Raw genomic sequence first — 72,089 nt, 5'->3', positions numbered from 1 at the left:
AGCAACTTGGGCATGCGCAGAAGCCTTTTCTTTGTACTCGGTGCATCTGCTCTCAATTCCTGAAAGCAAGCATAGCTCAAACACAGGGCTGGGTGGAAATTTCCAGAAGTAATCATCTGGATGACACTTCATGCCAGTGACAGAGTGACCTTAAACTCAGTAATGAAAATCTGTCACACGCTGTATTTTATGACAGAGACAAGGGGGAAATTTCAGTGTCTCAAATCTGACAATAATAGAGCAGTCATCCACAACTTCCGTGTTTGTATTTTTCTGCTGCTCTTTGTAGATCATTATTTTCAGTGGCTGAATGTGGCTTAGTGCAGTTTCATCAAGGTTTTGATAATGAGTCACAATAAGAAACAGGTCTGTTCTGTCATGATCCAGTACACACACACACACACACACGCACACACACACGTATCTAAAACTGAGGCAAAAGTAGTGTGAACCTCCCTGATATTTTATTTGCTTTATTCCATTTTATTTCTTGTATTAAATTCTGCTAGTTGAGATCCATTACTTTTTTTGATTATTTTTTTTTAATTTTAAAGAAGCTTTAGATTACATAAATGTTACAAGTAAAATATAAGGGATTCCCATATGCCCCACTCCCTCCCCCTCCCACACTTCCCCACATCAACAACATCCCTCCTTAGTGTGGTACATTTGTTACAATTGATGAACAGGTATTGAAGCATTGCTACCAACCATGGATTACAATTTACCTTATAGTTCACATCTGATCTGCAAAATTTTGTAGGTTATGACAAAATGCACAATGGCCTGTATCTGTCATTGCAATTTATGCAGGACAACTCCAATCTCCCAAAATGCCCCTATGTTACATCTGTTCTTCTATCTCCCATCCCTCAGAACCTCTGGTGGCCACTGCCTTTACATCAATGATAAGAGGTCTTCCATTACATCTATAGTAGAATAATAATGTCCATTTTAGTCCTTTGTTCATTCCCCAGCCTTCCGGATTTTGGGATGGTGATGCCCACTCTGCTTCTAACTGAGAGGGAGCTTAGATCCCGTGGGGCAAATAGATGAAACTACCTTGCTTGCAGTTGCAGACACTCTCTGTTCCTTGGGATGGGCATTGTCCATCATCATCTTATTGTTAGTTTTCCTAGGTGAGTCCAATGAATGTTGATCTGTCCATATGCCACTTGAGAGCCATTACTGTTATTTTACCTCTCACAAACGGATTGAAACCCACAGTTTGAAAAATTTTGTTCTAAGATAATTTGACTTTCAGTTCTTTTCTTTCAATACAGAAGTAAAATTAAGACTTTATTCTTTAATTAGTAATTTCTTTTTCTACTTTATTCTAATTTTTATAATATATTTGGTCAACTTTTTTGCATTTTATTAAATTGAAAGCAATTTATTCCTGAGTTGAGGCTACATAGTTTTCAAAATAATAACAAAAAGATATTGTATTTTAAGAACTAACATGTACTATTTTCTGCTTCTCAGTATCATAATTTTTTACTACTAATTATTTTATAGTTTTGATAAATATGACTTTGAAATATGTGATCAATTAACTTTTGGAAAATGATTCACTGACTAATTCAAAATGCTAGAAGGTACTTGAGGTAACCATAAGTTTTGCTGTAGTGTATTTGAGTATTAATATAAAAACACTTTTGTGTGGAACAAAAACAAATTACATGTTGTGCCTTTAGGAAAAATTACATTCTAAAAACTTTTCATCATCAACATTTAGAGTCTCCTTATTTTATAATTTGTGTTATCTGTTGGATTTGAATTGATCTGGTTTCTTGAAATTTTATAAACATACAAATGGTAACGAAAATAGATTTTTGGCTGACTCTAAACAAAGACTTATCTGTGCTACAAATGAAAATATTTTGGTATTGATTCTCAGCTACAACTATATATCTTTAAAAATATGAAATGAAAAAATGAGAATAAAATTTATATTTCAAAATATTAGCTATGTGTTGGGTAATATGCTGAGCATTTTTAGAAAAACCGTACAATCCTCACAGTAACCTATCAAAAGAGCCTGATTTTTCCACATTTTAAAGATGAGACTTAAAATGACATAATATTGATAGACTCTGAACTTAAGCACATCTGAGCTCTTAATTGTTGCACTGATGCCACAAAATCTAAGTTAACTATTGTCATCAATTCAGGCAAGTATAGTGCCAGCAAGTTAACACCCTCAGAATGAATTAAAATATGTATCTACTACATTGTGACATTTTCACTTTATTACGTTATTCATTTCATCAAATCGTGCACAAAATCTATCTTCACTTACTCAAACTGTGACCTCATAAAATGATTTCATTGAAGGAGCATCAAATCTTAAAGTCAAAAGAATAATAGCAGCAACCTCAGTGAGCATCTTGGTACTGGTTAAGCACCAAGGAGATGGGGAAATTAATAAGCATCTATCATACAAACACATGCAAATATTTTCACCTTTATGAAACACAGGTGTCATATAAAGGTTTGTGTTCCTGATAGTTTCTTGCAATAAATATATGATTCAAAAGCATTTCTAGAATGTCATTAGATTGACCATCATCATCTGTGATTTTTCTTTACTATGGATTCATAGCATTATGTTATTAAAAGTCAAGTTGTGGAAGACAGTGGAAGTGGGAGAGTTGTCAAGTATTGCCATGACTGGAAATCGGAACAGTAGGATTTAACAAGCCAGTCCATTCAAATCACCTTCCTTATCTGTCGTTTTCTCCAAGGAATCCACCAATGTCTAGAAATACGTATAGCTGTAATGAATGCACATTCGATTTATTAACTTTTTAGGGGAGTGTTAACTGATAAAAGGCGTTCACTGACTCTTTTTATTCCTTGAAGAATAAAACATTTCTCAGTGACCAAAAAGTCATTTTCAATTAATTTAAGACTAAATACTTATTTTTCTTTACCTCTGGCCATTCTATTTCCTTATTTTCATGAGGACAATGAAGATACGTGAGTGCATTTTTAAAAAGAATGATCAGAAATATATAGTTGTTTGTTTTTGTTATGATATGATAGCTGAGAATTTGCGTATGACATTTTAACACGCAAGGCATGTATTAGCAGACATCAGGTATTACATATATTTAACCAAGATTATTCCTAGCCAATTATCATCCCTATGTCCCACAGTTAATAAAACATCCTAATGTAAACTATTTTGGAATTATAGAGGAGAGCAAATGAGATAACAAATGCTTTTGGACAACAAATCAAAATTGGGTTTTGGCTGTCTGATTGATTTCTTCCTAAGGACATTATAATTATTTGATGTTTAAGATTTTAAGTATCAACTGGAAAATAAAGTCATTGAGTTAATGAGTCACACTTGTCTCTTTGACATACTTCAAAGAACTTTTATTAACATTCCTATAATGTTCCAGCATTTAAACTGCCATTTATAAAATAGTTCACTTTAATTTAATAACTTTAGAGTTTTCCTTTGATTATGAAGATAATTTTCCTCTTGATCTTGGACAAACGGGGGTTTTACAGACACCCCTCAGTTTTTTATTCTTCAAGGAATAAAAAGACTCAGCCTGAAGAAACTACATACAAATAAAATATGCTGCAGTGAAGAACATTTTTAAATTAATAAATGCTTACTAGCAAAGTACCAAAGTAGGTAATCAATAAATGAATCAATAAATTGATCAATAAAATGATTTGTATTTTCATGAAATTAAAATTTTAAGAATTTGTTATTTTTTTTGCTAAGTAGTAACCCTCCAAGTTTTCCTCGTTTTATTTAAGTATAGTTTTGCTTTGTAACTTTGAAAAACATGAGAAAGCAAATAATTTTAGCTATTTGTTACTGAAAGTAAACTTAAAAATTTGACAGTTTAAGAGGTATATTATTGAGTCTTCCCTAGTAAATTAAGGTCAAGGTAAAATTAGTTCTCTAATATTCAGCAGAAGTGAATTTTTGCAAGAAATGTAAGAACTGATAATTATTTTGACATTATTTTTTTGTTTCATTGGTTATGATTACCCCTGGCAAGAGATTTGAGAATGTTTCAAATTTAGAAAAAAAAAAATTTGATTTTTTGCCTAAGTTTGATATTTGACCTTAATTCTAAAATGAATGCCTTATATCATACTCTTCTATTCTTTTCCCTTCTCTGTTTTGTACTTTCACTTTCTTCAATAGCATGTTCTTTGGCCAAAATGGGCTACAATCTCTTCCAACATATAAAAACATACAACATAAGCCTCATCTGTCTACTCAAATTTATAACCACCCTTAGCCTTGACTTCTCTGCATTCTTGTCTCTGTTTCCTCACTCTGTATTCACTCCTTAGCCAGCTTCCTCCACTAGATCAAAACCTTTCTTGCTTTGACAATCATATGGCACTTTGCCTTCTTTTTAAATGTTACACAGCTTTTCATGCTGCTGATTTTCCTTAGCGCCAGACAACTTCCATCTTTCAAGACACGCACTTGCCTTTCTATGATCACATTTCCTACTTAATCGAAGCTTCTTCACAATAATTGTTTTCTTAACTTTCTCACCTCACACTCAATTCTCATCTTAGCTCTGGCAAATTAACGTCATTAGTCATTAGTTACCAGCTTCTACCTGGAAGCCCAAGTAGTTTTCAAATCCAGCCCCAACTTTGCATCTCACTATCGTTTCCTTATTATTTTACATCCTTAACACGCTTGTCTGGATGTTGTTTCCTTCTTGAGTACACACTCCCTCTCTCCAGTCAGGCGCCCTTCCAGCCCATGCGCCATGTTATCACATTCCTAGCTTTGGCCAGATGTGAAAGAACGTCAGCATTTTCAGTTATTCAATCAGGGACATGGATATTGGCAACACATTAATCAATGATCAAAAGTTTTACAGTAGAAATCAGTGTAGAATGTAAAACATCTAAGTTATCTCACACAGGCTAGCCCTCTTCGTTTTCTATTTAATAGTGTAAACAATCATTGTTTGTCAATGGTTCTAAATTGTTTTCTCTGCAACAATCTAATTATTAAAAACTGAAAACAAAGTCCAAGTATCTCATCCATTTATCAAGTATAATTGAAAAATATTTAAACTTCAAAGACAAAGGCACTTCCCATAATCACTTTACTGAGAGTGATTATGAAAGAAATGCCTAGGTGCACACTGCCCAGTACATAGAAATTAACTACATGTGACCATTTAAATTTAAATTTCATCAGTAATGTAAAGTAAAAAAAAAAATTCCTCAGTTACGTTTCAAGTATACTATAGTCACATGCAGCTAGAGCTACTGCACTGGCAGTGGAGATACAGAATATGTCTGTAATTGCAAACAGTTTAATGGACAGCCATGGTCTAGGTTATTATGCAAGCATGTTAAATACAGATGTGTCCTGTTGTGTATATCATATAAGAATGCATTGTGTTAAGGGAAATGTGCTTATGGGAGAGATAGGTATTGTCCATGCTTTGCCTACAAAGAAGGGTAAATAGAGCCGTTGAGTGCGTGGCTAGTGGCCCCTCAGCCTGTGATTCTCTGGGTTGGCCGTGAGGAAGGCCAGGGCAGCTGCTCTCAGCTAGCACACGCTGGACTTCAGCTCTGTGAACATCTCAGTTCCCTCAACCTTTTAACTGTCTTAATTTGCTAGGGCTACTGCAACAAATTACTACAGACTAGTTGCCTTAACCAATAGAAATTTAGCTTCTCACAATTTTACAGGCCAGAAATTTTAAATCAAGATGCCAGCAAGTCTCAGCAGGATCTCAAAGACAACCAAAGGAAGTGGGGTTGTCAAAGATACAACCCCAGGAAGTGGTGCTCCTGAGGGCTATGGAGACACCCAGGTCCTACAGTCATGGCAGACGGCTCTGGAGTTCATTGTCTTGCCAGTAGGCCCTACTTTGGAACTTGTGCTCCTGAGTGTGATGGAGTGGGACTCAGATGTGACCTCTCTATGCACACCTCTTCTGTCACTTTTACTGAAACTGTGGTTGGTGCTGGGGTTGGTATATGTTCAGGAGACTTGACTCTCTGGACTGTCCATGTGCCAGCTGGCCCCTGTGTCTCAGCAGAGTTGCGACCCCTACCCTCAGGTTTGTTGGACTTACCCTGATCAGCTAACAGGGAGGTGAGGTTGGCCAACCACCACACCAGGGAACCAAGAGAGTCTATAACTGCAAGTATGAGAATCCCATCCATCAGTCATGGGTGATCTAAGTCCCCTCTCAATTTAGAGGTGGAGTGGACATCACCATCTCAGGGTCCTCAGAATGGAGGGATAAAACATGGATTAAAGTAGACTTACTGGTATTCTAGTATAGAATTATTGTGATTCTAGCAAGGGAAGAAACTATATCACTGATGCGGAGACAGTGGCCACGGGAGTTGCTGAGGGCAGGGAGAGGGAAGAAGAGGTGTGATTTGGGGGCATTTTCGGGACTTGAAGTTGTCCTGAATGACATTGCAGGGACAGATGCAGGACATTATATATATCCTGCCATAACTCACTGAATGAACTGGGAGAGAGTGTAAACTACAATGTAAACTATAATCCATGCTGTGTAGCCGTGCTCCAAAATGTACTCATCAAATGCAATGAATGTGCCACACTGATGAAATAGGTTGTTGATGTGGGAGAAGTGGGGGTGCAGAGGGGAGTGAGTATATGGGAACCTCTTTTTTTTTTTTTTAATGTAACATTTTGTGTCATCTATGTATCTTAAAAAAAAAAAAAGAAAAAAAAGATTAAAAAGTAAAAGCAGATGCCTCCAGAGCCATGTTTTCTCTTAAAGGTGAAAATTCATTGAATCCCTTTTTTGTTTGTTTGGTTGGTTTTTCTTTTAATCCCCCTACCATGTTCAGACATTTAGGCATATAGCCATCCTATATGCATAAAGTGACTCTGAATGATCAGAGTGAATATTCCTGTATTAACACCAAGAAAGCACTTTCACCTTCTGTTTAATGGGCACAAAAATGACCTTATATAAGTCACTGAGAAAATAAGAATATATTAGATCTATTAGACTGAATCATGAATTCACCATATCTGAAATACATATCTTGGAGAGAGATAATTTTTTAAAATGCTACTACTTGCCACCAGAGAGCATGATTTTATGCTAGATATTCAAGCAACTTTTAAAAAATGGTTGTTTCTCCCAGATCGACTACCTGTTAAAAATGATTTCTAATTTAGTTATTCAGAGAAGACAACAAAGAAAAGTGACTTTTATTTTTATTTTTCTCCTAATTCATATATTTTATGTTCTTGAGTATAATTTTTTAATTTCAGAATATTGTTGAATTGGGTATCAAATGGGACTGTCTTTAAATCATGTAAACGAAGTCAATGGCACAACTCAGAATGTAAATTGACTGGAAAAGGGACTGATAATGGAGAGACTTGAATGGAAAAAAAAATGAGACTTACATCTTTTTCTGCTTGAAAGGTGGAGTATAAATATTACAATTACTTGAGTGCATTTAACTTCGAGTGCTTTTTGAAACTTTAGTTCACCTGTTTCCAAATGTTTCCTAGTACAGTTTCTGAAACAAATGTGCAATATACAAATCAGCCTAGGCAGGAAGCAGTTGGTGAGTGTTTCATCACTAAAACCATCCCCATTTAACTAGTGCGGCATTCTCTACAAGAGGCTTTACAAGTTCTGAATCCAAAGTCTTGTGTGCCTTAGGCACCCCTATAGCCATTTATCCTCAGGAGAGCTTTCTCTTTATTCCTTCATGCCAACTTTTTTCTCCACGCAATTATCTGCTTAGTTGATGAAAGTTTCATTTAATCATTCAATCACTCAGGTCTTGTCGTTGGCATGTTGATATGGGGAGTTAGTGTTTTAGAGAACAAAGAGCTCTCCTCTCTCTCCTCTGTCACCTGCTTCCTCTTAGCGAGCTGCAGACATATGGATCACCAGTGAAACATCTGCATGAGGAGAGAGGAGAACCGATGGGGACCTAGATCATAAACCACTTCAAATAGGGCCCACCAGCATCCTTGTTTCCTTTTCTCTCTCTTTCCTTCCTTCCTTCTCTCTAAAATCAGTATGTGCTTTTGCTACAATATTTAATCAAATCCCCTTTTAGCATTATGATCCTATATTGATTATTTCTCTGAAGGTTTTCATAATGACATCAGAAGATGTGCTCTTTAACTTCTTAATATCCTTAAACTTAATTTTGTCCTGTAATCTCCCACCCCTTGTCTGGTCTAAATACCTGGTATACTCACTATGCCTTATAAAGTGCATATACTCCAATCCCAAAGAGGGTGAACTACTAGGCAATTAGTTCTTTGCCCTAGGCACCATTTCATATCTCAGTAGACATGAATGTACATTAAAAGGCATGTATGGGAAGCGGACTTGGCCCAATGGTTAGGGCATCTGCCTACCACATGGGAGGTCCACAGTTCAAACCCCGGGCCTCCTTGACCCGTGTGGAGCTGGCCCATGTGCAGTGTTGATGCGTGCAGGGAGTGCCCTGCCACTCAGGGGTGTCCGCCGCATAGGGGAGCCCCACACGCAAGGAGTGTGCCCTGTAAGGAGAGCCGTCCAGCGCGAAAGAAAGTGCAGCCTGACCAGGAATGGTGCTGCACACATGGAGAGCTGACACAACAAGATGATGCAACAAAAAGAAACACAGATTCCGGGTGCCACTGATAAGGATAGAAGCGGTCACAGAAGAACACACAGCGAATGGACACAGAGAGCAGACAACTGGGGGGGCCGGGGGAAGGGGAAGGAGAGAAAAATAAATAAGAAATAAATATATATTTTTAAAAGGCATGTATATACACATATATGGATATACTTAAATTTTATGCATGTTTTGACCCCCAAAAGCAGTGCCTAGAATAATTATTGATTTGAAGTATCTGAAGAAATCCATAATGAAGGTGGTACAAAGGTGTGCCATAAATGAAGTTCATTAGCTTTACTGATCTTTTTTTAAAAATTATTTTTAAAAGGTTTTTTTTTCCCAGCAATTTTATTGTGATTGTATATTTTGTATGAATTGTATGGTGTATGAATATAAAAGGTTATTTTTAAGAACTCACCTACCAGTTTCTCAAGCTATCTAAATTTAAATCTACTCTAAAGTAGCTTTTCTTCCCAACTTCTTTCTTTTTCTTTTTCTCTGGAGGGAACCTCATAACTTCAGATCATCAGAATGATGTATTATTTTTAGCTTCTTCAGAACTGCATGAGTCATTTCATGAAAGAAAATCATTGAATTGATATTTAAAATATGCTCTAAGTATTCTGGATACAGTTGAAGAAATGCCAGCTTTGTTTGGATATTTTCTTATCAACTAATTTGCTTTTCCTTTCTTTTCACTCCTCCCAACACTGGCCTCCCAATTAAGTATCATAAATGCGTAATTGCTAATGAGTTAATGTACCTAAAAGCACTGATATTTTGTGTTAGCCATGTGTATTCAACATATGGGTTTCTGTAGGAAATCACAGAAGTAAATTTTATGAAGATGCCATGCAGTCAGCAAAACTTTAGCATATTCAACAACATGGAGCTCCTGCTGCTGTTTCATACTTTCATAATGGTTAAAGCCAACCTCTCTTCCAGCCTTTCTTTAAAAACAAAAAAAGGTGTCTTGAGATCGTTGACCTCTTCCTTTTTCTTCGATTATTCTTTCTGGTTTCCTTGATTCTTCTCATCACTGGTCCTGCTTTACTCTCTTGTGGCTCCTCTTTTCCTTCACACCCATCTGCAGCCCCATTTGCTATTAAATGCTAAAGTTTTGGACAATGTTTTCAATACCTTGTTCACATCAGAATTATCTGAGAATAAGTTTTTGACACATTTCTGGGGCCTTACCTTGGATACTTTATTCCATAGATCTGGGTTGGAGACTTAGGATCCAGTATTTTTATATTATATTAAACCTAATACACCAGTTTTGTTAGTGCCCTAAGGCTGTGCCTTTGGCTTTTCACTAGCTCCTTTATCCTGTCTTAGTTCATCCAAACCTGGGTCAACCCTTAAGTAAAGACATCTCCCCCTTATCACTTTGCGGCTGTAGTTATAGTCATGGGCAACAGGGAGGAGAAGGGAGGAAGTGGAAGGTGGAGACACACACATCATTCTTGCAGGTAGATCGTAGTGAGGCCGGCTGGTTTAGGGAATGGGGAAATGAGCCTAAACTCTGGCAGAGAAACACATGGCCATGGAACCCCATCTGGAAACCCCATGAGGGAAAGAGGCCACCAGAAGGGTGCTGGAAGTACCCCGCAAGAATCCTCCATTTGGAACCAGATTTTGTCAGGGGTCAAGGAAGAATCCCCAGATACTCTCAAGGGACCTTATCATTGACCCACCTCAGGAACTGCCTGTGTGGTCATCAATCAAAACAGCAAACAGCTGGGCGCCTCCTATGACCATTAGCGAGGGGAAGAAGAATTAATGGTTTAAAAGGTGACCACACAAACCAAATGTCTCTTTCTGCCTGGAGCAGCCTGGAAGCACACCTGGGGATCCGTAATCTGTTATTTTCTCTTGTTTCTATATTCTTCTCCCATTTCCTCAATAAAGTACTGGCCTAACTATACTGGCATGTTCTTAAATTCTTTTATGTAACATAGCCAAGAACCTAGAGGATTCTGGCTACAATCAGTGCTGCACAGATCTGCTGGAAATCTTAGCCAGGCAGGCTCTGAACTCTACAGTTACTGATAAATTAATATCTAAAACATCTAATGTTATACATATTATTAGATTATTAATATAATAATCTATTATATAATAAGCTATTAATTAGTACCTTTGTACTCTTTATACCACCCCTCCCACCAGGATTCAGGTGCTGGGACTTAAAAAGAAAAGCTTCATATCAGCCTTTAGGAAAAATAGATTCCCCAAATGTGTACCTTGCTGCACTGAAGCTATACAAAACAAGCTCTTATGTCTAGCTCTCAATGCCGTTCTACTTTTATGGGTCCTTTCAGGCTAGTTCAAACAAAAGTCATTTTGGTAACCAGCTCTTATTTTCTTTTGCATAACATTTACACTTCTAAATTTCCTTCACATATTCGTGTGTGTGTGTGTGTGTGTGTGCATTCTAGCCAAAGATCGGCAATGGAATATATAATTAACAAACATAAAACAAGATTAATTTTATTCCACTAAGAGCATCTACTTATTGAGCCAGAAACGATGGCGAAAGCTGTTCTTATTCAATAGTCACAATGGTATCCTGGATTAGATACGATGTCAGTGTTTCATAGGCTTAAAAAATGAGATCAGAGAGGAGCTGTTCCCTGGAGGGAACGGCATCCTAAGGTCAGGATCAAGCACATTTCTAATAATTCCAAAACTGTGACTTCAGCTCCTGGATATCTTGCTCCTTTGATTTAAAACAGCATTTTCTCACTCAGAATCACTACTCACTCAGATCATCATAACCACTCTGATCTAGCCAGGCCAAGTACGTCTACCCTGTTTTAAAGATGAGAAAGCTGAGTTTCAGAAAATCAAATGACTTGCTTTATTAGTCAGCCAAAGGGTGCCGACACAAAGTACCAAAAATCTGTTGGCTTTTATAAAAGGGATTTATTTGGTGGTAAAAGCTTACAGTTACCAGGCCCTGAAGAGTCCAACTCAAGGTTGCTTTCTCAGCAAAGTCAGTTGCCTAGTGTTGAAGCAAGATGGTCTCCCATCTCTAGGAGGACTCAGAATCCCCTCTGGGTTTCCTCTCCCAACTGCAGGCTGGCACAGGGCTTGTCTCCCAGGGCTTCCCCTCTCTCCTGGCCAAGAGCTCACTTCTTTCCAGGCCTGCTCAGCTGCTCTGTTCTCTTCACAAGGTCAGCTTCAAACTATCAGGCAAATGGCTTATCTCTTTCCAGGGCTCCAGAAACAAAAACGACAGGGCTCTCTCTCTCCCAGCGTGTTTTATTGAGGGGGTATTCATTTACATCAGTCCACCAAGGGGGCTGGGACTCAACCTGAGTTACGCCCAATCAGAAGCCCTAAACTGATTTTATTCAGTCAACTAAATCAGAGGCCCCTCATTGCATTTAGTACAATCAAAGGGTATCCCCACCCAGGGGATGTGTGTGCATACAAACACAATCTCTCTCTTTTTGGGATTCATAAATAATCTCAAAGTCACATTTGCCTAAATCAGGTCATTACTACATGGCAAGAACCAACCTGGAAGAAGTGTGGTCTCCTCTAGTCCCTGCTTGACAACTGTTCTGTTTTCCAAACTATTCTGTATCAGCACTAATTTTATTTCAGGGAAAATTATAGAAAAAAAATGGTTTAATTTCTTCCTTTTGTTTAGGAAGGAACACATTTTTCAAATTAATTTATTTTAAAAATCTTCTCACAAAGCCTTCTACAACATGCCTTTGTTTCTGAGATTATATAAAATCACTACTTGTCTTCATCAATTTAATATTAATAACTTAAGAAATAAGGATGGAGATAAAAGGACTAAAAGATATGTTTTAAAATGAGGAATACATAAAAATATAGAACATTGAGTGAAAGATATTTAGAAAAAAATGAGAACTATAATATGGAAAACCTGATCTACTTTCCAATTTGGTTTAAAATCTGTTCTCCTGATTATGAAATGAATGCTTTTATTACGTGAAAGTGATTTTTTTATAATTCCCCTTTGCTCCTCTGATGTATATAACATGGATCTGAAGTTTATAAGCTTGGAGAAACTTGAGGGAGGCCCGTTGTATATCTAAGAATCAGTGGAACTGAGCTATTATAGTCATAACTGCATTAATTAGATAATCTGCAAGTTGGTTTTCAATTCAAATGTAGCTATTTATGTTTCTTAGTGGCTCCCAGGATCCACTTGCATAGAAATTTTGTTGCTCTTTTGCGAAGCTTAGGATTAGTATATACTCTTCAAGGAGACCCATTTGGCACACAAGGAAAGAAAAAAATTCATAACAATTGATTGTAACGATTATCCAGGTGTCTTTTCAAATATTCATAGATATCATAAAACAGCCCTGTGGTTGCTATTTGTCTCTTGTACACCTATATCTTTCTAGCTTATGAGTAAATGATCAAACAAGAGATACTTTTGTAACTAGCTATTATTTTTCCCCATATCTATTACATTTCTAACTTCTCTTTTTGCATTCTGTTTTGAATTGCATTGGTTGGTGAAAATTGGAAACTGTCTAGAATATAACTGCAGATAGTTATGTTTGGCCTTTAAAAGCAAAAAATAAAAATAAAAATAAAGACATAAGTAAAGAATAATTATAGCAACATGTTAGAAGAAAACAGAATTGTCTTATTGGTTGAGTAATAGGAAAATTTTCTTTTTAGAATATTTAATAGAAAACTGAAAGGTGTCTCGATCATTTAGTTAACTCTTTCTCTGAGTGGATAATGAAACTAATGTTTAGGAAAGTTAGTTAATAAAATAAAATGGAATTCCTATATATGCCTGGAACTGGACTGGCCAGAAGAATTTTCCTACGGCCATACTACTAATTAATAACATATTGATTTGGGAATATTTCTTTAAAGTTCATAACCAATGTAGGGAAAATTAACATAGTCTAAATTTAATTATGATGGAACATCTTTCTTATATATGTCAGATGAATGCTGTACTTATCAGTCCTCCTAAAATTACTTTTGAAAATGTACTGATCAATTCCTTCTTTTAGAACCACTCTCCTCTTGTGATTTCCTTGGTCTTTTCCCTCTTAGGACCACACTTCTTCTTAGAATTGGCCAGCTCAGCCAGCAAACTTCCAAATGTATTCTTTTCCAAACATTCGCAGTTTTTCCTTAGGTGGTTTTGTGCATTTTCATGACTTTAAATACCTTCTGTATACTTAAAATATACACAAAAAACTTAGGCCAGACCTTTCTACTGAACTTCTAACCTATGTATCTAACTACCAACTTGGGTTATGTTATAGCCATCAAAAATGTCTTCATTCCCTGCACATACATATCTTTTCCATGTTTGTAAGAGCCCTCATTCCACCCACATCCATTTTTGTCAGCAAGTGGTACTCTCTTCCAACTAGTAACCCAGAATTTCCCAAGGTAGAAAATGGAAATCACCTTTGATTTTTCTTTTTTCTTACACACCTATTGGACTTGTCACCATACCTGTTAGATATAGCCTATGGAATATATCTTAAATTCATTACTCATACAGATAATATTTTTGAACACCATGTAGCAGGCACTGGATTAGGTACCAAGATATATGACTGTGAAGTGAATGAGATAGACAGGGGCCCTGCTTGATGGACAGTGGGAGAAGCAGGAAAAACAGAGAGAATACATAAAATAATTCCACAGTGTGATGGATGTCATGCAAGGAATAAATTGTGTGCCATGATCAAGAATAATAAGAGTGAATCTACTGAAATGTGATGGCTAGGAAAAGCCTTCTCTTGAACTGAGACCTGAATGAAAATTAGGCAGCTTGAAAATGGCCTAGAAAGGGCATTTTCTAGGTAAGAGCAAGGCAGAATAAATCTACCCATCAACTTCCCTCCACCTCACTATTAACCACCCCGCCTTGGGGCCTTGTACCTTCTGGCCTTTCCTGTAGGAATGCCAAGGCACTATAATTCTTTCCATGACTCACTCTTGCCTCTGCCACATTTCTCTGTCACTTCCATAATGAATATTTAGAAACCTATCTATAATCATGGCGTCGTCCTGAGCAAAACCCTTAAATGTCTTCTCAGAGTGCATGCTGTAAGCATGTGTTTCCTTACAGTGAGTTGTGGGCTGTTGCTTAAGTTGACCCTGCTGGCCATGTATTCAATGAATGTGTGCACGATACTGTGCTAGATACTGCAGTACAGACATAGTGAGACAGAGAACTTTGGTAATCGCCAGTCTTATATTATTATGGAAAGAGTTGGAAATAAACTAAGTTTAGAAAAATGTCAGACAGTGAGTGACCAGTGCTAAGAAGACATCATGGAGTCACGGGGAGGTCAAAGGATGTGAGGTTTAAATGACAAGAAGGGGTCAGTTTTGCAGAGACCAAGGGAGAATGGAAGCACTGAAGGCCAGGTCTGCAGGCTGGCAAAGGTTCCTGTGTTTGGATTAACAGAAGGAGACAGTTTGGCTGGGATGTGAGGATGGCAGAAGAGCAGCACACCATGGGGTTGTGCAGAGAGTGAGAAGATAGGACTGTAGCTTTTATGTTAGGAGTAAGCCTATCAATCATATATGGTGCATAAAATTCATAGAAATGATTATATATGTAACTTAATCAGTTTGGAATGTCTTTCATTTTATTGATTTCAGTAAAATCCTATGCATTATCTCTTTATTTTTTACTTTTAGGAAATTATTCTAATTGCAAATATAATTAATTAGTTTAACATGAAGGAAAATTGTTTTATAATGGTAGTTTTAGAAATCATATGTTATCAATTATTTACACAGAGCTTCTGTAATTTGGCTACTTTGTTTTTTTTCTGTAAAGAACTGCAAATTTTTCTCTACTTTTCCTAGGCAATAGCAATGCAGCTATTGTGAGGCAATGTTCCATTTTGAAATTTTGTCTAGAATTTGACATTTAGATTTGTTGACCTCATTAAAAACTGCTGCTATAGTGACAGCAAAAGTGGATATCAAGTGAGTTATTACATACCTGAAACTTCAGAAGAGCAGATGTTGGCTCACTTAGAAGAAGTGGAAATGTTAAATATCACCCAATGAAGTCGCTGCAGGTAGACCGCTGTTTATACTGTATGAAATGGATTCATATTCAGACAATTGGAAGTAAGCCTTACCACAAATATTGTAAATTTTTTCAAAAAAAGTAATATGCTTTGTATAAACTTAAATATTTCCAAAACTGTTTTCCACTTATTTTAGTGCAAAAACATTTTTAACAGTAAAATACAGGCAAAGTGATAACAGCAGTTAAATAGTTCATGAGTTGTACTATGAAGTCAAACGTTGATTCTTATTTATTTTTCATTTCCAAAAACTTACTGAATTATGAAAATAACTTTGTTCTCTGAATTTTAGGAGGTAATGAAATGGAATAAACAGACACAGCAGGATACCCTTGTTTTTTATATGACTATGCAAAGAGAAACAGAAGTTCGAAAATCCCTGAGAAACTATGTCAACTATCAGACAAGTGAGAAATAAATCTTGAAGTCAAAATTGAGGCAGAACATGTCTTTTATTCTTCAGGACTCAAAGCAATGAAGACACTTAGGTTTAAATCATAACCAATGCAACTAATATAATATAGTAAAATGTATAACCATGGAAAGAGAAGATTGTATAATTGGATTACTATCTAGAACCTTGGGTAGCTACTTTGTTTACAAGTGAAGAGATCTAAACAATATCTAGGGACAAATTTTTTAAAATAATAAGAAATATTGATAAGTACCATAATGATGGTCTTATACCTTCCATCCATTCCTACAAATTTTTTCATTTGTACAATAGAATTTATTTTTAGGATTAAATTAGATAAATTTGCCAGGACAGAGTTATTTAAAATAATGCTTCTATAATTTGTTAAGTTCCCTTTTGTTTATTTTATTTTTTGATGCTGAAATAGTTTACGTTAAAAAGAAACAATTCTGAACTACCATTTGTTGATTCCTTGAAAATTAGCTGGGAGATTCAGAATAGAGCATCTAGTATATAGCATATGTATTGTATATACAGTATATTGTATTAATTTTGAAAAAAATATTAATCTTAAAAAGGAGCCAGAATAATATTACTTTTAATATTACTTTTCCAAAACAACAACTGAAGGGCATGAGTTGGTAAGGCTGAGAGATCAAAGAATGCACCTGGTACTGAGTCAAGCGTAAGCTTTATTGGGACTCATGAACAGGAGAGAATCTCCAACGGCAGCTAGTCAGAGAATGAAGATAGAGCTCACAAAGAGACAGGAAAACAAAGGGTGATATAAGGGGTTTCAGAACAAGGACATTCCATAGGGTATGAGAACAGTGTTTCTGCTAGAATCATGAGAAGCATACATATGGGCTCTGATGATATTTTCACAATGTTTACCAAGGACATTTAATATTTTGGGAAGATTATAGTTTACGATACCATATATACATTCTATACATATTCCATATATTATACATATGGTATATATATATATATGAATATATATATATATTCTCTCCCTCCTGGGGAGGGTTGTTAACCTTTAACTTACGTCTAGGTCATGCAGGTAGCTACATGCTGAGGACTTAGGGGAGCCCTGTGTCCCCACAATCCACCCCCATGTAGCAATCTACATTAACCATAGGACAAGCATTGCATCCACATTCACAAAATGTTAATGGGAGTGATCAGGAATATGGGCACAACACTGAACATTAATGAGGACACAGGTCCCACCTGGTGATGCAGTAAGAATATCTAATGCCATCCTATTTTGTAAAACTACCTTTTGTAGTTGGGTAGTTCGTTTAGTAAGGGAATTGCTACTTTGAAGTTCATTAAGGGTTTAAACAGTGTGATTGGCTAAAGCTATTCTGTGTATTTCAGTGACAATTGTAAATCCCCGTGGCACAAAAACGGCCAATGGGCACAATCACCAGGAGGTACAGTTTATATCTAATCTTGATAGTAAAATTACTCAACTCAGGGGGTAACCACCCCATGTCATGGATTCCCTCTTGTTATTCCATGCACACAGGGTGAAGTGAGCTAGGTTGACAGACTCAGTCATTAATCATCCTAAACCATTATATACAGTACATCGTAATAAAGGTGTGGGCTTATTCACCTGCTACCTTACAAGGAAAAAAATACAATTATGGGGCCTCATTGAAAGACAGCAGCTTAATTTCAGCCTTAAATGAGAAGGTCTTATTCCAAACTTGTCAATGGATCATATTCTGCCATGCCAGCAAGGTGTTCCATGCTATCCAATTTGTAAGAGTTGGTCCAAGGAAGGCCAGTAGCACTCGAGGATGTTAAGTCTGTGCACACCCAGCATTGTGTTCAATTGTGGACATGGGCCAGTGCCAAAGTCCACTGTAGAAAGGTATTGACTGTGGACTATGGGAGAGAAGAAAGATGTCTGTGTGGAACAATAAGGGGCAGATCATGCTGGTCTAGTAGTATACAAGCAACAATTCCATTAGTGGATAAAATTAGGGAAGTCCTATGAGGAGGCTTCCAATACTACACGTTTTCCCTTTTTAAAATTTTCTGAATTTTCTGCAGTGACCTCAAACACTAGTTTAGGCATAAGGATACTCCACAGAGACACACATAGGGCCCCAGCTACTTGCTGTCCTGATTTGTTGCCTTTCTACCTTCACCTGTCAGCTTTCAGGGAACCAGTGGGGAGGTCTTTCTGTTGGGAGTTATCCAGAACTTCTGTTGAGCCCAGAATTTTAAACTGGATCTCATGACCAGATTCTTTGGCAGGCTTTATTCTGACCAGCTGTCTTCCTTGTTTCCTCTAATAACCTGCCTCAATGTTCCCCTCAGAGTTTACACCCTTAATCTTAAGGGGAAGCTAAAGGGCGATGGTCAGTCTTCTGTAGCTGTTTCCTGCTAGTTAGGGGCATTAGACCCTGCCTGATGAAATGTGAACCTCTCTGGCTATTCTTTTAAGGATGAGGGAAGGCAGGTCCAGTGCCATGGTTGGAGCTGGATGAAATCTCCACAAGACTAATACCTTATTCTGGAAGATACTGATTATGAAAGAAATAAACTTAGAATTTTGATGACACGGTTAACTCTAGGGATTGTGGCAGGCAGACCTGCTGCATTTGGTATAAACTGCCACCACCAATTCCCACAGTGGTGGTTATGCCTAGTACAGCTAGGAGAAGTACGAGGAGAGGCACTGCCCTAGACATAAACTCATAAAGACAATATAGGCATCAACAAAATAAACATATGGCAAGCTAAATAAAGATAATACTTAAGAGAGCCATTCTTTTATCTTATAGGTATTGTATTAGTCAGCATTCTCTGGGGAAACAGGATCAACAAGAGATATTTGTCAGTTGTATGCAATTTTATAAGAGTCTTCCATGCAGTCGTGGGGATGCACAAGTCCAGGTTCCACAGAAAGGCTGCAACCAGGGGCTGCAATGAAAGTCCAATGAAGGTTCTGGATGAGTTCTGGGAGATGTTTGCTATCCAAAGACAAGCTGGAAAATTCTCTCTCAATGCTGGAATCACTTCCCCTTTTAAAACATTCAACTGAATGGATAAAGTATCACTCATTGCTGATGGCAATCTCCCTGATTGATGTAATTGTAATCAGATATCTATGATTTACCACTGCAGTAAAGTCAATGGTGACTAAAGTCCATAAATGCCCTTGTATTACAGCTAGCTCAGTGCTTGCTTGACCAATTTTTGGGCACAATTACCTGCCAGAATTGACACAATAGTCTAACCATCACAGGCATGTTCATTAATTACTTCAAAATTGAATTAAATTTACAAAGACTTTTAACATGTTTACTATCCTTCTGCATATGATCTAGAATAGAAGAGACCATATTCATCAGGTATATACATATAGCACTTAATACTATGCAATGCAGTAATCAGTGCACAATCTCCTCTTTGAGTTGCAGTTAATAGATCTAAGCTCCAGATTTGCAGTACCATACATATTATCTCCATGAGAGCAGTCCATAATGCCAATTGTGTCTGTTTAGATCCTACTCACATTACTCAGATAATTATTGCTTCACTTTATAAATCTTTCACACAGCCAGCATGCTGCAGTACCATTGACCCTTGGAGGGAAGCTCCAGTGTTTCCCCATCCTGGTGCATAGCACCTTTTGGTACTATGAAACAGAGCCAGTCTGGAGGCAATATCCATTGTCCATCTGGCCATATTGCATCATTGCCAGCTGTTACAAGAGTCAAAAACAATGTAGTCTCCCATCCTCTTCAGGAGCATGTCCAAAGATATGGTAGATGCTTTATTATTTTAGGGGTTACAGTGACCAGTCATGCCAATAACTCAAATGGAGAGTCACCATGTAGGATACTGGAGCCTGGTTTGAATGCGCAAGAGTGTTTGACACTACCAAAATCTATTTCTTTTTTGTGTAGCTTAATGGATATGTACACTGCTGTAAGGTACTATTCACTGCCAAAGCCAAGAACAGGCCTCAAAATCTAGTATGATATGAAGTAGGTCAAAATATTTAATAGGGGTGCCTAGTGTTTTAGCCAGGCACCACCCCATGGCTGCTCCTCTATAGCAGCTCTTTTTGTGTAGCCATAGGTCTGCTTCTTTATTTCTTTTGAAACTGTCTAACTTTAACTCTGGGTTTCTGGTGTCATACAGGTACTTTAAAAAAATTCTAGGGAGCTTTTAGGGTATACATAAAGAATAAATCATCAGGATTTAAAAATAACAATTAGAGATCAGAGCTCTCAGAGCTGCTGTCAGATCTTATAATCTAGGCCCTAATTTTTTTTAAAGCTCTTTCTAGAGTACAAGTTTTATTTTATTTTACTTTTACTCTCTTACCAAGATTGTGTTAATCAACAGGCAAAACATAAACTTTTGCTTTTCATTTAAAGTCCCTTTTTGTTTATGATGGGGTGACTGTGTGCTCTTTAGAGAAGGATTAGAGCAAAACAGTGCAGCTAAGAGATTTTTTTTCATATCATCACATTTTTCTAAGAATAAAACTATGACCAACAATATCACCATGCAGATCAGTATTAAGATAGAACAGATGACTAAAGATTAATTTAAAATGTTTAACAGCAATGCAAGGTGTTGGTGGCAGGGTGAGTTATGATGTCCTATATGATGCGATGTATGGTTGTTTTGTAAGTTCAACTATTACTATCCACTTATTGTTTATGTATGTTTATGTGTGAGTGATATACTTCAATACATTTAAAAAATTTTTTAAAAAAAGAACAATGAGAACTTTAAAGTCTCTAAGACTTTTTTATACAATCCCCAAATATATAAGTCAATTACACATTTAATTTCTTTTTTATGTTTTCTCTTTTAGAAAGATACTGATTACCACAAAGAAACTTCAGCAGTACTGGAAGAAAACTGTTTCTTAATTTTAACAGAGAGAAAGTCAAATTTTAGTTTTGCATCAGTAAACCGTTTGATTTTTTCTGCTCTGAAGTTAACTTTTGCTATTATTAACTCCTAGATTTCTACTTATTAATGATTTCCTGGAATCAGTCCCTTACATTATAATCTTTCAGTTTAGAAAATATTTTTACAAACTTCCTGTAACTATCGATAATCACATAGACTACAGTTATTTCATCTCAAGTCAAATTTCATCTTTACAAAACACATTCCCTTACTTAATGCTGCCTTCTACAACTTTCTATATTCATTCAAGTCTTGTATTACATATTTCCACCCTGATTTTATGAAAACCAACCATCTTTTCTTAGGACAAGACACATTCCCTTAAACAAACCTTAAAGGCAAACCGACTTCCAGGTTCTGGAATATCATTATAATTGCTTAATTTGTTTAAGTAATACTTTAGAAAAGATCTTTCAAAGACTTTTTCTTGTAATTTGGTAATTGGATTACTAATTACTAATTACCCTCATTTTAAGGCTTTTAAAATGTTTAAATTGGGGAATTACAGGACAAACTATGATTCTTAATTCCCAGGCCTAGTAGACAGTTTTAAGTTAAACTTACATTTCCCTGTCTTGTCACACCTAGTTGTTCTCCCATAACTCTTGCAAAGAGTAGGAAGCCCTGGTAGGGGGGTGTTGTGAGATCATAGAGCTTCTAAAAACTTTTTTTTCACCTTTTTCTAATAGTTGGTATATTCAGATTTCTATACGACCTTTCTATCCTGTTTAGCTTCTCTAATTTGGGCTCCAGGTTTCTTCATTTACATATAAGCACTTATTTAACTTTTACCAATTTGAATAGAGAGCCCTTTTAAGAATTTTCATTTGTCTATTGAATATTACCATCCCAATGTATGAAGATATAAATTGAAAAGGTAGGCAGACACAATTAGTTAGACACAAAAACACAACTCACTAATGTTACCTATAATTTTCATTTTCTTACAAAATAAGTTTAACTTTAAAATATTATATTCAAAAGATCCCTTTGAAATCTATTTCTAATTAATATGTACTGTGATCACGTAGTTTTGCGCAGGAATTTTGTTCTTTTTGGTTATTGGCTTATAACTAAATTGTTCCCAACACTTTAAAATACAGTCTATATTGCTTTTCTTTTCTTCAGACCTTTGCTTATTTCCTGTTTTGCAGGCCTTAGATGAGTAACACTAATTCCAGTATATGCTCAGAGGTCACTGAAGTCTCAGGGAAAACTTTTTTCTTATGACCTGCTGATTTTAGGATTCCTGATGCTTAGAGGGGTGGTCCCCCGCTCCCCAGTCCTTAGAGATAACAGGATTCTGGTGGCCACTGGACTGGAAGAGTGGACATCCAACCCTAAGGGCTGAGGATTCTACCAATCAGCAATCTCCTCAAAGTCTGGGGGGTCCCTCTGGGCTCTTGCCCAGAGTAAATAAATTGGAATCCACACCTGGATCATCATGAGAAGAAGTGGAAGGACTGGAGACGGGGGTGTCTCAAATTTGCTTTCCCCTAGCCATGGTGAGCAGAAGCTGCCATGGATACAAATGGAGGAGAATGGAGTAGCTACCATTACAAAGGTGAGGCCAGTCCTGACATAAACATACCCAAAGGTTAAGTTCAGTTTAGAATTGCCATTACTATAGCAAGCATATTCAAGGGTGAGGCTAGACCTGAAGTAATCTAAACAAAGGTAAATTAGTCTAAAATTATTAGCACATTGGTAGGTCTAGGCTAAAAACACTCAGTTACAGCAATTTCAGATATTATCTTGTTGCTGTTTTATAATATAAAGGCATCTATATAATGGTCTTAATTCTTAGTTACAGCTTCTAGTAAATTACTTCAAAACAAATTGGATACTTTCATCTCTTCCTGTACTAGGCTCATATCCCTTTCTAACTTTAACTTTCCTTCTAAGGGGTGCACTGAGGCCTTTACCACTTTGTCTCCTTTGGTAGCCACCCACAAGGCTCCTAATATGAGCCAGGCCATAGCCTCTGTTATCTGGCTGTCTCACTTTTACTTATTTAAGTGCAGCATCTCTACTATCTGCTGTAGCATAGCCAACATACATGCCAGAGTTTTTAGAGCACCCCCATATTCTCTTGGCTGTTCCTGCTCATCCAGGAAGGCAGCCAATCTTCCCCACATGGATGTTATAGGCCAACCCAGGATTTCCTCCATGGATTCTCCTTTCCCTGAGCCCATACCTGCTACTGCAGGTGTTCCTTTGGGCTCATGGCTTGTGGTTCGCCAGCTGTTGCAACCCAACTCTTGAAGGGCACTAGTTGGTGCAGCCGCAAGACCATGAACGTACCTGGAACTGAGTCAAGCATAAGTTTTAGTGGATTTATGAATAGGAGAGAACCTCTGTGGCAGCTAGTCAGAGAATATAGATAGCATGCTGCAAAGAGATGGGAAGATGAGGTGTGATATAAGGGGTTTCTGAACAAGGACATTCCACAGGGTATGAGAACATTTTCAGCTATGGTCACATGTAGCGTATATATGGGGTCTGGTGATGTTTTCACTATGTTCCTAAGAAGGATGTTTACCAAGGATGTTTACTACTTTGGGAAGATTATAGTTTATGACACAATTTACATATTCACTCCCCTCCAAAGAGGGTTCTTAACCTTTAACTTATGTCTAGGTCATGCAGGAGGCTACATGCTGAGGACTTGGGGGAAGGACCTGGGTCCCATAGTTACCTAACTGATAAGACAAGAATGTAATATAGATTTGCAACTCATTGAATATAAATGCAGATTGAAATCTTGGGACCAGAATTCTCTGGGAATAGAAGTCCAAAGAGGGAGGTGGTATTTGTAGAGACCCTCATTATTAAAGATCTAAAGGAGGAATATCTGATGAGAGAAACAGAGGGGAAATGAAAAAAAAAAAAGTACTCAGGAATGTCTTAGATAGTACTTTCAAGGGAAGCAAGAGGACATTGGTCCTAGAAACTACCCTCTGAATATTTGGGGGTAAACTAAATCTAAGTCCTTTTTTAATCCTGGTTTGTTGAGTGTTTTTATCATGAAAGGTGTTGGATTTTTGTGAAATGCTTTTGCTATGTTTGTTCAAATAATCACATGATTTTTGTCCTTTATTAAGATGGTGTACTACATCATCATATGTGGAACCAACCTTGCATTCTTGGGATAAATCCCCTTATATATATATGGTGTATAATCAATTTCATAATTTGCTTGATTTAGGATTCTACAATTTTGGGAGAATGTTTTCAAATTAAGTCCCAAATTTGTAGAAGGTAGGTAAATAATAAAGATAGGAGAAGAAGGGAAGCAGACTTGGCCCAGTGGATAGGGCGTCAGTCTACCACATGGGAGGTCTGCAGTTCAAACCCCGGGCCTCCTTGACCCGTGTGGAGCTGGCCCACATGCAGTGCTGATGTGCGCAAGGAGTGCCGTGCCATGCAGGGGAGCCCCATGCACAAGGAGTGCACCCCATAAGGAGAGCCGCCCAGCGTGAAAGCAAGTTCAGCCTGTCCAGGAATGGCACCTCACACAGAGAGAGCTAACACACAAGATGATGCAACAAAAAGAAACACAGATTCCCATGCCACTGACAACAACAGAAGCGGACAAAAGAACATGCAGCAAATGGACACAGAGAACAGATAACTAGGGTGGGGGGGGAGGGGGAGAGAAATAAAGAAAAAGAAAGATAGGAGAAGAAGTAAAAAAAATAGAAGATTAATCTTTTTAAAAAAGTTAATAAAAATTATAAACCCTTAGTAAGATTCATTGAGAGAGAGAGAAAGCAAGAACACAACCTATCAGGCATAAGTAAGGGGATATCATTAGAGTTTCTAAAAAGAGTAAAATAATAGTAAGAATATATTGAATAATCTTGAAGCTTAGACATGAAAAATAGGAAAATCTAAATAGCTCTCTATATTAAAGAAGTTAATTCTTATCAAAAACGTTCCACAAAAGCTTCACTCCCAGATGGCCTCATTACTTAATTCCTTAAAATATTTAAAAGAAAGAATACCAACCATACACAAACTCTCTAGAAAAATAAGGAGGGTGGAACAGTGCCATACTGCCAACTTGTTTTATGACTTGAGCATGATCTTGATAGTAAAACCATGGCATGATGTTACAAGATAAATGAAATAAAAATCTATACCACCATGAATATGGCCATAAAATTTCTTATAAAATATGAATAAGTCAAATCTAGTAAGAAAAAAAAAGGACCAAATATGTTATATCCCATAAAAGCAAGTTTATTTTAATATTCAAAAAAATCAAACAATGCAACTTGACATTAACAGAAGAGAAATAACACATGACCTCTTCATTCATGTAAACATTGTAAGTATGAAAATTTTCAACATTCATTTATGATAAAAAGTTGCAATAAACTAAGATTAGATGGGCAGTTTCTAAATCTGATAAAGGACATCTATGAAAATCTTTGTGGTCATGAAATTTTAACATCATGCTTCATGGTCAAATACTGAAAACAGCAATGTTGTCAGCTCTCACTATTTCTATTCATTTTTCTGGAGATTCATGCTGTCAAAGCAAAATCTGCACTAGGCGGTGTGAAATAGGCCAGGATGACTTTATTCAGGGACAGCTGTAGCAGGAGGGAGAGAGTAGAATTCACCGAAAAAAAAAAAAAAGGACAGTCAGCTTTTAAGGGCTGGGAGTGGAATTGAAGAAAAGCACTGGAAGACAGTAAAGGGTGTTGATCAGTGGAGTGGGTGAGGGATTTACTGAGCTTTTGATTAGGGCCACTTGGCTCTGAATATTTTCTTGAGATAATAAGGCCTGCTGGAGCCTGTAAGGGCAGGGAGAGAGGAGGAGGGAGATAAAGAACTACTCAATTAGGAACCTCTCAGGTGCAGGGGTAGCCCAGGTAAGAGGGAGAGTGGGGGTGGGGCAGTGATCAGGAATAAGTATGATATTTAGAATAGTTAGGGTCTGAAACCGTCCTTTTCCTTCCTTTCCCCTCCCTGTAGTGCCTTCCCCACTGTAGACTGAGTTGTTTTTCTCTGTAGTCCTACAGCTGCAAGATTAGTTTCAAGGTAGTTAGATCAGGCAAAGAGCCAATATGGATTGCCAGGAGTAAGGATGCCAACTTGGTCAAGAGAAAGAGAAACAGTCTTGATCCATGACAGCGCCATCATCGTCATTGCCATCATCATCATTGTCATAATCATCATTTTCATCATCATCACCAAGGCATGTTCAGTGGAAAGAGATATATGTAAAACAACGTCAAGTCACAGATAACATTATTGTCTGTGTATATAATAAAATCTCAAGCTGAAAATCAATTTTAGAACTAGTAAGTAAATTTAGCAAAGTTGTAGGATATAAGGTCAATATGAAAAAATCAATTGAATTTTTATGATATCAAATGACAATTGAAAAGTAAAATAAAAATGATTACATTTATAATAATATAAAATAAAAATAGGAATAAATTTAACAAAATGTGTGGGAAGAACTCTACATTGAAAATTACAGACCTGCTGAGAGAAATTTAAGACACCAAATAAACGGGGCTTATATATGGTTTATACGGATTAGGAGGCTCAAATTTTAAGATGCCCATTCTCCCCAACTTGTCTACACATCCCCATCCCAATCCCAGTAAAAATCTGAATGGACTTTTTGTTTGGTAGAAATTGACAAGTTGATTCTGAAATTTCTAACAGCAAGGCAAGGACCATGAATACTCATGATGATCTTGATAAGAATCACAAAATGGGAATTTCCCACTACCTGCTGCAGTAATCAATAGGGTTTGGTATTAGTGTAAGGGATGAAAAGAGATCAATGGAAAGAACAGTTAATCCAGAAACAGGGGAATACTTACTAGGTCAACCGATTTTTAATAAAGGTCCTAAGTCCTTTCAGTAGAGAAAGGAATGTTTTTTCAACCACTTGTGCCGGAAAAGTGAATTAACATATGGAAAGAATAAACCTCACACCACATAAAAATTAATTCACAATTATAGATGCAGTGATAATAGTTCTAACAATAACGCTTCTAAAGGAAAACATAGAAGTTATGTTTTTGACATTAAGCCAATAGTTCTCAGAACACAAACAACATTAAACATAAAAGAAAAAAAATAGACTTCACCAAATTTTTAACTTCTACTCAATAATAAGATACAATTAGGAAAATTAATGGCAGCCTATAGTTTGAAATAAAATATTTTTACTACACATATATGCCAAAGGCCTTGTAAAGAAGGGCCTGTAAAGCCACTGGTAAAGAACTTAGAGAACAATCGATGTAAATGATAGGCAAACAACTGCTTGGACACTTCACAGTTAGGCAATGAGCACATAAAAGGTCATCAACTTCACCATCACTAATTATCAGGCAAAAGCAAATTAAAGCGAAAATTTGATACTCTTTCTCAGCAAATGGAAAGGATGAAATAAAAAAATCTAACAGCAATGACATTAAGTGCCATGGAGTTTGCACACACTGCTGAGACAAATGCACAACAATATAACCATCTGGAAGATTAGGTGTTTTCTAATGAAAATAATCATACTACTACCCTATCATACAGCCTTCCTCCTACTTAAGGAATAAAAAAGAAAAGTCTATGCCCAGAAAGACTTGTACAAACATGTAGTTTTAGTCACAATATCCAAGTTTTATTCATAATATGCAAAACTAGCATCAGCCTAATTTCCATTAACAAGATAGTACATTTTAGAATACATTATTTTCATACAATGGATTCTGATAGAGTATCTCAAAAATAAGGAATTTTTGATAAGACAACCAGATCTTTAAAATTAAAAAATAATATAGAGAAGCGGACTTGGCCCAGCGGTTGGGGCGTCTGTCTACCACATGGGAGGTCTGCGGGTCAAACCCCGGGCCTCCTTGACCCGTGTGGGGCTGGCCCATGTGCTGTGCTGATGCGCACAAGGAGTGTCCTGCCACGCAGGGGTGTCCCTTGCGTAGGGGAGCCCCACACGCAAGGAGTGCACCCTGTAACGAGAGCCGCACAGCGCGAAAGAAAATGCAGCCTGCCCAGGAATGGCGCCGCACACATGGAGAGCTGACACAAGATGATGCAACAAAAAGAAACACAGATTCCCGTGCTGCTGACAACAGAAGTGGACAAAGAAGAACATGCAGCAAATGGACATAGAGAACAGACAACTGGGGGGGGGGGAAGGAGAAGGGGAGAGAAATAAATAAAATAAATCTTAAAAAATATATATATATATATAGTGAGCAAAAAAGCCAGTAACAATAGGTAGATACTATATAGTTCTATTTACATGCAGATCAAGCATGCATAAAACTAATTTATATTCATCAAACTAGAGTAGTTGTATATAGGGGTGGGGACTGACTAGGTAGGAGCAGTAGGGGCCATGCTGGCATAAAGAAAATGCTCTCTATTTGACTGGGAAGGTGGTTACAAGAATGTATACATTTGTCAAAATTAATACACGTATACACTTAAGGAAGGCACATTTCACTGTATGTAAATTCTGCCTTCTTTAATACTGAAGTTATTGAAATTCCCATCCATGCTGTTATAGTTTATGATAATGCATATATATCCCCAAAATAATATTAATAGTTTTATTTTGCATACTGACAATTTTATATGATTGACAGCATAATGCAGTTATTCTTCTGCATCTGACTTTGCTACACATTATTGTTATGAGAGTCATTATAAAATATGGCACTCCAGTTAATTCATGTATGCATTGTTCTGTAATCATTAAACTAAAATTCATTTATTATGCCTTCTGTTGATTTTTTTGTTTAAACAAAAAAAATAATATTTAAAAAATATTTCCTAAGAACCAAATACTAGAATTTCTTTAACTTCTATACATGGGAAGAGTAATACTGTATTTGAAAAATGATTTTTTTTAGCTTACATAATATTTCTAAATTTGTCTTTCAAGATGGTAGTGCTCATTTACAATCACAGGAAAAGTGGAGGAAAATTCCAGTTTTTCTACATCCTTCAAAATCTTTTGTATTGTCAAATTTTTAAAACTTTGCTAATCTGTTTAATGGTACTGAGACTCACTTAATATTTTGTCTTCTCTGAAGTGCCTGTTTATATACCTTGCCTCTTCTTTCTTTTATTTTGAAGTAGGAGATCTTTGTTTTTGGATGATAAGCCTTTATTCTTTTTTTTCCCCAGGAGTTACTGGGAATTGAACCCAGGACCTCCTATATGGGAAGCAGGCACTCAACCACTGAGCTACACTCGTTCTCCACCTTTACTCTTTATACAGCTTTCAAATATCTACTCCCAATCTTGGTTTGCTTTTTCTTTTTTTCTGTTTTCATTACTTTTATTACTTTTATTATATCCTTTGAGATGCAGATTTTTGAAATATTTTCTATAGTAGAATTAATATTTTTCCCTTATGGTTTGTCTAATTTGTTGGCATTCAGTTATTCATAGTATACTATTAGAATTCTTTTTTATTCTGTGGTGCCAGAAGTAATGTCCCCCTTTCATTTCTGACTTTAGTTATTTGCATCTTCTTTCTTTTTATCTTTGTCAGTCTAGGTAAAGGATTGTTGATTGTATTGCTCTTTTGGTTTTGTAGATTTTCTCTATTTTTAAATTTTCCTTCCATTTCATTTATCTCTGTTCTAATCTGTATTTCCTTCCTTCTGCTCACTTAGGATTTTTTGCTCTTCTTTTTCTAGATCCTCCAGTTGTGACATTAGATCTCTGATTTAAGACTTTTTTTTTTTGAAGTAAGCATTTAGTGCTATAAATTTCAAAATGCCTTTGCTGCATACCATACATTTTGGTATGCTGTGCTTTTGTTTTCATTCACCTCAACATATTTTCTAATTCCCCTTGAGATTTCTTCTTTGACTCATTGGTTGTTTAAAAGTGTGTGTTTTAATTTACCTATACATGTGAATTTTCCAGTTCTCCCTGATACTGATTTCTAGCATCATTCCATTGTGGTCAGAGAAGTTACATTTTATGTTTTCAATATTTTTTAATTTATTGAGACTTGTTTTGTGACCTATCATATTGTCTATCCTGGAGAATGATCCATGAACACTTGAGAAGAATGCGTGTTCTGTTGTAGGGCGAGATATTCTACATATGTCTGTTAGTTTAGTTGGCTTAAAGCATCATTCAAGTTTTCTGTTTCCTTATTGATCTCCTGTCTAGATGTTCTATCCGTTATTGGAAAACGTTTATTGACGTCTCTTACTATTAATGTAGTGGAACTCTCTACTTCTGTCTTCAAATCTTCAATTTTGCTTCATATATTTTGGCATCTTGGGGTTTTGCTTTTAGGTCTAGATAGTAATTGTTCTGTCTTCTTTTATAATTTCCCCCTTTATTGGTATATTGTGTCCTTTGTCCCTTGTAACAGGTTTTGACTTAAAGTATATTTTTTTCTGATATTAGTATAGGTCACTCAGCTCTCCTTTGCTTACTATTTGCATGGAATTTTTTTCCCATCCTTTCACTATTTACCTATTTCTGTCTTTGAATTTACGATGAGTCTCTTGTAAAGAGAATAATGTTGGCTCACACATTTTTTATTCATTTTGACTGAAGAGTTTAATCCATTTACATTAAAACAAGTATGATAATATAAGACTTTCTTCTGCCAATTTGCTTTTTTATCTTTGTAGTCATATTATATATATATTTCTCAATTCTTCTGTTAATGCCTACTTATTCACTTGATTTTTGTAGTGTACTATTTTGAGTCCCTTCTCATTTTTTCTGTATATATTTTTTGCTATTTTCTTTGGGATTATCATCATGCTGATACTTAACATGCCAAATCTGTCACAATCAAGTTTAATTTGATACCAACTTACCTTCAGTAGCATAACCAAATACTGTATATCCATTCCCTCACCTTTTTATTGTACTTGTTAAAGATAATATTTATACACTGCATGTTCAAACTATAGATATATCATTACTTTTATGCATTTGCATTTTAGAACCTGTATGAAGTAAAAGATGAAGTTTAGTACAAAAAATGCAGTACAATAATACTGTCATTTTTAATTATCCATATGATTACTGCCATAGTGTTCCAGGTATTAAAACAAATACTATACAGTGGGTTGTTGTAAACAATGGATTCATTGACTCATAGTTTTAAGGCTAGGAGAAGTTCAAAATTGAGGCATTGGCAAGGCAAAGCTTTTCCTTGAAGATTGTGGCTTTCTGGGGCTAGCTGCTGGAAATCCTTGGTTTTTGGCTTTTCTGTCCCATGACAAGCCCATAGTGATGTCTTCTTTCTCCTCTGGGTTCCACTGAACTGTGGTTTCTTTCTGTTGCCTTCTCTTTCTATTATACCTCTGAATTTCATTCTGCTTATAGGACTCCATTAATCTGGATTAAAGCCCAATCAGAGGGCCATACCTTTACTCAAGTATAACATTTTCTACCTTCAAGAGATCCTATTTAAAATAAATTCACAGCCATCAATATGCAGATCAAGACCAAAAACATGTCCAAACTGGGGTACACAATTCAATCCACCTCAGTATTTTTACTACATATCCTTATTTCTTTATGCCATTTTGACCCACTATTCAGTGTTCTTTCCTTTTAGTCTGAAGAACTCCCAGAGTTTTTATCAGGAATATCTCAATCTCCCCATCATTTTTGAAAGATAGACATATCAGATATAAAATTTTTGGTTGGCAATTATTTTCTTTCAGCATTTTAAATATTTCCTCCAACTGCCTTCTTGCCTCCATGGTTTCTTATGAGAAATCAACACTTATTCTTATTGGGACTCCCTTGTACTTAACACATTGACTTCTCTTGCAGGTTTCAGAAATTCTCTCCTTGGCATTTGACAGTTTGACTACTTTTTGTCTGGGCATGGTTCTCTTTGAGTTTATCCTGTTTGGTGTCATCAGTCTTCTTGAATGTACATATTTATGCCATCCAATTATATTTGGGAAGGTTTTGCTGTTATGTCTTTAAATAGTCCTTCCATTTTCTTTCTTTTTCCTTATGAGACTTCCATAATTCATATATTAATAGTATTGATTGTGTCTGTTCATTTTTTTCATTCTTTATTCTTTCTGCTCCTCAGCCTGAATCACTTCGATTGTTCAATCTTTGAGTTCAATGATTTATTCTTCTGCCTCCTCTAATCTGCTGTTGAAACCTTCTAGGTAATCTTATTTCAGGTATTGAGATTTTTGCTTCAACTCCAGTATTTCTGTTTGGCTTCTTTTCAAAATTGTAGGTCTTTATTGAGATTCTCATATTATTCATTTATCATTTCCCTGTTATCCCTTTAGTTCTTTCTCTGAATTCATCTCTTTGGGGAAACTGAAGATCATGTTTTAAAAATCTTTGTCTGGTATTTCCAGAGTCTGGTCTTATTCATTAATGTTTCTGCAGTTTTGTCTTGTTCCTTTGAATAGGTCTTTTCCTGTTTCTTTGCATATATTGTAATATTTTCTTGTGCGAGATACATGTCAATATTTTAATGTATTATCTCTGGGATTTAGTCCTTGGGTTGTCTGTTCCTTAAGTTTGTATCTACCTATTGATATGACAGCAATTTCCTAGAGTATCAGGAGCTAACTATAATATATCAATGCAAAAGCACTTTCCATAGTCTTTGCAAATTAGCTGTGTTTTGATTCACTCTCTCCTAAGAATTTAGCCCTTCTATCAAGATCAGCATGAATGAAAGTGCAGGTTCCTCTCTGTGTATACTGAACCTATATCTTGTCCTGGGCTTGTACTCACAGTTTAGAAATATGCTCATTTACAGGAATCTGAATGCTCAATCTACTCCCTGTGAAATAGATTTTTGCCTCTCCTAGGTGCTCTGTTATATGACTTAATGCAGATAATCCTTTGCCCTAGGCTAGTTTGATTTAATTGTTTCTTATATGTTAATTTAGCTGTGCATAAGGTGCTTCTACCTTCAAGGTAAATTCTGGGAAATCAAATTAGAGAAGACTGTCCTGGTTCAGTTTTTCAGGTTGATAAATCTCCATGACTTACAAGCACCCCAGTATATGCATAAGGATTCTGCTTCTTCTTGAATAGGGCCAGGAACTCCAATGAGAGTGCAGACTGATGTCACACCATGCCAGGGAGGGGTTGGGAAGGAGCTAGCTAGGGTGCCACAAGGCTCTCCTACCAGTTTTAAGTTGTATTTTCTTAATTTGGTACTTGCCCAGTTACTGTAACATATTTATTCTTATCCAGAGATTTGAAGAAGATGACTTTGTCAGTTTCTGGTAGTTGTTCAAATATTCTGTGGAGAACTGGAACCCAGGAGCATCTTAGGCACCCACCTAAGTTTACCAGAACTAGCGGCACAACTGCTTTTCAAAACTGGAAGCATCAACAAAAGCAAGACATATGCATACTTTATGACTGAGCAATATTACTCCTAGGTATAAACCAAACAGAAATGGGCATATATATTCACTCAAAAGTATTGATTGGAATATTCTTATCAGCTCTCTTCATTATACCAAATAATGACAGAGGACTATAAAAGTAGAATAAGTAAATGAATTATGGCAAAATCATACAGTAAAATAAACAGAAAAAAGAAAAATCAAATGATATGTACATCAACAGAAATAAAATCTACAAGCAATATTGAGCAAAATAATACAAGTACACAAGAGTAAAGATTATATTATTTCATTTATATGAAGTACATTGATAAAGGTAGTCTATGCTGTTAGAAGTCAGGATAGAGATTATTCTATGGAAGAGAGCATGAAGGCAACTTTTGGGATGATAGTCTTATTCCATATTCTGTTTTTTCATCTGGGTGTCATAAAAACAGAAATGTTTAGTGTGGAAAATTCATTGAACATTATTTACTAAATAGTTTTATTCACAAATATTATTATTCAACAAAGTTAAAATTTTTGCCATAGCCAACTTACTTTTGGTGAATTCTATTTTTTCACAAAACGTGTTAATTTTTTCCTAGTTGTTCTTTCAGGGCATAAAATATTTCATAATATTTTCTTGTTATGATTCTAAATGCTGTTGGATCTATAATGATAATCCCTTTTTCATTCCTGACGTTGGTAACTTGTGTTTGCTGTTTTTCTTGTCCAGTCTAACTAGAGGTTTACATTTTTGTTGATCATTTCAAAGAACGAAATGATGACTTTGTTCATTTACTATGTTAGTCTCTTTTCTAAGCTGCTAATATTTGCTCTGTCTTGTTTTATTCTTTCTAATTGCTCTGCATGGCATTTGCTCTTTTTCCTAGCTTTTTGAGGTGGAATCTTACATTACCAATATTAGGCATATATTCATTTTTTATGTAAGTATTTGATGCAATAAATTTCCTTTTATATACCATTTTAGGGGGGCTATGTCACTCATATTTTGATGTGTGGTATTGTCATTATCATTTGATTTGAATTATTTGCTAATTTCTCTTGTAATTTCTTCTTTGATTAATATATTATTTGGAAAAATATTTTTATCTTTAAAATGTTTGAAGTATACTATAATCTTCCTATTGTTGATTTCTATTTTAATTCCATTGTGGTTAAAAAATGTAATCTATACGATTTAATCACTTAAATATTTTTGAGGTAGACTTTTTAACAAAGATTTTCTACTTGAGCTTGCTTTTTATTTCTTATATTTCTCCTTTCCTGCATTCTCTTAAACATTTTACATGTATTTAAAATTCTGTTTTAATTGACCAATTGAAATTTTAACTATATTCCTTTGTGTTGTATTTTAGGATATATATATAATATATATGATATGTAAAGGTAGGTATATATAGAATATCATGTATAATTTTTGAACAGTCATATATATTTAAAGAATTTAAGAGGAAAAGTATTCCTTACATTTACCCAAATATTTAGCATTTCTAATGCTAATTCTTTCTTCCTGAAGATTCAGTTTCCTTCTGGTTCATTTTTCCTTCAGCCTGAAGAACTTCCTTTGCCAGTTTTGTTGTACAGTTCTCTTGGTGAAAATTCTCTCCTATTTGTTTATTTAAAAATATTTGTATTTTGTCTTCTGTAAAAAAGAAATCTTCTGGTAGAAAATAAGTCTCACCCAATTGTGCAGAAGAAAAGAATTTGTTCTTAATTTTGCAAGAAGAGGCGCACAACCAGAAAATGTGGCTGGTGCCCCAAACAAAGGAAAATGACACAATTTATACCCCTAAGCCTAGCATGCAAGGCCATCCTCTTTTTTTCCATAGATTTGATACTTCAGAGGTTACAGCCTGTTGGAGAAGTATAACTTTCCCACACAAGTCTTCCAGTTTAAGATTAACAGTTTCCCCCATCACATTCCAACCTTTTTGACTTTTACCTGCTCCTTTTGCCACATAAGGAATGGAATTTAGTGCTGAATTGGTATTGATTTAGTGCTTTCTTGTGCATCTTTTTTTTTTCTGGCTGTAGGACTGGCTTAAACTGGTTTCTTTTGTTCCTACTTAACCTGGGAGTGGGAGACTGAGGCAGTAGGCTGCCAGGTTACATTAATTAATATTTTTTTCCTCCCTGCTTTATATTGCCTTTATGTGAAAACGAAACTGATCCCCATCTCTTACGATAACCCCTCTTTCTTTTAAACTTCTTTCAGTTTTCACATTTCCTTTTTCAAATTTTCTAAGAGTTATTTCACACTCTGCATCATAGGGATTTTCTTCTTTAAGGGGGTATAAATTGTTTTGTCTGTACTATATGGGCATTTGTTTGGTTAGGGCAGTTTCAGTGAGTTTTTGAACTAGCCCTGGCACATGGAATGAGACAATATCCAACTGTGGTAAGCACCCCAGCTGAGATAATGAGGGAAGATAAGAAGGACGGAGCAACCCCTTTCCATTTTCCAAACCAATTTTCTAGCCAGCCTGTGAATGAATTGCTAATGACAGAATTCTCTGCTAATTCCTCAGATAGGGCTGTTGGGCCTTGTAAAGCTTTAGTGATAGTTCCATCAGGGGCAGTGTTTTTGGGGATGAATGTACAGCAACTACCTCCAATCATAACACAGACTCCCCCTTTCTCAGCTAGCATCATGTCTAAGGCCATTCTATTTTCCCATGCCATTCTGCTAGTAGCATCTAATTGTTCTGCAATTCTCTTTACTGTATCCCTGGTGTAATTAATAAATCTCTATTGACTATAATAAATGTAATTAATCTAATCTACATTTTTATTAATGATGACCTACCAGAACAAGAATGACTCAAACCCAGCTGCTACCTGATTTCTAGCCTTAAATTCACCTGGGACTTTTTGGGGAACTCCTATATTGTCCAGATAGATGTGCTCATCAAAAGTACTAAGTAGACTTCTCTTCTCTCTCCTTCCCTGGGATGTTATTTTCACTTCTTTTTCAAATGCCCAGGTGAATGGGATAGCCAATTGGACCAGAGCACAGGTGCGGTCCCACCTCTCAGTCAGTATTGGTCCGAGAACACCCTTTCCACAGTACCACCACATGTCTGCTCGAGGTATGACCAAACTAGAGAAATTGCCAGTACTATCCTCACTCACATTGCAAGCTTGTGTACACAAGGCCATAGTTCCAAGGTCTGGAGCCCTTTTCCCCATCTAGAGAGACAGGCAGAGTGACTTCCGGGACCAAGGTAAGAAACCAGTATGGCTTTGATGTTTCCCTTTTTGACAGGAGGGAAGAGAGAGGACAACATACTACGATTTTCACCAGAAGTAGCATTCTGGAAGAGGAGCACTATGCACTTAAACTCTCTTTTATGCTTACCCTAATGAAAAGGGTACAATATAAGCAGTGGGCCGGCCTGTTGCACAAGCATAACAGTTGCTTTTGTTTAGACTCTGGACTGTATATTTGACCCATTCTACCCAGGCATTTGCGTCTCCATATCCTGTCTCTATTGCCATGGTCCATTTTAAATCCTCTGCCTCAAGCATCCTGACTGCTTTGGGATCATTCTGCATCAGGGAACTGGCCTTTGGTGGATTTTCCTTTGGTATCCCTGAAGGGTTAGAGGGAGGGGACTTCGTTGACGTCATATCCTCAGGGGGAGGAAGAACTTGAATACGGAACTTCCCCAGAGGATCTTTACCTGTAACGTCTACCCCCATCCCATAGACTGTCAGGGATTGTAGTTGCTGAAATTGTCTGCCTTTCTAATGGTTATTACCCCTGGGTTACACTGGAGGTTTCTGTAGTTTGGTGGGGTAATACCTTTGTACAAGGCCATCTTGTTCTCTAATGATTTCAAGTGAGTATGGCCTCCTTGGGGCCCAGTGGCCCACCCCTTATACTTGGTAGTGCACCACACAAGCCTCCATAGAGATGGGCGTGGGGGTTGAGATAACCTGTTGGTGACTCTCGGTATAGATATTTATTTCACCCATTCACCTGCCATAGTTGTCCTAAATCTTCACACCTTAACATTTGACAGGCGTCAAACTGCACAGTCTGAGATTCTAGGCCTTTGGTTATATTTACTGTCAATTTAATTGGGTTTGTTATGACCTGAATTTGAAAAATTATAGTCACTATAATTATTCCCATTTTCAGAAATTTTAAATTCTTTATCTGCTAGTCTCTTGAGGCACTAGATAAGGTTGTTTAGGTAATAGCTTTCCTTTTAAGTGGAGAGATATTTTCTTTTCAAGTTCACTGGTACAGAGTCCAACCAGACCCTCCCACTCTCTGATACTCTCTCCCAACTACTGCCTTCTCAGAGTGATCTTGAAGGGATTCCGAGTCAGAGCTGTTTTTTGGATGGTGGTGTTGGGTCCTTATCGTCTGGCTCAGGTACTGGTTCCTCTACTCAAGTGTAGTGAGTCCAGCCTATTTCTGCCTTTCGGACTGCCGTTTCCATTGTCAGCAAGACTTGATAAGGTCCTTCCCAGGTTGGTTGGAGTTTGGACTCTTTCTATGACTTGATTAGGACCCAGTTGCCAGGTTGGTATTGGTGGACTGCAAATTCAAGAGGTGGAGTCTGAGCCAGCAAACCCTGATGTCTGAGGGATGACAAAGGAGCAGACAAGGACAGTATATAATATCCCCCCTCCCCTTGCGGCTTTTTTTTGCTTACTGTCTGCTCTCTGTGTCCATACGATGTGCACTCTTCTGTGTTTTTGCTTGTCTCCCTTTTTGTTGTCTCATCTTGCTGAGTCAACTCTCCATGGCACTTGCAGGCCGGGTGGCTCTCCATGGTGTGCGGGCCAGCTTGCCTTCACAAGGAGGCCCTGGGACTCGAACCCAGTGCCTCCCATATGGGAGATAGGAGCCCAACTGATTGAGCCACAGCCACTTGCCCCATTATATAATTTTGAAGAGAGAGATCCTTTGATTCGAAGGAGGGATGTTCTCCAGGTTTCCCAGGGAAGGGCAGACCAAAAAGCATTTCTTAAGGAGAAATTCCTATTTCCTTCCTAGGAGCAATCCAGATTCTTAACAGAGCTATAGGTAAACATTTAACCCATGGTAATTTGTTTTTTAAGACCAACTTAGAGTTTTTATTTTTTTTTAAGGTTTGGTTCATTCTTTCTACTTTCCCTGAAGATGGTGGGTGCCAGGATGTATGGAAGTTCCATGCGACACCTAGACCCTGCATAATATTTTACAACACTCTCGATATAAAGTGACTACTATTGTCTAAATCGACATTTTCTACTAACCCATATCAGGGAATGATTTGTTCAAAGATAAGTTTTGAAGTCCTCAGTGCTGTAGCTGAGGCCAGAGGATATGCGTCTACCTACCTTGTCATGTGGTCCACAATAACCAGGACATACTTTAGTCACCTACAGGAAGGGTTTCAGTATAATTAACCTGAATACTCTGGAATGGTCTGAGGCCAGGCTCCCCCTCCCCAGCACTTGCTTTCCTAAAACTTTCTTACTAATTCTCTGACAGATTATGCACTGTTCACTTATTTGTTTGCCTACAGTATAAAGGCCCACATACCTGAAATGCTTGAGGACCAGGTCACACATGGCCTGTACTCCCCAGTGACTCCCTTGGTGCAAAACCGCTTGTACTGCCCTCATTATTTGCTTACTCAACATCTGCTGGCCATCTGGGAGGAGCCTATTCCCTTGGCTATCTAAGGTCACCCCAATTGTTTTAGTTCTTTTACTTCCTTTTCAGAGAATATAGGGATTCCAATTTCTTTGGGGATGGAGGGTATCAGAGCCATTTCCAGAGGAAACAGAGGGAAGCCTCTTTGGCCTTTTTATCAGCCAATCTGTTGCCTTTTGCTTCAAAAGTGTGACATTTCTGATGCCCATTTCTATGTACTATGGATATTTCTCTTGGCAAGAGGAGACAGGTAACACTTGTTTGACCAGTGCCACAAGGATTAATTCCTTCCCTCTGCTATTGATCAATCCCCTTTCTTCCTAAAATTTTCCAAAGATGTAGACCATGCCAAAGGCATATTTAGAATCTGTGTAGATTGTACTACCTTTTTCCTCTAACAATTTACAGGCTTGGTTTAATGCATACAGCTCACAAGTCTGAGCTGGCCAACCATTGGGCAGTGGGCCAGCTTCCTTTAGCTTACAAGTTAGCCCACCAACAAGAGCACAGCCATTCTGTCTTTTTCATTCCAGGACCCTAGAAGACTCATTTATGAACAAGTTTTCCCCTGAATGTAAGGGAAGGCCCCATAGGTTGGGCCGGACTTGGGTTTGGTATTCAATTAAGTCTAAACAATCATGTTCAGGAGTTTCTACCTGGTTGGACCCTTTCCAAAGGAAAGAAGCTGGGTTCAGACTATGATCAACTGTCAGTATTAAATCATCTTTTTCCATTAGAATCACTTCATATTTCAGAATTTGTGAATCAATTAACCACCTTCCTGCTTTTTGAGACAAAATAATCCTAACCTGATGAGGGGTGCTAACAACTAACACCCTTCCAAAGGTCAGTTTCCTGCCTTTTGTTTTTCTCCACTAAGAGAGCAGTTGCTGCCAAGGCCAGAACATACTTCCACCATCCTCTGGAGACAGGGTCCAGGATTCTGGAAAGGAAGCCCACAGGCTTCTTTTGGCCTCCCCAGATCTGGATTAGGACTCCCAAGGCTGTCCGCTCATCTGTTGTAACAAACAGATGGAAAGGTTTTTCAAGGGAGGGGAGGGCTAGAACAGGGACTTGCACCAGTGCTCGTTTGAGCCCCTCTAAGGCCTTTACTTTCCCCTTCTTCCACTCTAATTTGTCAGGCACTTCCTCCAACAGTTTTTGGTATAACCTTTTGGTTTGGGATGCTTAAGAATTTATCCATAATTTACAATATTTTACCAATCCCCCAAATCCTCTTAGTTCTCTTTTTGTCTGGGGAAGAGGTAATTCAGTAATGACCTGAATTCTTTCTGGATTTATCTTTCTCCTTTTACCCTGAGACTGTGAGGGAAATGCCAGAGTTAGGTCTCTTTGGGGAGATGAGTCACAGAGGATGGGGATGCCCTGGTGTCCACTAAAAATATTATTTTTTCTTGATGTGGGCCCAAACTTAGCGTTGCTAAAGGCTCCCAGTGGGCTTTTGATGTGAGGAGCCTCAGACCCCCTAATCTTCAAAATCATGAAGGGGATTACCCAGCTCTCTTTCTTTAAACTCAGGCATTCCCTTTTGAAATGGCCAGGCCTCCCACAGTGATAGCACCCTGCAGAGCCTTGCTTTCTCCTGGCCCCTTATCTAAGTAAGCTCCTTTTGCATCTTTATTTCACCTCTACCTGTTTCCTCCCTGACTCCTCCCCAATCTTTTCTTAGCCATTTGGTTGACTGTACTTACCACAACCTTTGCTTTCTGCTTCTGCTTTTTTTCCTCTCTCCATCCCTGAATATTTTCTTACTTGATCCCTCAATCGTTGCAGGTAAGCACAGTGAGTCTTGTCCTCCTCTTGGGCTACTTTAAAGGCTTTATTCAAGTTTTGAGATTTGGGCACAGCCAATTGGACCCCCTGTATAATGAGGTTTTTAAGATCTTTCATCTGTGTTTGTTCAGCCAGCCCTGCTAGATTTTCCATTAGTGATTTCATCTCCTTTTTGAAGTTCCTTACTTTAGTACTTACTCCAGTAGGGCATTTACATAGCCAGTCTCTCCGTTGGTACTTCAGTGGATACAAAGGCTCAGTGGAGTTTTGCTCTTTCACCCTCTTCTCCTCAGGTGCTCTGGGGAATGGAAAATTTTGTATATTTTTCTTACGTTGTTCTAATTCTTTCCTCAACTGTTGGTGGGTTGTAACCGGTGGGGCTGTTGCCCCACTTGATTCTCCAGTTCCCAAGGGTTTAGAATCTGTTCTTTGGGGCCCGCCAAGTCTAATGGCCCTTGTCCCAGGAGGGGAGAGGAAATGTAAGGAGGAAGGAGATTCAACAGGGGGTCCCAGGCTTTAGTTTCTGCAGTTTTTGTTTCTGCAGCCTTAGCTTCTGCAAGCTTAATCTCAGGGTCTAGATTTTCAGCTTTCATAGAATAGAGAGTGGCCCCTTTCCTTTCAACCAGCACATGGCATAGTCAGACTCCTCTTTTTTTGGAGAAAGGTGTTTTTCCATTAACACACAGTACAAGGTTGGCACAAGCCAATCCTCAATCTGTGCCATATTTTGGCCAGAATACATTGGGTGGTGAAATACTTTCCTTGGTCTAGATACAACAGCAGTATTGAATCATTTTCTTCTTGTCTTTTCCCCTGGTCCAATCACTGTCAGTCCAATGCCTTAATATCCTCCCTAATGGACTATCCAGAGGAATATTTCTGGGGGATCCTACAGATACCCCCTTCCCCTTGTTTCCAGTTAATGGACTGTCTCTATTTCCTATTCCCAACCTTGTCTGGGTCTCCTTCTCGCCAATCTTTTGCTTCATCCATCTCTGGCCCTTTCCCTCAAGGGGGAAGGGAAACGCAAATTGGTACTCCGCACTCACTTCATGCAGTATGTCCCGCATCTCATGCATGCACAATCACCTCAGACTCATCAGGATTCCTGACCACCAAGGTAATACTTAATAGCCATTGTTCTTACCTTGGTCCATGCATGGAGTTACCTGGTCAACGAGAGGCAGATATTTCCTTCCCTAATTCTCATCCACAATTAGCAGATTTAAGCATCTGTTCTTGGGTCCCTTGGCTGCCAGAGTGAGGTCCCTAACAGTGGAATCCAAGACCACTTACACAGTGGGCTGCACCTCCCTGTTGTCTACCCTGGAGGTCCACTCTCTGAAGCTTCAGAATCGAGGACAAGCTCCCAAAGTTGTAAGAAAGAAATCTTCTGGATGAAAATAGGCTCACCCAATTTTAGAGAAGAAAAGGATTTATTCTCAATCTTGCAAGAAAGGGCGCACAATCAGAAAACATGCACCAAACAAAGGAAAATGAGAGAAGCGGATGTGGTTCAACTGATAGAGCATCCGCCTACCATATAGGAGGTCCAGGTTTCGGTATGCAGGGCCTCCTGGCCCTGGTAGTGAGCTGGCCCATGCGCAGTGCTACTGCACACAAGGAGTGCCATGCAGGGGTGCCTCATGCACAAGGAGTGTGCCCTGCAAGGAAAGCCACCTGCGTGAAAAATGCAGCCCGTACAGGAGTGCTGGACACACAGAGAGCTGATGCAGCAAAAAGAGACGCAGATTCCTGGTGCCACCTGACAAGAATATACAGAAGAACACACAGCAAATGGACACAGAGAGCAGAAAATGGGGGGGGGGGGGGGAAGGAGGGAGAGAAAGAAATGAAATAAATCTTTAAAAAAATAAAGGAAAATGACACAATTTATATCCCTAAGCCTAGCACACAAGCCCTTCCTCTGTTTCTCCATAGACTGGATACTTCAGAGGTTACAGCCTATCAGAGAAGTCTAACTTTTCCATGCAAGTCTTCCAGTTTAAGATTAACAGTTTCCTTCATCACATTCCAACCATTTTGACTTTTACCTGCTCCTTTTGCCACATAAGGAATGGAATTTAGTGCTGAATTGTATTGACATAGCTCTTTCTTGTGCATCTTTTTTCCTGGCTGTAAGACTGGCTTAAGCTGGTTTCTTTTGTTCCTGCTTAACCTGGGAGTGGGAGACTGAGGCAGTAGGCTGCCAGGTTACATTACTTAATATTTTCTTCCTCCCTGCTTTATATTGCCTTTATGTGAAAACTAAACTGATCCCCATCTCTTACATCTTCATTCTACAGAGTGAGTTTTGGTAAGTAAGGAATTCCGGGTTGATTGTTTTTTCTTTTTCTTCTAGCATTTTATTTATTTATTTATTATTTATTTATATATTTAAAAGATTTATTATTTGTTTATTTCTCTCCCCTTCTCCCCACTCCCCCCAGTTGTCTGCTCTCTGTGCCCATTTGCTCTGTGTTCTTCTGTGTCCACTTGTAATCTCGTCAGTGGCACCGGGAATCTGTGTCTCTTGCTGTGTCAGCTCTCCATGTGTGTGGTGCCACTCCTGGGCAGGCTGTGCTTTTTTTGAGTGGGGTGGCTCTCCTTGCAGGCGCACTCCTTGCACGTGGGGTTCCCCTACATGGGGGACACCCCTGCCTGGCATGGCACTCCTTGAGTGCATCAGCACTACGCGTGGGCCAGGTCACCACATGGGTCAAGAGGCCCTGGGTTGGAACCCTGGACCTCCCATGTGGTAGGTGGATGCTCTATCAGTTAAGCCAAATCTGCTTCCCATCTTCTAGCATTTTAAGATATAGTTCCACTTTCTACTGACTTCTATAACTTCTAATGAGAAATTAAGAATAATGTAAATCATTGTTCCTCTGTAAGTTATGTGCCATTTTTCTCTCAATACTCTTATTCTTTCATTATTTTTGGTTTTCAGCCTGTGTGGGTTTTTGCTTTTTGTGTTTTTTTTTAAAGATTTATTTTTTTATTTCTCTCTCTTCCCCCCAAACCCACCCCACCCCCCAGTTGTCTGCTCTTTGTGTCCATTTGCATTGTGTGTTCTTCTGTGACCGCTTCTATCCTTATCAGCGGCACCGGGACTCTATGTTTCTTTTTTTTGCATCATTTTGCTGTGTCAGCTCTCCGTGTGTGCAGTGCCATTCTTGGGCAGACTGCACTTTCTTTCTTGCTGGGCGGCTCTCCTTACAGGGCACACTCCTTGCACGTGGGGCTCCCCTATGTGGGGGACACCCCTGTGTGGCAGGGTGCTCCTTGCTTGCATCAGCACTGCTCATGGGCCAGCTCCACACGGGTCAAGGAGGCCCGTGGTCTGAACCGCAGACCTCCCATGTGGTAGGCGGATGCCCTATCCATTGGGTCAAGTCCACTTCCCTTGTGTGGTTTTTTCCATATAAATTCTGTATATGTTTTACTGTTCTTCTTCTGTCTGTACATTTCTGCTATTTACTAAATTTGGAAGACTTTTTGTCATTATTTCTTCAAATTTTCCACATTTACTCTCCTTCTGTCTTTCTTCTAGGACTCCAATATGCATTTTAGAAATTTTGATATTTGTTCCACAATTCTTTAAGGACCACTCATTTTTTTTTAATGTTTTTTTTTTCTTCTTCAGATTGGAAATTGTTAGTTGATCTCTCTGTGTTCACTGACCTTTTCCTTTTTCATTCTTTTTCTGCTATTAAGCCCACACTGTGATTTTTTTTTTAAACTTTAGATATTATATGTAGTTTGGGGATTTTAATTTGGTTCTCCAGTTTATTTGTTTCCATTGCTATTTATTACCTTTCTCTTTACCCACATATTTTCCTTCATGTATATGAGCATAATTATCGTATCTGTTTAAAATTCCTTGTCTTGTCTAATTTTGACATTTGCTTAATCTCAGAATGGATTACCACTTAATCAGTGTGGTTAGACTCAAACTTCAGAGTCTATTTTTCCAGTTGCAGCTGAAGTCTGTTCATTTTATTTTTCCTGTAACTGGATTTGAGTTTGTCACATGTGTAAATGCTTGAATGTTCATCTAGTGATTTGGGTAAAAATTATACACAGATTTTGAGGTCCCCCTTGGGCTCCTTCTTCCCTGGGATTAATGTAGCCCCTTTAAGTTATAGTTGCTGTGGTTACTCTAAACATTTGTCCTCTCTTTCTTCAGTCTAGAAAGCCTCGGAGTTTCCTTTCTGAATTTTTGCTACCCTCCGCAGTGCTGACTACAGGCAGCCCTCAGGCTAAAAGTTGTAAGAATGGAAAACTCACTCTGTGCTCTTTATTTCTTCTTAGTGTTAACTCTTCTGGAATTTGCTTGCTTTTGTTCACTCTGCGGTTGTTTTATCTATTGCAGCCAAAGTTTATGTCCCTTATTTGCAAGATTTTAATTCTGGGTATGAGCTTACAAAGTTATTGCCAAACATGGGTGCACAACTTTTCATTTTTTATGTGTAGTTAATTATATCTAGATGCCATTATATTTGCATTTCTTAGTGAACCAATTTCAATTGTTGTTTGACATCTGCCTTAGCAATCATGTTGAAATATTTTAGCCTTAAGATAAAGCTTTTATTTGGTAATTTTCATGAAAGATATTTGATAAAATATGACCTTCATTTCTGAAGTTAATAAACTTGAATTTTGAGTTGACATCATGAACATAGCAATACTGTAGAGTAATTTACTACTGTAATTTTCCCTGAATGAGGAGAAAATGCAGGCATGAGTTCAAAATATAAACTACATGTTTCAACCAAATGAAGGGTAAAGCTGTCATAGCATGCTGTATAAATGAGAATTTTACATTAGATTAAATATTCAATGTTGAAGTTAAAATAGAAATGAAAACTTAGTTTGCATTTAGTTCTCCTCCAAAATGGTTTGGATTTGTTATAATAGGAATCACTGATTTATATAAAGTCTTTCTGCTTCAATTTTGTCATCTGGTAAATAGTGAATAGTAACAGTAGTGTCCTTAGATGGATACTTTGAAGATTAAATGAGTGATATTTGTAAAGCCCTCAGACTAGTGCCTGATACATATGTAGCACATGCTATTTACCTATTTTGTAAAAAAAAAAAAATGACTTGTCAGGTAGGAGAAACAAACCCACTTCCAAATAATGTTACGGAGTCTATCCAGGAAGGAAAATACAATATAAGAGATTTTTGAAATGGAAGTTTGTTTTTTTTTTTAAAGATTTATTTATTTATTTAATTCTGCCCCCTTCCCCGGTTGTCTGTTCTCTGTCTATTTGCTGCGTCTTGTTTCTTTGTCCGCTTCTGTTGTTGTCAGCAGCACCGAAAGTGTGGGTGGCGCCATTCCTCGGCAGGCTGCACTTTCTTTCACGCTGGGCGGCTCTCCTTATGGGGTGCACTCCTTGCGCGTGGGGCTCCCCCACGCGGGGGACACCCTTGCGTGGCAGGGCACTCCTTGCGCGCATCAGCACTGCACATGGGCCAGCTCCACACGGGTCAAGGAGGCCCGGGGTTTGAACCGCGGACCTCCCATGTGGTAGACGGACGCCCTAACCACTGGGCCAAAGTCTGTTTCCCGAAATGGAAGTTTTTGATAGAGACACTGAAGAGCTGTTAGTCCTTAGAGAAAATGTTAATGCAAAGACTGGGAGGTTTAAAAGAAATTTACCTGCTCCCCGGTGTCAGTCTGGTTATTATTGGATATTGCAACACTGAGACAAGAAGGTCAGTCAATCTTGTTGCCCGTTAATCTGTAGTATCTGTCAGTCTGGTTCTTACCTTTCCCTAGTCAGATACTTTTCTTTTGGCTGCATTTGTCTTCCAAGTCATGGAAAAATGAGAACTAATAAAGAGGTATTATCAATAGTGTGTGCTACAAAAATATTTGCCAATGTTTCTCATTTGAAATCTTAAAGTATGCTTAAACTTATTTAGAATGTGTTAGAAAGATATTGTATCCTCGTATCCTCAAACATGTTTGAAAAGTCAGTTAGAGGAACTGAAAGAAGGAGTAATCCAAATTCCAACTATTTTGGCCTCCAGGTGTTCTTATAGGACATCTTGACTTACCTGATTGTTACTTTAAGCCAAGTCTAGAAAACAGGAACTTTTCCCTAAAGATGCTTACTGTGTTAGCAAAGAAAAGGAAACAAGGGAATTTTTTCCCTTTTATTCCCTATGTGGAATTGAGGCTTTGTGCCTCCATGGATTAAATAACAACAGCAAACAGTGGTAAAAATTGATATATTTGAGACATTTTTTATTTCACAATTATCCTGTTGAAATAGGTAAAAAAAAAAAAGTGTTTTCTAATCAACCACACATAGGATTTTTGTATTAGGGCAACTTTGCATATTAATTGTGACAGAAATGGCACTGAGCTGTACATATTAATTGCTATCTTGAGCAGTAGTGAAGTCAAACGAGAAACTCAATCTTCTGGTTTTGGAAGTATTTGTTACTGACTGTTATTAATATTTTCTATCCTTGTTGCTACAACATCCCTTGAGTAAATATTTATAATGATACAGCCTATATATTATGTTATAGGAGATAAGAACAAGATGAAGTATCCCTTGCTTATATTTAAATCTTAATATGTAAGTCCAAAGGGAATCCTTATTGTAGGAAATAGGAATGTAGTCAAGAATCTCAAATTTGATGCTATTCATTATAATAAAAGATCCCTAGCGTTCTGAAAGCTATCAAGTGGGGTAAGGCAATCCTTTTATTTCTATTTTTCTCATAGAGATGATTTTATATCTTACCCAAAAGAAAAAAATCACTTCATTGTAAATTTGCTGTGTTTAATGTCCTCAGTTTGAATGAAAAGAAGCTTTTCTTTTAATTCAAGTAGCATTTTCTATTTTGCTATATGTAGTATATTTGTAATTACATTGAAGTTACTATTTGTTTATAACTGGATCATAATACACAATTGGAAACTGAAAGGAAATAACTAGCTGTGTTACAAACCATTAATTTCAAGGACTAAAATTGACATTCTACAGATGTAATTTGCAAACAAATATGAGCTTTTCCCCTCTTGGATCCTTTTTTATTTACGGGAAGTCTTGGTTGAATTAATAAATAAATAATAGCAGAAATCTTTCATTTTAATTAGTATGAGGTGGCATTCGTAGGGGAATGTTTAACCAAAGAGCTCTGAAATGCTGTTAGAGGGGATTAACACTGAAAGAAAGATCTGAATAACAGGTGGTTTTTTAAACCAAACTCACTAAATGTGCAGGAGATCTCACTTTAGCTAAGACTCTTGCATTTAATATGAGATGGTATAGCCATGCTCTTTGGTCTGTGATAAATTGCTCAGCAGGTATCTTTGGATGCATGAGATGACAAGATATTACTCTTACCCCTGAAATTGTCTAACCTCTTATTTTCTAAGAAGCTAGTTTTAGAAGTGAAGTGAAATAAACTGTTGGTTGGGATGATATTTTTTCAGTACTAATGCCAAACTAGTTCTTTTAAAGAATATATACTGATTTTTTTACATTTTAATTTTAATTTTTTTTCTCTAAGTGTGCGTATTCCTTTCCAAGGAAGAAAAACAGTTAAGCCAGCATTTCCAGTTTTGATCCTATATCTTACTTTTTTATATCAATAGTTTTACATATTCCAAATTTTATCATAACTAGTCACTTTATATATTTGAAAAACTTTTCTTATATGTCCTTTTTCTACATACTTCCATCTATGCTGAAATCCCCTTATTCTTATGATTTCCATATCCTCTATGTAGTGTGCTCCTTCATAGGACAACTATTCTTCAAGCATTATCTTCACTCAGAGATGTGCTAGGTGTTGACCAGAATTCAATGATAGATAAGATGTGTTTCTTGCCTCAATAAATTTACAATCAGTTTGGGAAAATACGACAAGTATACAACATTCGGTTTTAAGTATTATAAAGGTGTTTTAAGTAATATTCAACCAGCAGATGTAGATTCTAATTGGAGCGATCAAGGAAGAGTAGTATATTCATAAGTTTTGAATAATGTATAGCCATTGACAATTTCATTCATATAACTCTACATTCTCATGACATGTACATTTGATTTCAAGTGGAACTCTGCCCAAATTAACAAATGTTGCAATGTTCATATTTTCTAATCTATGGTTTAATTAATAATCAGACTTAATTTTCCACCTTTGTGATCTCACAAAGCCCTGTGCACACAAAAAAATTACTAACAGTTTTCCTTGATTTGCTCTTTTGGTGAGTTTCCAGAACTGCTGCATTTTTATTAGAATAATAGTGAGTATTTTTTACAATTATGTGATTCAGTACCATATTTAGTATATGTGAGCAGCAGTTTCCCAACTAGCCAGGATAGATTCTCAGCCTGCTGTACCATGTTTGGACAGTGTAGGGAACCATGTTTTTATAGTTCTCTGTACAAAATTTCACATTTCAAAATGAAGGGAAAAAAAGAAATAGCTTGTAAAACTTGTGTACACTTATTAAAGCTCTCAATAAAAAATGTGCTTTTAGCATAGGCATCTGTGAAGGTTAGTTCCATGTGTCACATTGATTAGATTATGTAGCCAGTTGTTTTGTCAAGCAAGCTCTGACCTGATGGTTACTGTGAAGGTATTTCATGGGAGTTGCATCTATAGTCAGTTGATTGCATCTACAATCAACAAAGGAGATTGCCCTTAGAAATGAGAGGAGTCTCCTCATCTAATCAGTTGGAGGTATTAAAGCCAGAACCGAGGATTTCAGAAGTCAGAAAGAATTTCAGTCTCTACTTCACCAAGCCAGCTTCTCCTGAAGAATTAAATTTCACTTTTATTGGAGTTTCCAACTTGTGACCTGCCCTACAGAGTTTGGATTTGCCAATCCCCATAGTCATGTGAGCCAATTCCTATAATAAATGTCTCTCTCACTCTCTCTGTGTATCCTGTCAGTTCTATCTCTCTAGAGAACACTGACTAATGCAGCATTTTAATAAAAATGCAATAATTTGGATCCATTCTTCATCAATTTAAAGTAAATATATGGTTAAGGTAAAAAAATTCATTAAATTCAGCCAGTTTGTATTTACTAATTCCTTAAATTTGTATTTTGACTATTAACAGAGAACATAGACAGCCTTCAGAAATCATATTTTAATTTGAATATAATTCAAATGATTTCTACTTTGTTTATGGCTTAATATCAAAAATGAAGCTCTCTTTATACATAGTTTTGCTTATAATAAATTGCACATATGGTTTCTCATTTAACATATTGTTAATGTTTTGTTTTCTCAGTTTTTTTTTGGGGGGGGAAGGGAAGTTATTAAACATCTACCGTATAGATAGACATTTTTTAAGTTATGAGAGGAAAAGGAAATGCTAACGTTCACTTAACAGAAATCGTGAGCATGCCTGTCAAAATATTCCAGGATCAAGGAGCAGCAGCAATTTCGAAAGCACAATTCTGAAGATTCTTTATATTCAAAGAAGGAAAAGCTCCCCTTAATCGCTCATAAAAGAGCCTTTATAGTCTCAAGCCACACAAAAATAAAATGAAGAACAAAATGATTATATGAAGTTATCTACAGCTTGTAAGGTAGTGTCTGAAATTTTCTTAGCTGCTTCGAGATATATTGAACCAGAAACCTAAAGAACCAAATGGTGTGTTGTTCAGATTCAAAATCTGTTGCGTGCATTTTTTCCCACAGACTTAAATAATTTCCCAAACCAATAATCATCTTTTACACTGGGTGCACACTTGAGGTACAGTATTAAGCAAATAATTCCCCTTTTATGACTGGCCAGTTTTGTTTGTTTGTTTGTTTTTGTTTTCCTGCAAGATATTTTCTTGTTATCAAAACTGCTTCATCTTCTGTCTGAATGGCTTAACTGGCCCATCAAGATTCAGGTTCTTTGAGGTAGGATATGGGACATACTTCAGAGTAAAACTGGACATTCAGCATTTCTTTGCTTTATTTGTCTACCAAGGTCTGGGAATAAGTTGAGAGTAAGAGGTGTCAAAGCCAGGGAACCATTCTACATCACAGAGTGAAAGCAAACTAGGATGCTTACACAGCAGATGGAGAAGAGGTGGTGTTTGGAGGTGGCCTGACTTTTAAATAAGATCAGGGCTTCACTGACCCTGAGTACATCCACGCCCTTTCTAATTGCTGTCCAGAACGCCAATCCGGCTTTTTAGGTCCTTCCCATTATCCAGACATGCTGGGCTGGAATAGAAGGGTAATATGAAATGAGGGTTTTGTTTTGCTGATTGGCAGTTTTCAGTGTTCCTTCTTTGGGACTATTTCTAATCTGATTTGCTACTATCTTGGATTCCACAAGATTCTGTCATTACACTTCTGTGTCCTTAGTTCCCCATTCACTTCTGTGAGTGAGGAGAGGAGAGCCCCAGATGCATCATGGGATTTCTATTTGTTCAGATGGAAATAGGATCAATAGAATCCAAGCTGGACTGAGGGAAAAGCTGGGGACTGGAAGTAGAAGGCATTGCATTGAGAATATCATTTAATTAGAAGACTCTTAAAAACTTGCAGTTGATTTTCTGAGTAAATGGATAGACAGCCCAGGCTTTGGGCAATCTCTTTAGATAACCAATAGATGGAACTGGATTATTAGACAAAATCACTGCCAGTAAATTTGTATCTGGACTTTGCTTCCTGAAGCGTGCTCAGAGATTGGCCTGAACTTAATGAGCCATTTGTAATGATTTAATTCACAGATATGAAGAAATTTCTTGATATTGATCACTTCTTTGATGATACCAGATAGTGAATATGACTAGTAAAGTTCCTGATAAACAATTACTGAAAATGAGTGCAAAGCCATTTTCTTTTCATTAAAATAAATTTGTCAGGTACGTAGATGTGGCAAAGACTTTGAGGTTTGTTTGTTTTCATGCTTTAGCCATATTTCTCAAATTTTAGTTATCCTTAGGCCTTAGTATTATTGAAAACTATTTAGGTTAAACCTTAAAAAATATATGGCTTAGGGCAGCAATACAAAGACAGAAGGAATGCCTCTGAACTAATCTATTAGGTTAAGTATCTATGTATTTTGTTACCTTATTTGGTTTATAAACATATTTGTAATGTAATTTTAGGTGTTCAGATGATGCTACCACAATACCAAATGTTTTGAACTGAAATTATTTTCTAGTATCAAGAATAGAACCATTAAGATGTTGACATTAACACATAACTGTTTTTAACTATTATCATGGATGTTTTAGATAGACAGTTTCCTAGAGAGAAGGAAGCTTTTCCTTTATAACCATTTAACCAACATAGGTAAGGATGGAGGTATACTATGACCTATATTTCATTAACATTATTACCCTACCAATCAGCTTTGTTAACTAAGTTAGATAATGGGTAAGTAGAGTTTGCAAAGTTGTTATGATATGTAAAGTCAATCAACAAAAGTGTTTTAAGTTATTTGCTTGCTGACCAACATTAAGGACATTATAATTCTTCTCATTGAAAAAGAGAGAAAGAAAACATGCCCAAATTATATAGCAAAGTGAGAATTATTTATTGGCTACCTTCCCTGATGAAAAATATTCTATTTTTACACCATTAAGCATGTATTAAAATGGAATGGGAATTATCTATTGACATTCCTTTCTATATATAAGGCATGTAGTGATTTCTAACATTTTCCATATGAATCCATAAACTAATTACCTCTTTGCAAATGAGGCTTTAGTGTTTTAAATAATGGCAAGATGTTAAGATTTGTGATGATATTTATAGTAGGATCATTTTTTTAAGGGCAAAAATTTTTTATATATTTATGATGCTTATTTAGACATTTTCCCATGTTGTAATTTAATAAAACTGATCTATTAATAAATAATCAATTAGTGCATGAGATAATGTGGCATGAAAGTTAAAATGAGTCCTAAATTTGGAAAATGACTCTCCAGTAAATTATTCTTAAAAACTCTTCAAATTAGAGATTATTCTGTGGAATCAGATTGTAGTGGCAGAAATGAGGTAATGTGTATAAAAAGTAGTTATGTGACTATTATTTTCATAGATTTGCCACAGAATTTGGTATGATGTAAGTCTTTTAAGTTACCAGTATCCTACTTATAGTACCAGGAAAAAAGAATTTTCAAAAATTTATATAATTGTTCTTAGAGTTTGTGCTTATTGCTGTGGTCTCCATATGCCCATGCTTCATCAGCTAAATAAAAAATAGGAACTTTTCCACCTATTTTCCTACCAGATTTTCAGAATTCTCAAGTTGAGGTAGAAAATTCAGTGTAAAGAACCAATGTGAAATCTCAATTAAACAGTCTCATTATTTCAGATCATTGACTACAAATGATGTGCTAGGTACTGTGAAAGAACTGGCAGGGGTGACTGGCCCCTGTCAAGGAGTTTAGAGCTTCTATACTAGGAGGGTTTGAAAAATACAACTGTAGTGTTTCACTAATGGCCATAGGTTCTAAAATCAGGATATACGTTGAAAATCACATGTGCAAAATTATCCGTGAAAACACATAAGAAAAATGTCAAAGTGGAACAAGCCTAAACTTCAAGACAATGCTTTGGCATTGAAATAAATAGCTAGTTCTCTGGTTGAACCACGCGCAGAATGGTGCACTTCTCCTGCTGTGACAGGTATTGCAGAAATAAAAATGAATTCAGTGAAAAGCCGTTGCTTGCTCTTCTTCTCTCATTCCTGTTCATCCTGAAATCATGGGTAGGCCAAGACCAGTTTGTGGGGAGGTGGCCTGTTTCTGTGATCTTTGTGTTCTGAGCTGACTTAACTACAGGCCATATAAACTGAGCATTCACAAGAAACACTGACTCTTGTCCTTTAGGTGACCTTTGAGATGCCAGGAAGAGAGGTCACCTCCCTCAGAACCAAGATGACAAGGACAGGGAAATATTGGAAGCAGATCAAATGAACTTTCTAATTAACCAAATGGACTATGCCAAGTCAAACATCCTCACTGCTGCCCCCTTTCCCATATAATCTCTCTCTCACACTCAGATAGGGAGAGAAATTTGAGCCTTGTGTCCCGACTTCATGCCCATCCACCTTGTGTTAAAGTCCCTTCCTTTCTAAAAATCCTGATGTCATAGTGTTTGGTCTCTATACACGACGAGGCAGTGAGCCCTTGCTTGGTAACATTCCTATACTTACTGATTGGCCTATTTAAATAATTACCTATTTATTTCTATGCTTTTTTAAAAAAAGTTATTTATTCATTTATCTGTTTCAATCTATTTTGCTCACTCCTGTTGCTCTTCTCTCTTCCCAGGTGCCAGTAGTTGAATCATTAAGGCATTTTGATGGAGTGCTACTGCAAACAAATAGCTATTCAGAAGACGGTTGGAGATGAGTAACATCTACGTTTTACAACATTGTGCGGAGTTCAAAAGAACAATGTATAACCTCCAGGTGGGTCAGGAGTAGGAGAAACTAGCCTGAAGAGATGGCAGTTGAGATTCGATGCATTTCTTACACATATGGATACCACGTTTAATGGCCCAGATATAACTACTGCTCTGCTTCATCAAGATTAACCTCAATGCAGCTCATGAAATGTGAAGTTAGAGAAATAAAGACAATACAATGAATATGGAATCAGAGAGAAACAAATCATTAAAGTAGCATTTGGATTTTTTTTAATGTATAGAGAACAGTAGTGCCATTTAGGGAATTAGGGAGGTTGAAGTCTTTCAATTACAAAATCATAAAAATAGCCACTATTTTTGCTTGTGTTTTTTGTTTTTTTTCAATGTAATTTTTAATCCATCTCAAATTCTTTTCAGTTGTGATATAAGATCTTGTTTGATTATTTACCATTGGGTAATTTTTCCCTCTACCATTTATTGAAAATTAACCTCTTTTCCATTGGTTGTATTCCTGTAGTCTTATTATAAATTACACATTAAAAATGATATAGGTTGTAGAATTAAATTTTTGTTATTATGGATATTATCTATCATTAGATATACACCATAGTCTGTCTAATTGCTGAATTTATCCATAAATGTGAATGTCTTTTTCCAGTTTGCTATAATTGTCTTATTTTAAAATAAAATCTGATTTTTCATTATTTTTCTTCCACTAAAAATCTTTCAAGCCTCATTATAAAACAATACTTGTACTATTGTTGACACCATCTTCCCCATATTAAGTTCGAATAGCTTCTAAGAAAACAGAAGCCTGTAGAAAATAAGCAGTCCTAAGGAAACTAGTAAAGCCCATATATTCAAGGAAACCCAAGAAAAGGTGAAATATTTAGAAATATAAATTCATAGCCAGATGTAAGTTTAGCCCTGCACTTCTGCTCAAGTGATGGTTCACACAATAATTTTTATGTAGAAAAATAAGGAAAAGCATGAATATGTGTTTGGCTTTGTACAAACACAGTCAATGTGAAATGGCATTGGTCATCACATTGGAATAGCAGAAGGCATGGGTATCTTTAAAGCTCTGAATAAAAATAAGAGGGGGGAAATATTTCAGTACAAAAGCTGAGTGCATATCAAGTCTGAGTTGTGCAAGGAGAGCTTCAAATCCCATCCAGGATTGGAGATGCCAATGAGATTTAAGAATCAGGCAAGAAGATATCATTTGGAAATTACCAGCAAAACAGCTACTGGTTCATTTCCTTTCTCTCACCCTCAAAGTTCACTCAGGTAACTTCAATTGTGAAGTCATTATATTCTTTCAATTTCTTTATTTTACTTTGCAAAGTGTTATATGCCTTTTTACTTACCACTTTCTTATTTACCTTATTAGTACATGATTACGGAAGGGTGGAAGGAAAATGTAATCAGTTTTCATTGCTGTGTTGTCAAGTACTTCAAACAAATAAACCTCTAATAAATTTATTATGTTTTAAATAACTAAATGCTGGTATTATAAATGATTTACCTTTTGCAAAAAAAATTGACGGAATATAGGGTGTAAGAATGCTTTGAGGATTTTTGTTGGAATTTAAGGTAAGTAGGGAATGTGCTATTATTTTTCCCATTTAAAGTAGTGGAAAACAGGCTCTTGCTTTCCACTAATTCGCTAATGTGCTTATAGGAATATATTATACTTGATAATGAGAGATTTCCATATTGCTATTAATACCATGCCTCTATTACTTCTCTTCTTACTCCTAATCCTTTTCTTCCTACTTTTCTTACCAATTAAACTGCTACTACACTACCAGAAACAGGTAAAGTGGTGACTTACTCCAGAGACAATTAGAAATTAACAGTGGAACATGGGCAAAAAAATATATTTATATATCTAGATACATTTGCACATAAAATTTAAGAAACATATTTTATTTTTATTTCCAGCCTGGATGTACATCTTATTTTTTTATTATGATATTTTCAAGAATGTTAATGCATAGCAAAGTTTACTTAAATAAATGGATAATTGCAGGTCCTATATCTACCCCAAAATATGTACTCTCTAATTTCCATGATATTGACACTTTAAAATGGGGAAAGGATTTACAAGTTGATTCACTTTGGTTCCCTAACACCTTTTATAAAAGGTAGTGGGTCATAAATACCACCAATTACTGGGCAAAAAAACACATTTTTTCTAATTATCTATAGTTTATTTTCTTTCTTCAGCTATGGTTTTAAAAATTCTTAAGAAGATATTCTTCCTTGTCATAAGGGTGACATTTACGTGTAATAATTACTTTCTGTTAGCGTTTAGGTCTCTGCCCTTGGCCATGGTCAAGGTGAAGAAGGCCAACGGGTGGTTTGATCTCTAGTTGCACCTTATCCTTAGCCAAGCAATACAGAGATAAGGGGAAAGAGGCAAAATTCACACACATAGATGTCTTACATGGCACAGAAGAATCCTCTTTTCTTCCTTTATTCTGCTCTAACCAGAGGCAGGCAACGTGACATTCTCTTTTCTGAAGTTGGAATATTAAATAAAATAAGTATATTTTGTTTAATCTTTACAGACCGTGTGGTGACTTTGAAATGCAAAGGAAATATAAAGGTCTTTTTCTACATTTACTTCTTAAAATAAATGTATAAAATGTGTGAATTAATATAGTACACTTTACTGAGATGACTGGCTTATAAAAAGGACAAAGGCAATTTTGAAAGAGGACCCTCCTCTGGAAAAAGTCCTCCTGAATGCTATGTGTAGTCTGTCAGAGGAATGCAGAAACATTATTCCCTGTTGAGATGGACAGAGTTGATAAAACCCTCTAAATTATCTACACACTCCTGAATGATATTAAGCGGCTATATTTTTATCTTGAAAACGCAAGTCTCTTTGTAATGTGTTTTCTCTGCCTAACCATTGCCTATCTAGAATTGTGTTTGTTTTCTGAAAGAGTGAGCATGCCTGCAAAGAATAGATTATTACTTTGCCTCATGAAAACCAATTACAGATTTTGTCTAAAGCTTTATCAAAGCAAAATTTACACCTTCTAGAGAGGGTATCAGGGTTACTCCAGGGACGTGATTTGCATATATGCCCATACAATCTGGGCATAAACTTGAGGCTATGGCCAAGTCCTCTGGTTTCCCAGGGCAGGCTTTTCAAAGAAGGCAGACAGACACCATACAGAGCACGGCTAGGTGCCCCTAAGGAGTGTGGGTTCCATTGGAGCCCTGGGACAGCGATGGACCTTGTGCCAGTGTGTTCCTGCATGACTGCCAGGAAGGGAGAGATTATGTTTTTGACCTAATCTAGTCCTGTGGGTGTGAGACCCTTTTGACTGGACTATGTTAGTGAGGCCCGACTCAGGGTGAGTCCCTGCCTTTTGGCCCTGTAAGGGGAGAGAGGACTTGAGAATCTCTAGCAGCCAAAGCTTGAGCAGGAAGTTCCCAAGTTGCTGGACCCATGGAGCAGCTCAAGGTGGAGGAGCAGAGCCCAGGCTGAAAGGGTGGGCTTTATGCCTGACAGCTCACAGCTGAACTCAGGAGAAAAGCAGCGCAGCCCAGAGAGGGTCGAACCCTGCGCCTGGCTGCCCCTAGCCGAGCTCTAGGAGTCCTTCCGTTCTGGAGGGGAAGGCAGGGACCTCAGCAGAGATCCATGGCCATCTTTACCAAGCGCCTCGCCCCAGAATCGCCAGGAGCTGACTTCAGTGAGAAAGCATCTCTGGTGATCTCTTAATTTGGATATTTCATGGCCTCAGAACTGTAAGCTTTTATCTCAAATGTAATTCCTCTTACAGAAGCCAAGCACTTCTGGTAATTTGCACCAGCAGCCTTTGGGCTGGAGCAGGAAGCGTGGACGTAGCCCTTAGGAATACAGGGAATTATGCAGGAAATTACTTTATAGGCCTTACTCTCTGCTGAAATTTTACAAGGAAATACTTCTAGACTCTGAGTAGCCTATGCCTTTTCTTAATTCATTTTTGTGTAAATGCTGCCTTTTCTGCTTGGGAGGCATTTTAATCCCCTCTTTACTTGATATTTTTCAGGCCTCAACTTAGACACCACCTCCCACTGGGGGTGTTCCATAATTTGCCTTTGATTTTTTGCAAAAGGTGGCAATAGGGTTCAAAAGGCATAGGCTCTGAGGTCTTAAGAAACAGATCCAGAGCTACGTTTGGAGTTGCAGCTTCTCTCATGCCCTCTGCTCTGGTTACATAAACTGTTCTTCCCTGCATTGTCCTCTGCAGGTTCACTTCGCCTTCCTCTACATCCTGTGTGGTCCAGTGTCCCTCTCCTATTCTGCTCTAGGACACCTAGAATAATGCTCGTATTAATGAGCCTTAGAACTTGTAAACCTCTGGGAGGACCCACCCGTGCCCAGCCTGGGTTAGAGAGAAGCTAACAGAGCCCAGGGAACTCACAGCTGGGTTGTCCCGTGTACCCTGAGGCCCCTTCCCAGGATGCCTTCTCTCCATCTGTGAGAGCTTTTTATAGACTATCCAGGGGTCTTAGTTGTACTTTGGGGTAAGAATAGGGGACAATGAGTCAACTCCATTTTGTCTGGACTGAAATCTCCTCTTAAAATCCTGCATTGCCATTAATTAAAATATATTTCATGTATTGCCATGTAACTCTCTCAATTTAGCACCACTAAATTAAAACCAACTCTATGAGGACACTGGGTTTGGAGTAGACCCCTGGCTGAGACTTGTCTATTTCTAGGCAGTCCTGTGCTCTGTCAAGCCGAGTTAACTTTCTTGCACATCGCCGTAGGAGTGAAATGGTTAGTTATGAGGCTCAAAGCAACAGCAGGGTATGTGCATTTATCTTCTCCTGACATTTTCACTGTCAATCAGGAGCTCTGGGGAAAAGCCTCATGAGTGAAATTTATTTGATTTTCTTTATCATGCAGTAATACTGGAGATAAAAAAACTTAATCTGAGCAATGGTATGAAATCCCTGCTTTAAACTTTTAATGTGGGTTTCTTAAAGGCAGCATTTTCATGGACTATTCTCTGAGGTTTACTATTATAGAGAAATGTCTTGTGTGAATAAATATAAAACGCACACACGTATTGGTAAATGTAGAATGTAACCCATGACACTAGCGGTGTTTCCCTTTGGTTATAAAGATTTTTCCCATGTGTTTTACTGTTTTTAAAGCTCATCTCTATGACAGGAGAGGCTAGTTCATTTTTGTGCCTTCTTTTCTTACAGGAGAAATAAAATCATGTGCCTCTACATTAAATTCTTGTAGTCTTCTCTCCCAAGTCTCTTTCCTAATTCAACAGATAAAAGGCTTCTCATTTATCTTTTATAATGTCTCAATTTTTCTAGTTTCATCTGTTTTAAAATGTTTCTCCGTATAATTTACCATGGATAATTTAAGTACATATTCTGAATAGAAAGAAATGCTGTTTTTTCCCTGAAGCTGCCCTTTACCAAAAAAAAAGAAAATATATTCTTTTCATTTTAATCAGATTGCTTTTTTACATCATCTGCATTATCTTGGAACAAAGAACCACAAATGACAGGAAAACTTTTTTTTTTTTTTTTACCACATTATACAAGGATAAGAAATAAAACACTAAATGTGATTTTCTTACCTAACTCTTTTTTCTTGTTTCATCACTTTCTGGGTGTGAAAAAAGTAAGCCATCTCCCTAGAGATAAAAGTCATGGTGGTATGTTCAGATCTTAAGAAGGCTTTAAGGATCCTTCTGCTTTTAATACATTTTTCTAATTATCATTTGTAACTTTCATCTTAAAACAGCTTAACTCATTCAATTATGACTTTAACATTTAAACATCCATCTGGACTTATCTCTAGAAGGTCAAGAATATACCCTGTGTAGCCACAGAACATTAGGCAATGTGAGGTCTTTGAAATAGCTCTTGCATTACTTACATCACACCACCCTGAGGTGACTCGTCGGTGGAGTGGTGAGGTCAGCGTCATGGCATTTGTCACTGAGCATTAAGTAAAGGTCTAGAGACTTTTTTTTATTGACACAACTCAGGGCTTTACTAGCATTTAGTGGGTAAAGCTTAGGGATATTGCTAAACACTGTACAATACAAAGGACCTGCCCCACAGCCAAGAATTGCCTGGTCCAAATGTCAGTAATATTACAGGCCTGAAAGGAATAATTCTAGGGTCTGGTAATTTAGGGATGGTTGAAACCTGCAAAGAGAAATAGCTGATTCATGCCCAGGGTTTTATTTTCTATGTTAATAAATGCAGAATGTAGCATAACATAAGACATTTCACCAAAGGTTAAAAAAAATCCCAGTTGCAATTATTTCCCTCCAGTGGACTAATTATATACTTTGTTTCTTCATGCTCTTGAACAAATAGACCCTGTTAAAAAAAAAAAATTCTTCCGAGTGACTCTTAATGAAATAGGCAGAGATGAAGATAATCTTCCATTTGTGGCTTTGCAAATCACGGTGTGTCCCTAGTGCCGCTGCGGCTGATAAATCGAGGGGTGAGGTGAGGTCACAGTCGTCTTGATCTGGACCTTGCTGCCTGCAAGCCCTCACCTGTCCACAAAGGCATGCCAGCCCTGTAAACGGCCCTCGGTGGCACCATGTCCCATCGGAAGCCTCGTGCACTGTCACGCGTTTTCCCCACCACTGCCTGGGGAGTGGCAGCCGCGCTGCCCCTGCTCGACTGCCCCCCCTCCCAAGGGCAGATTCTCGCCAGCTTGCCCCAGAGGAAGGTACCTGTCAATCTTCCTCTTGCGGTGACTGCTTCTTTGGAAAGGAGAAGGCTCACAGTTCTTGCCTCTGGGTGGTGCCCTTTCGGAGGTTTTCTGCAGCAAGGCTGCTTCAGCCTCCTGTTGTTCCCCACACAGACACCTTTCTCCCCAGGACAGACGGATGCCCCAGAGGATCCTGAGCATTGAGGGGAAATCCAGAGGCCATGGGCCCCGAGCTGCTACTGCCCTCCAGCCTCAGGCTCTGGGGCTCAGGCTGTTTTTCCTGCCAAGACCCCATCTTTCTTTAGGGTCAATTTTGTCTCAGCGTCCCTGGCATCCTTTCCTAAAACAGCTACACCCTGCAGTCTGTTGGACTCCTCAGTGTGTGTTTAAATCTGATGATGGGGAAAGTCCCACCTCGTCCCCACCCCACAGGTGGCTCCTGGGCAGAGGCAAAGCTTTCCTTAGAGCAGGGCTTCTTAATAAGGGGTCAAGTGAGCTTGAATTTAAATGCAAAAAAAAAACCACATTATTCCCGTGGCGACGTTGGTGCAGGTGTGATCTATTTCTTAAATTGTAGTGTGATTTGTAAGGGGTCCGTGGTTTTCACCTGACTGGCAAAGGGGTCCGTGGAACAAAAACAGTGAAGAACCCCTGCCTACAGCCTTGCTGTCTTATAATGCATCACGACAAATTTAACCTGATCTTATTCTCATCCACTTGAGCACCCTCTAATTCCCTAATCAGCAAGATAAACGGGAATGAATACAAAAAACACAGTGACAACAGTCATGACAGCATCACCATCAGTTTTTAAGCCTGATAAGTTGACACTAACAGGACAGAGCGAAAGAAATTAAGACGTGAGACCCAGTTCACAGGTTGCGCCGGTACTTAGCTGCTGTATTTTGAAGACCTGAAAATGATTTAGCAACTAAGAGGAATACTGGGGATTCAGGGGTATTGCTGCTATTATTTTGATATCTTGTATATACTCTTTTTAGGAATATAGCATTTAAAAACAACGGGCCTGGCCAGATAAAAGGGCATGTCCTTGAGAGAAATTCCGTATCTAATTCCTCAGGGAGCCCGGGCTTTGCATACAGCATCAGTGAACAGAGAGACAGCCCTCGGATCCAGGATAAAGGAGAGGCAAACAGGACTTGGAGCAGCGCTGTCACCGCCGAGGTCTGGCGGGCCTTGTCGGTGACGGGCAGTGCAAGCCCTCACACTGGTTATAGCTTCTCAGCAGCCGTGCTTCATGAACGGGTGATGCTGAAAGCGAGGAGAAACCTCCGGGCAGTAGGCCCTAGCGCTGTAATAAGAAACGAAGTCTGGATGTGGGTTAATTGACAAGGTTGGGATTTAAGAGGCTTAGGATCCGTGGAAGGCTAAATAAGGGACTCCACACCCTCCCACCCCGCCCCCCCAATATGCTCCCATCCTAATCTCTGGGCTCTGCAAATGTTACCCTCCATGGCAGTGGGGAACATGCTGGTGTGGTTTAAACTAAGGACCTGGAGGCGGGCAGGTTACCGATGAGGCCAGCGTAATCCCAAGGGGCCCTAGAAAGAGGGAAGGAAGAGATGCGAGTCAGCATGAGGGGAAGTTTGGAAGGAAGCCAGAGGACAGGGTGATCCGAGAAGCAGGCCAGGTGCCACGGAAAGCACGTGGCCTCGACTGTCGGAAATGCCTCTGGAAGAACCAGCCTTGCTGGCACCACAACTTAGCCCGGCAAGACTGATTTCAAACTCCTGACCTCTAGAACCGTATTAATAGAATAAATCTGCAGTGTAACTCTCTCCGTTTGTGGTGATTTGTGAAGCGACAATGGCTACCAGTGGCCGCGTGGCTCTCCCACAGCCGGCATGGCCTCAGTCCCCAGGGCCAGAATCCCACGGCCACCAGCCACGCTCGTCTCCTGTCAAAAACCAGGCAATGGAAAAACAATGCGCTCTGACTTTTCACCTTCCACCTGTGCCCTTGGGATTGCTTTATGAAGAATTTGTATTTCACAGTAAATAAATTCTGTGGGATTGTGCGTCCTGCTATACAATTTTACCAATTTCTTTGGGTTACCACTTCAGTATGGAAATCCTCCTCTTCTTTTGACCCTTAGGAAATAATCTGAGCCAAATACCATGATTTAAAAAATAATTTTTTAAATGTCACAATATAATAAAATGGACCGTAACCCCAACATACAGACTTTGCTAATACATGTTTTTAACTATTATATTTTTAGCTTTGTAGTATTTACGTACAGCTCAAAATTTCCTGTTTCGACCACTTTCAAGTGTACAATTCAGTTGTATTAATTACATTCACAGTATTGTGCTTCTATCAGTAATATCCATTATCCCAACTTTTTTATCACCTCAAACAGAAACTCTGCTCCCATTAAGAAATAACACCCCCTGACCACTAGTAACCTATAAATTACTGTCTGTCTGTATGTATTTGCTTCTTCTATTACTTCATACAAGTGAGATCACACAATATTTGTCTTTTTGTACCAGGTTTATTTCACTCAACACGATGTCTTCCAGGTGTATCTGTGCTGTGCCGTTATTTTTAATTCCAGAACCGCCACTGATCTTAGTTGACTAACTTAATATCATTGATACTCGGGTTCCTTATTTGTAAACTAAACATCTTCACCACTCTCCTTCCTGATTATGCTTTAAGGAAAAAATGGGTTAAATATGTGAAACTCCTGGCAGAGAAAGCACATTAAAAAAATAACTAATCCTAAGGCATTAGGATAACTGCTATACTTAGTACAACAGACTCTGAACATATGAACACAGTTAACTGCCTATATTATGGAATCACTGAGCTCCAGAAGCCTCACCTTTTTAGTAGGTTTATAATCCTACTTGCTCCTATTTGAGGGGCAGTGTGTCTTGGAAGCAAGAAGCCTTGTTCGAGAGGCAAGCTGCCTGCATTCGGATCCTCTCTCTTCTCTCTATTCCAGGGGTTCTTAGCCAGGGGTCCACAGACTCCCAAGGGGTCCATGGAAAGATTTCAGGGGGCCCATGAGCTTCAACTGACAAAAATCAGCTTATTATCTTTATGTTTCTGACCTCTAACTAAAATCTAGCATTTCTTTCGCTTATTAATGTATGCAATAAATTACAGCAGTATTAATTTCATATCACCTTACTGTCGCATATCTCGAAAAATCACTAATGCTCATCCATACTTCAAAATTATGGTAGTTGTTAGACCCGATGCTGATTGAGTGTCATAAAACTATCTGTCGCTGCATTCTGAGAAAGGGTCAGTATTTTTCACCTCGCTGGCAAAGGGGTCTGTAGAACAAAAAGTGGTTGCAAAGATTTTGATCAATATAGCGCTTAGATTACCTGAATATCAGCCATTATCATTTCTATTACTATAAGGGCTTTTTTCAAGAGGAGAAAGGAAAAAGAAAGGACAAAGTTAAAAGTGAATCAATTGAGACAACTTAAAATGTCAGATCAAAGGCCTTTGCACATGCAAGGCAGACACCTCAAGGACATGCACACAGAACTTAGAGCTGAGAAGAACCTTTAAATTCTGAAGGATAGGAAGGTGTTACCGTGTAGCGTATATTCACAAGTCTGAATTTTTACTGACATTTTACCAATTTGCTCATTACATAGTATATTTTTGGAAAATGTGCTTCATTCATTAAAAAACATTCTGTATTTTTAGGCAACAGTTTTATCTTCCGATATTTTTGTTTAATTTTGTATTCTTTAAATTTATTTCACTGCTGTGACAAGAGTTTGACCGTAATTCGATGTAATTTGTTTTTTTTGACTCTTCAGCCAGTGTTTAGTCCCCATCATTAATCTCTGAGAGTAGGATGATGCCACTTACATAGGTAAGGCTTTCCATTTTGTGTGATTATTGAAAAATAGAAGTTTCTCTCTGAACTGGAAGCACCATAACAGTTGTGACTTTGTGTATATTCAGCACCATTTCCCAGCACCAGGTACATATCTGACACATCACAGAGGCTAAGTGAATCAAAAATGCATATCTTCTATACATTTTATTAACTATTTAACTATTTTATTGTTTTTCTGTGTCAACATAGGTATGATGTTCTAGCCAAACAACACTTACAACGTATGCATGATGCTATAACCACACAATATTGTTCTGTGGCAACAAATGCAAGCTGTTGTAGCCAAGCAATATTTTTCTGTATCAACATATGCATGATGTTGTAGCCACAGAATATTTTAACCTTATTGCTTTTTAAGAATCTGGAATTATCACCACTTCCTTCTACATTTTTCTTCTCATCTCACAGAGACGTTTTCCTCTATAATTTTTTTATTAGCTTCTGCCTAGGAGAATAACTTGCACAAAATTTGGGAGAAAGAAGAGAGCTCGTGATTTGGGGGAGCAGAATCTCGGGGAAGAGTTCTCTGGTGCTCCAGGACCCTCTGAGGTCTGCTCTTGAGCTTTGGATCCTGGATAAGTCTCCAATTCCTTCCCTGAAACTCTTTCTACTGGAAACCTCTAGGATGGCTTCTGTTTTCCTAACTAACACATTGCTTTGGGGATCTCCAGGTCTCTAAAGAAAGACATTGAGTGTACATTATTTTATAAGGAATAGAAAATCCTAAAATTTAGACTATTGTCTTATCTATTATCTTCAGAAACATGTTTAGAGCTGTTTAGACTCAAAGCTGTTTACTGTGATTAAGGCTTTCCTGTTTTAATTCTGGCATTATATTTTATAATATATTAAAATATAATAATTTGTGGCTTGAAATTTAAAATTGTTCTTAGCAAAATGTGATAATCCACAGCTTTTTTCCCCCTTTCTGATAACATTTGGCTTTTTTTTTTTTAAACTAATTTTGACATTCAGTTAAAAGTTATTCAGAGAATTCATTCTTTAAAGATAAAAGACCTATGAGAAATCAGTCATTTTGTTTTTGTTTTTGGTAATAGAAAGCTGCTAGTCATTTACAATCTGAAGAGCTAGTCCCTAAAGTTATTTTGCATAGATTCATTTACACTTCTTGAATAAGAGCAATTTTAGTTTTTGTTTCAGAATCTGTTTATCATTTGCCATTACCACTCTTGTTTGCTACAGATCTGCTAGAGACAATCAAGGTAATGTTTCAAATGGCTCTAGAGCTATTTATTTTGAAAGAGGATTGGTTTAGAGAGGAAAAAATGTATACTTCTCTCTTCTATGAGTATAACTTGCTCATAATCTGACAGATTTTGCTGCCAGAAGACACTGCAGTCCATGAAAATTTTATTTTTCACTTCCTTCTGAATCTTAGGCCTATTCTGTGTACCACAGTTGTGTCCTTATCAGTGTTTCAAGGTACATTCTTTCAGCATGAGGTATTGGAATGGTGAAGTGTTCAGTTGTGGTTCTAACTAATTTTTTGAAGAAGGAATATGTTTTTGTTTTATTTCTTTGCTATTATCCAAATAAAACTCAAAAGCAAAAACCATCATTTAAAAAAAAAATCATGCATTTTCACTGCGTTTGGTTACCTAAATGGAAAAAGTAAATCACATATGATATCAAAGAAAGCCCAGGGCAGAGGACACTTCAGGTCAGCCAACAGATAGTGCTAGCCCCATTTTACAGGAGTGAGAGTCTTAGGTGGGTACAGCGGTGACCCAATTAAAATCATATCATTAAGGAATTCCTTCTGTTTTGCTGAATTTTTCTTACTTATTTGCTCATTTACTCTTTTACCAAATTAACCAAAATATTTGAGTAAGCACTCTGTTAGGAATTAGAGCTGTGGAGACAGTAATTATAAAACCATTTATGAACTTTACAGGTGAGAGGGGAGATATTAGAAAATAATTGCACAAGAAAGCTATGGCTTCTAACTCTGAAGAGTACCATAAGGCCACTAGGGCATTGGGTAACAGTGGGGCCCAGTGTCACCTCTGCTCCCAGGGAGCTGGCCTGTAGGACTGGCATATTGGCTGAGTCCTGGGATGAGGAGGAGTGTCACTGAAAGGAGAGGTGGAGAAAGTGCATGCCTCCAGATGAAGGGCAAGTGCCAAGATGGAGAGCGACCGAGCCTCTGATGTCATTGTGCCCTGACGGCACAACACAGAAGCAGGGGGGGATGAAGGAGAAAGTAGAACGCTCTCACAAGGTGAGAAATACAGAGTGCAATCATTTTCAAAGACAGAGGCTTTTTGTTTTATTAAAGATTTCAATATGCATTATATCAAGACATGCATGCCCAATCATTTGATGATGTACTCAGGGATTATTACCTTCAGTTTAGAAATAAATGCACTGAGCTTCAATGAGGGAGAGTGATTACCTGAAAATCATAAGACTTGTAAATTTTCATAAATAAGCCTTTGTAGGTAAGTCTGTTTGCAAGAAATGTATGCGCATTCCAGTATAATACACAGAGAATTGATATGTACCTATCAGTTGAAAAGCATGGGATAAGGAAAAGTCTAATCTATAAAATGTCTTCTCTAGTTTTTCCCCTTTGCTTTATATTCTATATGGGAAGTACACACAAAACATTAAATTCATACTTACTAATGAAAAACGAACAAAAAATTAAAAAAATAAAATAAAAGGGAAAAGTGTATTGAAAATCCTCTTTGTGGTTAAAGGAGTTGTGGTATTTAGGCAATCATCATTAGCCGATTGACTGCTAAGCTTCATAAAAGCACAAAGCTTAGGTAGGAAAGAACAAAAATCAGGTATGAGAGCATGAGAATAAAGGAAAGTGATGAACCATTGCTTCAAATGTTCACTAAATGGGGTTTAGTCATACAAAATTATCTTAATTCTGAATCCTAATACTGAAGCAATGAAAAGGGAAAACCTATATTGAAAGCAATATTTTAACAGTGCACAGAGTAACAAAGAACAAGTGCAATAATTGTTTCTTAGAACTTCTAGTGTTTCATAAGAAAACGATTTCTTTATTTTTCCTGTTATTTAACATCCTTAACATTTTTAGATGGGCAATATTGGTCCTTTAGATGCCTTTGAAAGATTATTCTTTACTTGATATTATAGCAAACTTTTGCATCATCCAGATTCAGTTGAGAATTCTTTTGGATAACGAAAATCATAAAACCTTCTAATCTATTTCTTTGTCCAGTTGAAACATGGAAAATTACTATAACAACTGTTTTCTGGAAATAAATTCAAATTATGCTTTATGGTGGGAGGAGATGGTAATTATAAAGTAAATTTATTGGCTGAATGCAACCTTATTTTCAGACGCGCAACCTACCAACAGCCAGGCGGCAGTGGTGATCCTGCACTAAGCCTTGAGAGTTAATAACTTAGTTCCTTTCTTTTTCTTGAATGCATTTTGTTCACTTTAAAATTTATATGAAGGCTTTGCCTGTCATACCAAGTGGAGCATCATCCATTTAACAGAAACATTTAGGAGGACTAAAGATAGACTAATTATTTTATTAACAATTTTTTTCATTTAGAAATGTAAGTGAAATGAATCTGTAATTTATTTTCCTTCAATCTATTTGTATCTATTTGTTGATACAAATAGATTATGAGGCTGGTTATACTAGTCTCACAAAATCAGATGCACAGCTTTCCATTTTAATTTTTTAATCTTACACCAGTATGGATGTTTTACATTTTCAGAAATTTACCCACATTATTTGTTTTACAATTTGCATATAGTTGGTAGCAGATAATTACTCATTATTTGTTTAATTTCAGTTATGTATGAAGTTATTTCTTATTTTTCACCTATACTTATTTTTATGTGTCCTCTCTCTCTCTCTCTCAAGGTTTTCCTGATCAGTATAAATAGTATAATATTAAGAAACAATTTGGGATTTAGTTTCTTTTCTTTCAGCCATTAATTTCAATTCTAATCTTTATTTACTTCTGCTCTATTTATTTAATTTGCTGTCTTTTCCCTGGCCAACTTCTTGATTTGAATGCTTTGCACATTTATTTTCCATATTTCTGATTTCCAGGCAAATGAATTTAAAGTCATAAAAATACTTCTGAATTTAGGTCATGTGCTATGAAGATGTCATCTCTTTAATCACTTCCAGTTCTCACTGTGCTATAATGTCCTTTGTTTTCCTCTTAGAAGGCTTAAAGTACTAGTTTCCAGGGCTGCTGTTAACAGTCTCCCACAACCAGGGTGGCTTGAACCAACAGAACTTTATCTTCATACAGTTCTGGAGGTTGGAAGTCTGAAATCGAGGGGTGGGCGGCCGTGGTACCTCTGGCTCCAGGCGAGCATCCTTCCTTTCCTTTTCCAGCTGCTGGGGGCCCAGGACCTCTTGGTTTGCAGCCATGCCACGTCACTCCAGTCGCTGCTTCCCAGTTCACATGACCTGTGCGTGTGTGTGTGTGTGTCTGTGTGTGTGTCCTCTCCTCTTCTTACAAGGACAGTAGTCATTGGATTTAAGGCGCACCCTAATCCAGGATGAACACATCTTAATGTAACACCTTAATTAACTAAAATGATCACGTCTGAGGTTGCAGTGGATCTGGATTTTTAGGGGACAATATTCAATTCACTACTGTTAGTCATGTTACATTTTTTATTTCCTTATATTTCAGTGTCTAACTATTAGAGATTTTCAATCTACTCTGTCATTAGTCTCATTTTTTATTGCATTATAGTCAGATATATACACATATTCCCCATTGTGCCTACACTTAGGATTTATTGGAACTCCTTTGGCTTGGTACGTGTTCACCTTTTATGAATTATCCACATGTGCTCAAAATGCTCAATTTCTATTTCTTTGAATACATTTTTACATTTATCATTTAACTATTAATTTTTTAATAGCTGAATCTGTTAAATTATTGTTCTCTTTTATCAAATTCTTTACTTTTCTTTTCCTGAGTTGTTGCTTATTTTAAATGGCTTGTCTTGCCAAGGGTTACAACGTCCTCCCTTATCACTTTTGTATTATTGTGTTTTTAAAATTTTTTATTCTGCTCTTCACTTAACTCTGCTTCATCTGGAATAGTTTCATTTCTTTTTCTTTTCTTTTCTTTTTTTTTTTTTGATTATGCTCTTTGGGGATCTATCTGTTCCCTTGAGGTTACATAGCTATATTGATGGACATGAGAGAGAGATTTAGCACCAGATTTCCTGACCCTAGTTTGTACATTTCATGGAGAAATGCTCTTCACCCTGGCAAACCACCACCTTGGGCCAGGTTCCTAAACTGCTGCACCTCCCCCAGGTGGCCCTGCCCCTACAGAGCCTTCCTGCTTATTGCCAACATTACTCTGCTCTTTGCCCACTGGTGCCCCCTTTCTGTAACCCCCTAGTTGTCAGGTTGTGAGAGGAGTGGGGAGAAAGGCTGTTTTAGGTCCGGCTCACATGTCAGAGCCAGGAGGTGTTCGTGGCACCCAAAGGTTGCCCTCATGATCCTAACTTGTGCCACCCTTTTTATGGGATATTCAGTTTTGACAGCACAGCTTGAGACCTAGGCAGGGAAATGTGAGGAAGACAGAAATGCACAAATTAAAATCTTCCACACGACCTGCCCTTGAGCATGATCCCTGGTCTATTTGGTGTTTGCTCCTAAACACCAAAAAAACACTGTCTTTTTGTTTCCCTGGGGTTTCCCCAGGGAGTTTTCTAGACCTCACTAAGGCATCTCTGAGGTTGCCTTAAGGAAAGGAACCACAAGCCCATTCTAGTTTGCCATTTGGCAGAAATGATGCATTCGGTTTTCCGCACATAAGAGGATGATTTATGAGAGTAAAGTCTTCCCGGGTGGAATCTGCCCAGAGACTCCAGGTGGTTAAACATCATTTAATATTTATTAAGTATTCTACTGGATATGGTCATCACTTATAGGATGACTGCTTGTTGAGGAGGTGAGATAGAGGAACCCTAGTCAGGTAATGTAGTAAATGAATTATAGCCCAGCTTTTTAAAAATACATGTATTTATATGATATTTTTTCCAAAAATAGTAGAGGTAATTTACTATAATTCACGTGCATGAAAATTATAATAAAGTAAAAAAAAACAAAACCATGGTTAGCATAGAAGAAAGGGAAACTATAGTAACAAGGGGGGGAAGATAAGGTATTGTATTGGCCTCTGAGCATGTGGATTCCCAGGCCAAAACAATTAAAAAACACACAAAACCACAAAATGAAAATCAACTTACAGAGTTGTCTCACTACCATAAAATAAGCAGTATTCTAGTTATTACAAGTAAATGTTTTTTACTTAACTACAATAAAAGAAAATATAATGGAAATTATATTTTTCATTTTAACTTTATAAATAATAATAAAATAATTATATAAAATATATAAAATAACAAGAATTGCTAAATGTAAATTATAGAGAGAGTAATGAAAAAAAGGTTTTATGGATGCTCTTAGTAAGTCTTATGAATTAAAAACGAATTTTAACCTATCTTGTGGGTTGAACTGTGTCCTCCAGAAAGCTCACTTGAAATGCCAACCCCCAGTCCCCGTGAATGTGTCCTTGTTTGGAAATGGCATTTTGACAGATGTAAGCCTATTCATGAGGTTATACTGGAGCTAGTGGACCCTAACCCAGTATGACTGGTGTCCTTGTAAGGAGAAGAGGAGGCATGGGGGAAGTCCAGGAGAGGGCGCAGCCAAGATGGTGCTGTTATCTCAAGCCAAGGAACACCGTGGCTCATGGGAGCCACCAGAAACTGGAAGATCCAGGGTGGGCTTCGCCCCTACAGGTTCCAGGAGGAGCATTGCCCTGCCAACACTTGATTTCAGACTTCCAGCCTCCAGAATTGCACGACCGTAAATTTCTCTAGTTTTAAAGCACCTGCATTGTGGTACTCTGTTTTGGCAGACAACATCTGAAGGATAATTTCCTATAATTAGCATTTGACCAGCTAGCAACAGTAAGTGAAGGGGATGAAGCAGTCTACCATGGGAAGAGCTCCATTCCTAATGGGATTGCCTGCAGTTTTTTCCAGGTGTGGGTTTTAGACAAGCCACCTCCTTTCACTGAATCTGAGTCATTTATCCTTAAAATTAGATAATAGCACATATGTGCCAGCATTATCGTCTGATTAAAAGAAATGATTTCTCAAGTATTGGGCATAATTCTT

This window comes from Dasypus novemcinctus, chromosome 16, assembly GCF_030445035.2.
Source record: "Dasypus novemcinctus isolate mDasNov1 chromosome 16, mDasNov1.1.hap2, whole genome shotgun sequence".
NCBI lineage: Eukaryota > Metazoa > Chordata > Mammalia > Cingulata > Dasypodidae > Dasypus > Dasypus novemcinctus.
The sequence above is the reverse complement of the archived record's forward strand: the minus strand, read 5'-3'. Positions refer to the sequence as shown.